The 72,089-nt window shown below is 28.5% G+C and overlaps 7 protein-coding genes and 2 long non-coding RNA genes across 13 annotated transcripts in view; 6 read left to right on the top strand and 3 right to left on the bottom strand.

Moving 5' to 3' along the window:
- Nucleotides 1–2,973: 2,973 nt before the first annotated feature.
- LOC8277547 (probable indole-3-pyruvate monooxygenase YUCCA10) lies at nt 2,974–5,019 on the top strand. Of its 2 annotated transcripts, none has more exons than XM_048375465.1 (4): nt 2,974–3,669; nt 4,225–4,335; nt 4,413–4,535; nt 4,660–5,019. In XM_048375465.1, the coding sequence occupies exons 1-4, from the start codon at nt 3,061–3,063 to the stop codon at nt 4,840–4,842; spliced, it is 1,026 nt and encodes a 341-aa protein (XP_048231422.1). In that variant the 5' UTR covers nt 2,974–3,060; the 3' UTR covers nt 4,843–5,019. The 2 variants fall into 2 exon arrangements, with proteins under 2 accessions (XP_048231422.1, XP_015580747.2); XM_015725261.2 differs by having other exon boundaries at nt 4,096–4,335.
- Nucleotides 5,020–12,030: 7,011 nt separating this feature from the next.
- On the bottom strand, nt 12,031–14,601 carry LOC107262043. Of its 3 annotated transcripts, none has more exons than XR_007216234.1 (4): nt 14,314–14,601; nt 13,792–14,047; nt 12,919–13,690; nt 12,031–12,466 (listed from the first exon to the last, which is right to left on the bottom strand). It is a non-coding gene; the product is annotated as an uncharacterized LOC107262043 (long non-coding RNA). The 3 variants fall into 3 exon arrangements; XR_007216233.1 differs by having other exon boundaries at nt 12,919–13,477; nt 13,604–14,047; nt 14,314–14,597; XR_001535953.3 differs by having other exon boundaries at nt 12,919–14,047; nt 14,314–14,598.
- Nucleotides 14,602–34,942: 20,341 nt separating this feature from the next.
- Nucleotides 34,943–35,314, bottom strand: LOC125370288 (B3 domain-containing protein Os02g0764100-like). The gene has a single exon (XM_048375300.1). It carries the CDS (start codon nt 35,312–35,314, stop codon nt 34,943–34,945), a length of 372 nt encoding a protein of 123 aa, XP_048231257.1.
- Nucleotides 35,315–38,990: 3,676 nt separating this feature from the next.
- Nucleotides 38,991–41,369, top strand: LOC125370441. Its single transcript, XM_048375893.1, has 2 exons — nt 38,991–40,204; nt 40,363–41,369. The coding sequence occupies exons 1-2, from the start codon at nt 39,829–39,831 to the stop codon at nt 40,368–40,370; spliced, it is 384 nt and encodes a 127-aa protein (XP_048231850.1). The 5' UTR covers nt 38,991–39,828; the 3' UTR covers nt 40,371–41,369.
- Nucleotides 41,370–41,731: 362 nt separating this feature from the next.
- Nucleotides 41,732–44,290, top strand: LOC8266732 (accelerated cell death 11). The gene is made up of 4 exons (XM_002532984.4): nt 41,732–42,193; nt 42,305–42,477; nt 43,318–43,463; nt 43,955–44,290. The coding sequence occupies exons 1-4, from the start codon at nt 41,981–41,983 to the stop codon at nt 44,059–44,061; spliced, it is 639 nt and encodes a 212-aa protein (XP_002533030.1). The 5' UTR covers nt 41,732–41,980; the 3' UTR covers nt 44,062–44,290.
- A 2,600-nt stretch (nt 44,291–46,890) lies between these two features.
- On the top strand, nt 46,891–50,518 carry LOC8266730 (ubiquitin-like domain-containing CTD phosphatase). 2 transcript variants are annotated; one of them, XR_001536240.3, is made up of 7 exons: nt 46,891–47,291; nt 47,797–47,941; nt 48,585–48,699; nt 48,780–48,843; nt 49,388–49,553; nt 49,904–50,203; nt 50,296–50,518. XR_001536240.3 is itself a non-coding variant. In XM_015727724.3 (6 exons), the coding sequence occupies exons 1-6, from the start codon at nt 47,008–47,010 to the stop codon at nt 50,147–50,149; spliced, it is 1,020 nt and encodes a 339-aa protein (XP_015583210.1). In that variant the 5' UTR covers nt 46,891–47,007; the 3' UTR covers nt 50,150–50,518. The 2 variants fall into 2 exon arrangements, 1 of the variants encoding a protein (XP_015583210.1); XM_015727724.3 differs by having other exon boundaries at nt 49,904–50,518.
- A 1,055-nt stretch (nt 50,519–51,573) lies between these two features.
- On the bottom strand, nt 51,574–52,406 carry LOC125370440. Its single transcript, XR_007216410.1, has 2 exons — nt 52,065–52,406; nt 51,574–51,922 (listed from the first exon to the last, which is right to left on the bottom strand). It is a non-coding gene; the product is annotated as an uncharacterized LOC125370440 (long non-coding RNA).
- Nucleotides 52,407–53,500: 1,094 nt separating this feature from the next.
- On the top strand, nt 53,501–64,847 carry LOC8266728 (agmatine hydroxycinnamoyltransferase 1). Its single transcript, XM_048376159.1, has 2 exons — nt 53,501–54,678; nt 64,314–64,847. Exons 1-2 carry the CDS (start codon nt 53,706–53,708, stop codon nt 64,373–64,375), a joined length of 1,035 nt encoding a protein of 344 aa, XP_048232116.1. The 5' UTR covers nt 53,501–53,705; the 3' UTR covers nt 64,376–64,847.
- Nucleotides 64,848–70,758: 5,911 nt separating this feature from the next.
- The window catches only part of LOC125370450 (COBRA-like protein 6), a 3,257-nt gene continuing 1,926 nt past the window's right edge, over nt 70,759–72,089 (top strand). The window contains exons 1-2 of the mRNA XM_048375952.1: nt 70,759–71,102; nt 71,233–71,312. Of these exons, the coding sequence (XP_048231909.1) occupies nt 71,042–71,102; nt 71,233–71,312 (141 nt within the window). The 5' untranslated portion in view covers nt 70,759–71,041. The remainder of the gene's footprint in view (nt 71,103–71,232; nt 71,313–72,089) is intronic.

The raw sequence follows: 72,089 nt of genomic DNA, 5'->3' as shown, positions 1-72,089 counted from the left end.
AACATTATATAATTAAAAAATTAATCATTATCTAATTAAAAAATTAATTTATTATTAATATGTTATTTTTTAAAATTAAATCCAATGGTGAATAAGAAATGTAAATTAGTAATCAATAAATTAATAAAAAAACTATAAAATTACAGATAAACATAAATTTCATGTGTTAAAATAAATACATATGTCAAAATAAAAATCATATATATAAAAAATTAAGTATATGTATAAAAAAAGTTTTAGTTTTCAGAAATTAATATATACATATAGACAGTTGAGAACTCATATACGGAACTAAATTTTTCTTATGCAATTTTCTTTTTTCTTTTGGAAGAATGAGGCTGGATTTTTATGTGATTTTTTAATGATAAAGTAGAGGAAAATAGATAAAGTCTGGAAATAATTACTACCCTTTTGGACACCTATAATTATAACTTTTTTTTTTTGGGTATATGAATGTGATATGAGTGTGTGAAGAAGTGAGGCTTTAGGCATTTAATTAAAAAACAAAAGTGGTTGCTGCTCTAAAAGAACAAAAAGCCATGCATTCGATACTTTTGAAGTTCTATTTTTTTCTGCCATTGTCAATCCTAATCGTATTTGCCTTCCTAACCAAACTTGTCTCCTATCTCTCAAAGCAGCTTTTTCTGACGCTAGCAAATTAAGCAGAGTTTTCTGCTGGACAGAACACTTCATGTTTAACCAAAATAGAAACAAGAAAAACAATTCAAGACAGAAAAAATAAAGGAAAAAAAAAAAAAGAAAAAGAAGAAGAAGAGAAGATGGAAAAAGAAGAAAAATAGAAATGAGAAGGAAGAATGTATTTCAGTTTAGAATAGTTTTGCTATGATAAAAGAAAATTAATATTATAGATTTTGAATTTATTTAGAAATTTTATCAAAAATTTGATAAAATTTGAAATTAAATTCAAACATATAAAACATAGATTATGAATAATTTTAAATGAATAAAAACTTATAAAGTCTAATTATATCATACACACTATAAATTATAGGACAAGTCTCCAAGTTGTTCATTTGTTTATAATAAATCTTGTGTGTATTAGATTCTTACTTAAATGTGATATTTATCTTTTGATCTACGCCTTTTTTTTTTTTATAATATAAAAGAATTGAATTCTGGCAACTTTTTAGACATATAAAACAAACTAAAATTGACATCTATTAATTGTATTCTTATCCATTTTCTTCTGCTAATTATATTTCGATATATTTGAAAAATATTTTAGTTTCAATATTTTAAATATGTGGTAATAACTTTAAATAATAAATCGTTTTGCCAACCAAGTTTATATAAATATTTTATTTAACATGATATTTAATATAACAGAATAATATTTCTTAAAATATGCATACAGTAATTACAATAGGGAAGAAAATCTTCTTTTAAAAAATAAAAAAAATAAAAAAAATAAAAAATAAAATATTTTCTATGTGGGATTTATATAATATGGACCAAATTGGGAACAAAGTTTTAAAGATTGTGGAGAGCTTATTCTTATCTTGACTCCTCTCTCTATATATAAATGATATGAATCTTTGTTAACCTATTAAAAGTTATTAAGAGGATAAAGCAAAAGCAAATTCGGATTCTTTCATGGCAGTTCGAATTCATTTTTGTATGAATGAGAGTCACAGGCAGTTTTCTCTTTTCTTGATGTGTTGTAAGATTGTTAGAGTTTGTTTGGCAGGCGTACGTATAATTGCATATACACCAATCCACATTGATTGCCCTAATTTAGATTCCTTTGGAATTGAGTGCCAATCAAACTTTTCTACAGGAAATCCAAGCTCTTAAAGAAATGGATTTGAATGACAGCAAATACTTAATTTACTGGCAGAAGAAACAAAGAAACTGAAGTTTACAGTCAAAAGTAAATCTATAGTATATATATATACTTATCTACAACTAAAAGAATTAAGGGCTCAAAGAGAAATTGAACATTTCACCTTTATTTCAAATCTCCTCAATCTTGTATGAAGGATTATGCATTGTATCTCATACTATGATTATTTAGAAGGAAGGTAGTAATGGCATTTTGATTAATCAAGAAATATAATTGATATCTCATATTTTTATGTATATGATTATTCAATAAAAGGTCTCTTTTTCAAACTATTTCTATCAACTTATAATTATGTTTCTAATGTAATTTACTAGGGTGATGATACGGACAATTTATTATTCATTATATTTTGGTAAAAGAAAAAGCTCGTTATTTTATTATAATAACATAAATTAAATCTTTTTATATGTTTATTATTTTATCTGACGCGACATACGTAAATGACGTACAGTTAAGTTTGTTATTCATTGTAAACTTATGTAAAGATTCGCTTATCTTTTAAATTAAATATTCTATCTAAACAATCTATAACGAATATATAGTTATTAAACTTTTTAATTTTGTCTGACGTGATGTACGGCGAATCATACAATTTCGCTCGTTATTCGGTTAAACTTTAAAACTCATTTATTGTTTAGTTAAAGTGTGTTCGTCGCTTCCAGTAAGTTTTATTTTTATTGAATTGACTTAGTTGATTTTATTAAATTATGATTTTAAGTAAAACAAGAATCACTATAATCCACATTGTTAGAATTGCCTTTTTTCAAAAAAAAAAAAAAAATCTCAAAAGAAAATAAAAATAATGAACTATTAATACAAAGTAAACTAAGAACATAATTTTAATTTTTAATAGTTAATTAACTTAGTTCTTTTATTTTGAGAAATCAATTATCTTAGTTCTTAATTCATGTTGATTACTCCCTACCTTTTAAAAAAATTGAAGCATTTTACATTTTTATGCCTAGTTTTCAATTTTCTCCTCTATAGCTAGGAGGTAAAAATCTAAGGAAGTTCCTAATCTACAAAAAAACATTAATTTCATGTGCATTTTAGTCAACTAGTTTTGTCAGTATATCAACTTACTTTACTATATTAAGAGCAAAAGGTGAACCATTCATGGCAAGCATCAAAAGATATCAAGAAATACACACACACTCTCTCTCTCATACATACTCTCATTTTTGTAAGTTACAAAGATGAAAGCCACAGTAGTGATAATCGGAGCAGGCCCTGCAGGTCTAGCTACCTCTGTCTGTCTATCTTGCCAATCAATAACCAACATACTTCTGGAAAGAGAAGATTATGCTGCTTCTCTATGGAAGAAGCATGCTTATGATCGATTACATATGCATTTAGCAAAAGAATTTTGCCAGCTACCATATATGCCTCACCAGTCTAAAACTCCAACTTTTATGCCCAAAAACACATTCATCAACTACATAGATAACTACATTTCATTTTTCAAAATAAACCCTAGTTATAATCGTTGTGTTCAATGTGCATTCTTCGATAAATCTTCACAGCAATGGATCGTAAAAGCCAAAAATTATAGTTCTGGTGAAATTGAAAGTTATTTTGCTAAGTTCTTAGTTGTTGCAACAGGTGAAAATGACAAGAGTTTTATTCCAAATGTCCTTGGAATGGATAGTTTTCCTGGAGAAATTATTCATTCTAGTCAGTATAAATCTGGTGCTGTATATAATGGTAAAGATGTCTTGGTTGTTGGCTCTGGCAATTCTGGTATGGAAATTAGCTTTGATCTTTCAAATTATGGTGCACGTACCGCGATTGTTGTTAGAAGCTCAGTAAGATAATCACTCTTTGCTTCCATCACTTTCTCTCTATTTATTTTTTAGCCCTTGTTTGTAATGGAATATTTGTTTATTTTTCTTTTTAAATGATTTATTTTAATTTTATATGTGAAAAGAACTTACTCTAAGTGAAAGTGCATGTCAGACACTTGCTCTTGGTTGTCATGGTTTCTTATATAAATGATTAAAATATTCTAAAAAGCATATCCATATTTTTTTATAAATTATTTAAAAGTTGATCGATGATCATTTTTAAAAAGATAATCTCTTTTTAAAATAACGATTATTAGTTTTTGAATGCAACTACTCCATGCATGCAAGACTAGTGTCAAATCTCAAACATTGCTTTATTATTATTATTATATATATATAATTACAATTAGTTACTAATTATATAAAGGGCTATGTTCAAATTTATAGTTGCATGTGGTTACAAGAGAAATGGTGTATTTGGGAATGTTGTTGTTGATCCACCTAAGCCTTCCTATAAGATTAGTGGATGTTTTGATCACTTTACTCTCAAAAATAATGTATGGTAATTTGTCCAAGTATGGACTCTATAGACCATCCGTAGGACCATTCACTCATAAATTTATATCGGGAAAAGCTCCGGTTATTGATGTTGGAACAATCAAAAAGATCCGTTCGGGGAAGATTAAGGTAAAATCATCAAACAATTACTCTTAAATTATTCTAATAGTCTTTCATATCCTTTTCTAATTATCGTAACATTGTAGGTTGTTCCTGCAATTAATAATGTGAATGGGAACATGGTGGTGTTCGATAATGGCACCAAGCAACATTTTGATGTAATAGTATTTGCAACAGGTTTTAGGAGCGGCACGAATGACTGGCTCAAGGTATTTTTATGAGATCGAACTAATATCTCCTTACTTATTTACCACTTACATAAGATAACAAATCTTAGATAGGAGAAACTAAATGGTTTTTATAATAGTATTTTGATGTGTGATGTATATATAGGATTACCATTACATTTTCAACGAAGATGGCATGCCCAAAAATCGAATTCCTAACCATTGGAAGGGTGAAAATGGGATCTATTGTGTTGGATTCGCAAGGAATGGCCTTCCAGGAATATCGGTGGATGCAAAGGCTGTAGCAGAGGATATTAATGCGATTTTAAGCAACCAAATCAGTGAATGAGAGGCTTAAGACAAGAGAAATTTTATTCTCAATATTGTTGTTGCTTTTTCTTATTGGTTTTGTAAAAGTCACTTGTAAATATTTGCTACCTATGGACTTCAAGTTTAATAGAGTTTGTCGAAACATATGAGTTTCAATAAGATGCTTTGCATGAAATGCTTCTAAATATTCTTACTACTTCTATGTATTCTTGACTTTTGTTAAGGATTTGGGTTGAATGATTTTTACATAATTAACAAGAAATATTCTTCCCTTTTTTTTTTTTTTTTTTTTGCAATCTTGCAATCTTATAGCCTACCTGGTTACTTGTTAATTAAGGTTGTGTTTGATTCACATTTTACTTAAAATTCATTTATTTTAGAAATGAGTTTTTAATGTGATTTATTTAAAAATGAATTCTAGTGTTTGATGTGCTTTCACAATTAAAGTGAAGTGAATTTTGTGTTTAAATTTGAAACACCCATGATATTACGTTTGTAATTTAAGTATTTAGAAAAAGAATAGTTAAAACTTGTTAGAGAGAGAAAAAAACATATTAATTTATTATAAATATAACATATTATATAATTTTAGTAATTCTAGTAAAACGCTTATAATTTTATAGCGTGAAGAGGATTCATTTATATGTTTATCCTTATAATGTATGAACTTTTTAAATATATAAATCAATTAAAATAAAATTTCATTTAAATAAATTTTTAAGTTTTTCTTTTTCAATAGTAATAGTTGTTTCTTATTAATATTAATAAAATATGGAAAAACCTTTGCAATAGAAAGGAGATATCCAAAGCCAATAGGCTTTCCTCAAGCCCCTATTTAAAAGACTGAAGAAAGGCGTGAGGATTTGGGGCAAAAGCAAATGTGGAATTTTCATTGCCGTTTGAATTGTTTTTTCCTGCAGCGATTTTCTCTTTTGGTTGATGTGTTGTAAGATGGTTGGAGTTTGTTTGGCAGGCGTACATACAATTGCATACACACTTAGCTGCCAAAGTGCACATTCATTGGCCTAATTAGATTCCTTTGGAATTGAGTGCCAATCAAACATCTTTGTAGAAAATCCAAGCTGATCTCAAAGAAACGCATTTGAATGATAGCAAATCATTAATTTAAGCATGATTTACCGGCGGAAGAAACAAAGAAGATGAAATTTAAAGTTAAAAAATCACATTTAGGACCTATTTGATCAGCAAATAGAAATTGAAATGAGAATGCGAGCCACAAAAATGAAAATATTAACTCTTATTAACACTACTAACAATTTTTATCACATATATTCCATTTAAAGATCTAAATTGGATATTCTTGGTGAATTTATCCTTTTTTTTTTGTCTAATATAATGTACTTGAATGACATTAAATTAAATTTATTATTTGTCGGACGACAGATGTAAGAAATTCTAGTATCTGTTATCTGTATATTCCATATTAACTATATAAACACAATATATCTTTAATAAATCTATTAATTTTGTTCGATCCTGACGTAAATTAAAGTATGATTTAGTTCGTTATTTGGTTACATTTTCATTTAGTTAAAATTTGTTAATTCGGTTATATTCTCTTAGTTAAAATGATGTGGTTAGTTTGAAGTGAGTTTGTTGATTGTGATATTTTTTAATTAAAATAAAAATTATTAACTCACGTTGTCAAAATTTACATTTTGCTTTTTTTTTTTAAAAAAAAAAATATTTTCTTAGGAAATATAGAGTTATTAATACAGACTACACTAACAATACTAATTTATAAAATTAAATTATCTTTGTTGTTAAAACAAAATCAAGCACCTTTTTTTTTTTTGTAGACCTAGTTTTCGCTTTTCTCTTCTATAGCTAGGAGGTTTAAATTTAAGGAAGTTGGTAGTTGGCAAAATCCATTATTAAATTTCTGAATTTTTTGGTTTTATTTTATTAAGCTTTTGAATTTTTATTTTATTTTATTTAGCTCTTATATTTTTATATTTAGTTTTTAAGGACCTTTTACATATGTTTTACAAAACTTTTATTTATTTTATTGAGCCCTTATATTTTTATATTTTAAATAATTATAAAAATAGTATTTGTACTTGTTAAGATTTGACAATTAAGCGTTTAAACTATTAAAAATTATAATTTGTTGTATGAACCTATTAAAAATTTATGATTAAATATATATAGCAGATCAATAACAGGTTACAAGTTACAAGTTATCCATGTTAGCTTATTACAAAATGATGAGTCAACTTGTTAAAAGTTAATAATCAAGTATTTAAACTTTTAAAAGTCACAATTAGTACGTAAAATTAAAAATTATTAATATTTGAATGTGTGAAACTAGTCATTATATATATATATATATATATATATATATTCTTCAACCCTTTTTAGGAATTCAGGATCTTGCTGTGCAAGCCACTCCTGAATTTGCAATTGTTGTTGGGCCGGATTGGCCTTGCTTTGGTCAATTTCTTCCTAGATGATTTCGGTCCAGGTTCTAATGGGCTTTGAAGAAGAAGGCAAAATTTTCTTCTTTGGACTTTGGACAGGCTTTGAACTTGCTGTCGACTTTTCTTCTTTTGTTTTTGATTTTCTTGGCATTTTCACTCCTGTTTTTGAAGAAACTCTCTGGTTAGAAAGTCTGGAATTGAATTCGAATCTCCTCTTATGTATTCGATTTCAAAGTCAAAAACAGAAAGAATGGCTTGCCATCTGGCAAAAATTTATTTTAAAGCTATGTTTTGAACATCTTTTTGTAAAACTTCTTTAGCAGATTTACAATCAATCCTTAAAAGAAATTTTTGGTTTAAAAGATCGTTTTGAAATTTTGAAATGCAAAAAACTATCGAAAGAATTTCTTTTTTGATAGTTGAATAGTTTTTTTGTATATCATTCCAGTGTGCAGAAGTAAACTGGACAATATTCTTCAGTTTTGATAGTAAAATCAGTTTTGAAGAGAGGAAACTTTGAATACTTATAAATTTGTTTCTTTTGAACTTTGGGTATTTTCCAATCATCAATATGCTTTGTAAAATCTTCAATAGTGATTTCTTCACTATTTACTAAACCTAACCTTGTGGTCGTGGGTCCGTGCCCCACGGTGGGCGCCACAAAATAGACAGACAAAAAGATAGATCAACAAGTTTCTGGTGTGCAGGATCCTCAGATGAGGCAAGCACAGAGCATACGCTTGTTAACTCTAAAAATGGTAGATAGATACAATCTTTAAACACAAACTTTGAACAAATATACAAACTTTGGAAAAAGCTTTAAAATGAAAGCTTTAAACTAAAGAAATATAATTTACAAGAGGAGAAATTGAATATAAGAGGAAAGTGTTTCTTCTCACTATCACTCTCCCACTATACTCTCTCTTTTCTCACTATATTTCTTCTTTGTGTGACTTGAAGAATGCAAGAGGTTCTTCGTAAGGAGCATAAATAATAGAAGGTATTTTTGATACCCTTTCAATATCTATGGTCGATGTTGAAGAATCATCATCAGAAAATCTAGAAGAGGTTGATTTCCTGTTGAACGTGAGCTTTGCTTTTCCATCTGGAAACTTGGTTATATTTTTTAGATTTGTATTTGGTTCTGTTTGCTTTGGTGATTCAGGTTGAGTTGCACCTTCAAGGATCCATTCTTCTGCTAGAGTGATGTCTTTCCATTGAATGGTTTTTGGAATTGTTGCGTTGGATTTGGAGAGATCTGTTTGTAAGAATAAGGTTTCTCCTTTTAGTGAATGGAGCTTGTATTTTGAACCAAAAGCAGAAATCATGGCTTTGTAATGTATTTTGAAAATCAATGCTATCGGAATAGATCCTTTAAGCATTTTGTAATTATGTGTCTTTATTTGAAGAACTCTTTAAAATATTTTTATCATTTAATGAAATTGTGATGTTTGGAAAACAATTGAAAGAAATTGGTCCTTTATTGAGGCTCGACTCGACAGTACCTAATAAAGAATCATAAAAATTTGTAAACCTAGCATCTCCAAGGACTGCTAAGATGGAAGTATCTAAACCTTCTTTGGTAAGGGGCTTTATTCCTACCTGGACAAGGCCTATATAGATATACTTATAGTCTTTTTCTTTATGCTTCTGGAGGGTCTTTGGATTTAAAAGATAAATTTCTTCAAAAGGTTTTGAAATCTGAATATCTCTTTCTTCAGTTTTGATAGTAAAATCAGTTTTGAAGAGAAGAAACTTTGAATACTCATAAATTTGTTTCTTTTAAACTTTGAGTATTTCTCAATCATCAATATGCTTTGTAAAATCTTCAATAGTGATTTTTTCACTATTTACTAAACCTTTGTACCTTGAAGATTCAGAGGTAGAAGAGTTTGAGAAAGAAGAAGATCTACAGAAAAATGGTTCTAAATTCATTTTAAAATAAACCAAAATAACTTTCTAAACAAACATGAACCAAACCACCAGTTTTACTGCCCTTACACCTGACGGGACTTACTACTGTTCATAAATGAACAGTGCTTGTTTATCAGTGATATGATGCAGATTAAAATGAGTTTAAAATCTTCTTTATGCAGATGATGTTTCTTTCCCGGAACCCAACCTGGCTCTGATACCAAAATAGACAGACAAAAAGATAGATCAACAAGTTTCTGGTGTGCAGGATCCTTAGATGAGGCAAGCACAGAGCATACGCTTGTTAACTCTAAAAATGGTAGATAAGAAGATAAAATTTATTGATAGATACAATCTTTGAACACAAACTTTGAACAAATATACAAACTTTGGAAAAAGCTTTAAAATGAAAGCTTTAAACTAAAGAAAAAAAATATATATATATATATATATATATATAAACAAATAAAATTTTATTATATTTTTATAATAAAGATAATATTTACATGAAAGAGGGTAAATCTTTCATGTAAACAATAAAAATTATAAAAATAGATAAAAATATATAAATAAATACTATACATGTCATAAAAAGATATATTAGTAATTAACATTATAGTTAAGATTATCATCCTCAATAACGATCGATTTTATTTTAGATGTTTATAGTGATGGGTTGAAAAAGACAAAGTGTCGCTCAAAGTTTGATAAAGATTTTTTAAAAGAATTGACAAAAATATAGTGAGAACAGTATAATGATGGTGGTAGTAAGAAAGATATATTAATCTATTAATATAGATACTTTTTAAAAGTTTTTTGACATATTATTCTTTTTAATCTACTTAGCGGATAATATTTGTTTAAGATTATAAGTTTATAATTGTTATTGCTTTGCTATATACACTCAATTGTAAGTATTTACTAAATTCATACACCAAGTTGTAACATTTAACACTTTAAATACTTCATTGTCAAATTTTAACAAGTTCACATACTATTTTTATAATTATTTAGGTTCTTTTATATAGGTTACTAGTTCCATACACTTAAATATTAATAATTTCCGGTTTCACATATTAAATTGTGACGTTTAAAAGTTTAAACACTTAATTGTCAAAACACACACCATTTTTATAATTATCTCTTTATATTTAGTTTGTTAAAGATCTTTTACATATATATTATGAAATTTTTGTTTGTTCTATTGAGCCATTATACTTTTATTTTTGCTTTGATTAAAGACTATTATATCCTCAATAAAAATAAAAAAAAATAAAAGTATAAGAGCTCAATAAAATAAAGTAAAAAGTAAAGACTCAATAAAATTAAACCGAAAAGTTCTTACAAATGTTAGTTTTATATGTATATTAGCCGGCTAGTTTTGTCAATGTATTAATTTGCTTCATAGTATTAAGAGCAAAAAGGTGAAGTATTCATGGCAAGCATCAAAAGCTATCAAGAAACAAACACATCGACACATGGTCTCATTCTTGTAAGCTACAAAAATGGAAGTTGTAGTAGTAATAATCGGAGCAATCCCTGCAGGTCTAGCTATTTTTGTCTGCCTATCATGTCAATCAATAACCAACATACTTCTTTAAAGAGAAGATTGTGTTGCTTTTCTCTAGAAGAAGCATTCTTATGATCGCCTGCACATGCATTTAGCAGGAGAATTTTGCCAGCAACCAGACAATGCCTTACCCATCTTAATTACAGTCGTTATATTGAATTTATATTCTTCGATAAATCTGCACAAAAATGGAAGATGGTAGCTAAAAATTACATTTCTGGTGAAACTGAATTTATTTTGCTAAATTTGTAGTTATTGCAATCGATAAAATGATAAGGGTTTTGTTCCAAAATTTCTTGGAATGGATAGTTTCCTGGAGAAATTATCCATTCAAATCAGTATAAATTTTTTGCTGCATATAATCTTAAAGTTGTCTTTGTTGTTGGCTCTAATAATTTAGGTATGGCAATTAACTTTGATCTTTCAATTTAGGCTGCACGTATGGTAATTATCTTTAGAAGCTCAGTAAAATAGTTTTTTCCATCACTTATCCACTCTTTATTTTTAGTCATTGCATATAGTGAAAAAATTTATATATTAGGAGATTTGTTTCTTACAGAATATGCATCTCCCAAATTTAATCTTGCTCTGCTATATGTATGATTAAAATATTCTATAAAGTACATCTTTTTCAAAATCATGCAAAAGCTGGTCACATTATTTTCTAGAAAGATAATTTCTTTTTGAAATAGTGGTTGATAGTTCTTGGATACAATTATTGCATAAGTACTTCATGCATGCAAGATTAGTGTCACATGTCAAAATTTGTTTTATTTACTAATTATACAAGGGGTTAATTTCAAATTTACAGTTTCATGTGGTTAAAGAAGAGATTGATATATTTGGGAACATTGGTGTTAACCTGCCTAAGCCTTCCTATAAGATTTGTTGATTCTTTGATCACTGTACTCTCAAAATAATGTATGGTTACTTGTCCAAATTTAAACTCTATCGACCATCTTTGAAACCTTCACTCATAAATTTATATAAGAAACAAGCTCATGTTATTGATAAATGGTATATTGAGGATGGAGTGTGGATGTTGGAGCAATAGCAAGATGTCTAGACAAGAAGCAGCTTTTGGTATGCTTCTAAGATGGCAGGCCTTCAAAGTATAGGGTACATGAATGAATCAAATTGTGCTTTGAGATAGGATAACAAATTAATTGTTTAACTATAAAGTTGAAGGAACTATTGATATGCTGTACTTTGGAAAAATTTTTAGGATGAGTAACATTTTTGAAAGTCCTCAAATTCATAAAGAGAAAAAAAATGTGAGACCTTTAAAATCCAAAGCAGATGATATGATTCAATTCTGAGTTATCACAATATCAATAATATATAAATTATACAACATATTCCTTTATAATTTAAAGTATTTCATTGTCAAAAAGGCCGTTCCTCAACTATTACAAGTTGATTATTTTTATCAACTTTCATTAAGAAGACATAAAAGCTGGTCAAGAGATTGCAATATTTAGTACTGATGTTATGGCCCTTGGCATATGGACAACGAGTCCAAGAAAATGAAGTCAGGAAAGCTGCTCAATTGAGGAAAATCGGTTCTTGCACTCTGCATTGCTAGTTTTATTGCAAGCTCGGTTTTTACTAGTCGGACATGGCATCATCATCATTCTCAGGCTAAAGATCATCAGGTTCACTCATTCCTCATTATGTTAACAGGCTACAGGAGGTGAAATGAGATTGTGATCACAAGCCTGTAAGTTTCATTCAACAAACATGATAAATATTGATCAGCCAGCAATGGTATCTAACATCAATTTTCTTTCTAAGCTTATAAATCTCTTATCAGATATTGGTTGAAGTTAAAGACGTGGAGATATCAAGGAAGAAGTTAGGAGAATCCATCAAGCTGTCAAGATAATTTATTTCTTTGTTGAAACTGCAGACCCTTTCACACATATATATCTTTTTTCACTTGCATTAACAAAATATGCATATAAAGGTCGCTTGAGAATAAAATTTCAATACTAGAGATGGAATTAGAAGCGACTCAAGCAAGTCAAATCCATATATAAATAGGCAGTATGGGAACATTTAATCTACATTTTTGTTGTAGTTTCATAAAAGTCAAAGATCTTAATATATAAGGGATTAAATAAAGGAACATCACCATGATTCTCTATCATATTTGTACTTGGCCTCGTACCTTTCAATTCCAATATTTAACGTCTTGATTCTCCATCCGGTTGGTAAATTCTACATCTTGAACACTTATTGCCTTGATCAATCCTATTATCCAAAGCTCTCCTTCCATCCTGTTATCCTTATATTATCCAATATCAATTGCCCTTTCCATAACTTAAAAGAATTGAAAATTTATCAAGTTATCCATGTCTGATGCCATAACCTTCTAAATGTATCTAGATGATTGATTTTCCTACACAATATAAAAGGTACTTAGGCCTCCAATATGATTTGATAGCTCTATATGATCTTGAATTTTGAAACCTACCACTTAAGTAGCTAAGTTTTTCATACAAATTTTTTTTCAATTGCTATAAATATCTTTATCGTCTTTAATATACTACACTCATTCTTATTAAATTTAAAATCTTTTAGAAATATTGCACAGTAAGCAAGACATTGTTGTAATGTGAAGGAAGATGTTACACGACTCATACTTGTTACTTGTTCCTTTGCACTATTTCTTGTCTTGCGATAAGGACAAACAATCATCGTGTAACAACTCCTTCAAATATATAAGCCTGGACAAAAACTATTAGTTATTATATCTCTCATTCCACACATCATCTAAAGTGATTAAAAACTTATTTCGAGAATATATAATTAATTAATTTATAGGAGGATATCAACTTATCAAAAACACATACTTATATTTTAGATCCAAATTTCATCCTCTCGATATTGTGAATGAGTTGAGCCAAAACTTTCTTACCTACACCCACCCATAACAATAACTGAAACAACAACATATAGAGTCATTTACTTCATTACTCATCAATAATTCAAATATAACATCCCGATAATTTTTTTTTATATAAACATTAGGTTGCCTTACCAACAACAACAAGATGGGGACCCTTTTCTAAGCTCTTTTGGACTTGTCTTTAGTTGTAGATCCCAAATTCCTTGTCACAATTTCCTCAAATCTAGTAGCAATCTTCCTTAACTTGAATCCTGTCTTTAATTTAAGTAAGATGCCACATGTAAGATTCCATATTGCAATCCTACTTAGTTGAGACCCCGCCTGTAAATTGTTCACTATAGTTTCTCTTCTAAACATAATCCAACATGTAATCTACATCAGAACCCAACTGCCACAGAATGAATAATAGCATATAAATAGCTTCCTTAGCAACTTCCATCTTTTAGATTATATTTTCTATATCAAACCAAAAAATTATATGAACAAGAATAATTTTTTTTTTCGGTGATAAAGTATGAATAAAATAATTTAAATATTGTATATCAACTATTTTCAAGCAGTATTAACAAGTAAAAGAATAGCACTTTAACCAAGGTGATAGCTAAAATAGCAAAAGTAACAAATCTAAAAATCATCATACATATGATAGCTAACCTTCCTCCCTTGTTTTGATTCCTTTGACAGTGATTATCCATGAAACTTGGGAGCTTGAGGGGCTTTATAAAGGACATATAAGCTTATATAAATATATATTATCTTTCTTTGACTAAACAAGAAAGAAATAGAAAAGAGGCATAAATTGAGATAGATGAAGTTAAAAGGATGAAAGAAGAAAGTTTGAAGAGAGATTGTGGCTTGGTGTTTGTTTGGTGAAATGTTTTGGAAAACAGAGTGGGGAACAAAGAAGATAAATAGAGAGTTAAAAAATGATGGGATTAAGTGGCCAATATTTTCAATGGTGGTAGGGCTCTCAGTCACATGTAACCAATGAAGATAATAGTAAAGTAGGTGGCTATGATGCCAAATTGGCTCAGGGCTAATTACTTTTTCTCCCTTAATTTTTATTTTAATATATAAAATTGTCTTATTATATACTAAGTTGTTATTATACTAATTTTTTTTTATATTTTTTATAAAATTGATTATTAACTCTATGCTTCCAAAATTAATGTAGTTAAAGAACTAAATTAAAAAATAAATTATAATTTAATTTTTTAATTTTTTATTAAGTATTAAAACTGTTCAAAATTAATTTATTTATTAAATTCGAGTAATATTTTTATTTTTAAAGTAATTTAATTCTAATTTTTATTAAAATAATAATAAAAAAAATAAATATTTTTAATTATAAATATGTATTCTATTTTAATAATTCAAGTTGAATTATATACTAGTTCGATAACATTACCCTAAATATATATATTTTTAAAATATTTAAATTTTTAGAATTAAATTATGCTAAAAATTAGACTAATTAGAAATGATAATCAATTAATTTGTTGGATTCTGAAGTTCACTTATTGTAAAACTAACAATTATTTTTATTAAATTTAATAATTTTACTCTAAAATGATAAGATATTAATTTTAGATGAATTTTCATATTTGGTAAAAGTTTAATGATTAAATTATATAATAAAATAAAATCAATATAGGAATAATTCAGATATTAGAGTAAGATTCAGTGAATAAATAGTAATTACTCTTAAAGTTAATCTATTATTCGGTAATTGCCAATTCCAAACCTATCTCAATAGTATTTGTCGTATGTAACCCGGGAAATAATTAATTAATGTATGTCTAAAGTCATGACAATATTATTTAATGTAATATCTCATTATATCAGTCATTTTCTATATTTTATAATTTGATTTTCAATTTTATTTAATGATAGGGAAAACTTAGAATTAGACTCGGACTTTTCATTCTTTAACCAATAGGTTGAATTGGTTGAACCCAATGCACACAAACTAACTAGTTAAAGCAGCACTATTTGTAATTGAAGAAAGCCAGAAAAAGTACATCAAAACACAACCAGATTACATAAAAGCAAATAATTCATAATGCAGAAAAGAGAATAAGAGGTGCATGTCCTTTGCATGGTATCCCTTAATCTCAGACCTGAAGAACCAAACCAAATACCAAGATAGAGAACTGAGCAGATAGCATACCAATGCCATACCATCTGACAAGCAAAAACATGGTACATAGCACTATTGAAGACTTAGAAATTCTGCTGCTGTGAAAGAGGACATAATCCTAGGCACCCAATTAAATTACAAGTGCTACAACACATGAATCGTGATATAACAAGAGAAACAACTTGATGCAGAGCCATTAGCAAGTCTGGACCATAATTATTTAGTCACAGTTTATTTCATTATCCCTTCGTAAAACATTATTCTTGGTAAACCATGCATGGACAAAGTTACTGACCTGGTTTGATACATGGAATTGCTTAATTAAGTTATAATAATACTATGTTTGATATATATGATAAAAGTTGGGCTTAACAAACTTAATGGCTTAGTTAACCTATGAGATAAGTTTTATCTAAAACCAAGTCCCTCATGTCTTTAGTAAGTCATATCTAGTGGGATTACTAATCCATAATTAATAAAATTTTAATCTCTAAAATAGCCTTCAGATCTTATTTTATTTTTCTAAAATGATCTTTATTTTTTTCATTTATTTACAATTGCCTATGTTTACATCTATATATCCTAGAGCAAAAAATGGTAGTTTCAAGCTAAAAAAATTGATGTAGACTAGATGAATAAACTTAGAAGACATTTTGAGAGAAAGAAAAAGAGAAAAATTAGAAGATACAAGTTTTATATATAGCGCAAAGGGTCAGTAATTTGATTACTACAATAATTTTTTTATCTAGTTAAACAATCCTACCAAATATAGGATTACAAAACTAAGGTTAATTAATCCTATGATTAACATAATTGTATCAAACAATATTTAATATAAGCGATTCCATGGCTTAACTAAGCCTAGGATTAAGCCTAGTCCTAAGGATTGTAAATCCGTAAACCAAATGGACTGTAAATGGTTTACTTTTTACTAGACTAAAAAAAATCAAATGAAACACATTTAAAGCCAAAAAACACAAAGCAAAGCAAATCATAACAGCCATGTATATTACAAGCTTAAGTAAGAATCTCTCTAAAAAAAGCTCTAAAATAGAGTTGATATAATCAATACTTTATTAGAATTAAATCAGTTATTAGATGTTGATTCTTAAGTCTTTATCAATTGATTTAGGATAATGTTTGATTTGGCCGATCAATGCAGCCGGTAGCTATTGGTTGATATCTGGTAGCTTATAAATTAAACAGTTTGATAAACTTTTATTAGTGGTTGTTATTAGTATGTTAAATGAATATTGAGAGAATAGTTTATCATAAAGTGTATTTTATTTTATTGTATTATTTTTAATAATACAAATTAATAAAAATAATCTATAATAATTAAAATGTTATAATTAATTTTGTTTAGCTTAATTATTTTTATTATTAATGATATTTATAAAAATTATTTTAAAAGTATGAATTAACATTTAAATTCTATTAATAAGAAGTTTCTAATTTTAAATCCCATAATTATAATATTATAAATATTTAACTACTAACTATAGTATTAAAATAATTATTATTATTTATGAATTATTAAAAAATTAATTATATGAGATCATATTAAAATAAATTATCATTTATAAATTTTAATAAAAATAATGTTGTCCAAATAAATAAATAAAATAAAATTAATATCAGTTAATAAAAAAAAACTTTAAAATATAGCCGATATAATTAGCAGTTAATTCCGACTCGGTCAACTATCAGCTATTGATTCTTTAAGTCTTTCTCAAACGTTTTAATGTAGTTATTAAATAATAATATTCTTTATTAATTCATTGTAAGTGCTGTAATATTAAAAAACAAGAAAATTACAACTCCAAATGTCTCTAATTATTAGAAGTGCGAATATAATCAGATCACGCTTATTTGCAATACTTGAATATATTTTTCATTACTAAAGTTATATCATTCACGTCAAATTTAAAGTAAAAAGAAAAACAACTTTCATATAAAGCTTCAGACATCTGCCCAAATATCTTGGCCAAACAACCTGATTTTCCGCTTTACTTCAATTCTGATCCTCGTTCCTGTGACTTGGTTCTTGATAATCTCGTCTTCAAGAATAGTAATCTTGTCCTTTTCTCTAACATCTTTGTGACGAACAAAATCAAGCCAGCCCACTGAAAGGAACCGCCCGATGCTGTCGTTTCGCTGGATGGTGGAAGAAAATATACATTCCCGGCCACTGTTATCATACACATTCATGTTCATGGAATGCCCGTCTTCGAAGGGCAGTAGCCCTAGTGAACATGTAGGGAAAGACAAGTAACTCTCAGTATCGGTTTTGGTTATTAATTTTGAGATCAGTACCACCATTGCCAGCTTTGAGAAACTTAATTACGAGATTCTAGTAGATGATGATGAATGTACCAAGATGATGTTCTTGACAGAATATATGCATGTATGCATATATATATAGAGAGAGAGAGAGATTCATAAATGAAGACCTGCGTTGAATGGGAATATTATTAGCCTATTAGTTTCTGGGCAATCACAGAGTCTATAGCTAGCGTAATCCAACTGTTGCTTCAGGGAAATTAAACTGATACTTCATGGCAGTTTCCTCTATTAAAGAACAAGTAGATTAATTCTATATGCCTTGACAAACGACAACCTTCTTTCAACCTTCCTTTACCCGCAATCTCTCTCTCTCTCTCTCTAGTCTTCGTACTGCAACAAATAATTGGTGAAGAGAATAAAAATACCTAAATCGTTTAGTTGCCTACCCACTGAACCATCTCCGAATATTTCTTAGTATAATTAACTATAACCCAATTTTTCGATTTTTCCTCTATTTTAGAAATGATAAATATAAATTAATTTTGGGATTTTAGATTTTCTTTTTTCACTAATAATTGAACCGTTATTCAGAGTCAATTATTATTTTTATTTTTTAAGCAAATAGCTTCTGCTATAAGAATAAGAAAAAAGTAATAATCTTATATATATATATATATATTATATAAATTCTTAGGAATGATAAAATATTATATTAAATATTAAAAAGTGGAATTCAAGAATTTAGTTAAATAACTTTCTCTAGCATTTACATCTGGCTGGATAGAATTTTCTGATTACCTTGCTGCACAAGTATGTGATTTATAGCCTCTTGATTGTAATTCCAATAAAGCATAGCATGTGTGACTTTGACTTCATAGTGCGATACACTTTTAAATTAACTTTATTCGTTATTTCAATGTCTCCAATACAAATATATATAATATGAAGTTTCTGTAAATAATAATATTTGCAATATAATTGTTAATGTATGCTTAGCTAGTAAGTAAGCAAACACAATGCTTTGAACTTGCTAATTAGTAGCCTAAACATGTCGACAATATGAGCAATCAGAATAATGTTCCAACTCATTAATTAATGTTTTGATAGTATAAACTTGGTTTAAGTTTTATAATCTATTTATCTTTTCAGGATAGGTGTTTTTTTAAAATAAAAAAATTATTATATTAATGTATTAAATTAGGACATAAATTAAGTTTATGGAATTTTTATATTTTAATTCAATCAACATAGGGAGATAGATATACAAGAAAATAAAATATACAAATTTGATATTTTTTTACAATATAACTTAACATTGATAATTAGGATTATAAATCTTAATTAAATTTATTTACCTTCAATTTATAGTTGAATTCATGAAAGTAAAAACAATAATTAAGAGATACAATTATTTGTCTACTTATCACATTTTATGAAATTATGTTGAAACCAGCATAAGGAACCCAAGAGATCTGCTATAAGAGTTTTTGTTTATAAAGCAAGTTTTTCCTTGAATTATGCTTGGCGGTCCAGCAAAAGAGATATAATTCGATTCTCTTTCTTTTTCTTTTTCATCACTTTTCTTTATATTTTCATGAAATTTAGGTCTTCTCTTAACCGAAGGTCTAAAAGGTTGTTAACTAGTGTATAAAATCTACTATTTGATCTCTATATTTTACCTGCCAAGTCCTTAGATCCTAATTTTTAACCAATTAAGTCCTTAATTGCTTTTAAAATATTTTTTACTTAACACACTAAAATTATTTAGAATTAATTTATTTAAGTTACAAATGAGAAAAAAGAAATTCAAACTTAAGACCTTGCTCAAGTGTGCACCTCTCATTAGACTAAGTCTATGAGTACTAATAATACAAATAGTCATTGAACTTTACATTTATTTTATTTTTTATCAGAAAATATTAATTTAAATTCATTTCAATTATTCAATTTTAATTTTATTTTAATTTAGTGTTTATAAATTTTATTTTAACATGTTACATAATAATCAATTAAAAAAATAATTAAGATAGATATGTAAGTTCCTTATTGACAAAATGAATAAATTATAACCAAAATTAAAATAAAATAATTAAATTAAATTAAATTAAAATTTTATAATTAAAATAAAATAAAATAAAATACTAACATTAACTACTCAATAATTATTTATATTATTGTAAGGCTAAAAGACCAAATAAACTAAAGTCTTTTCATGTTTTTTCAAATTTATCAAACCTTTTAATTTTAAAAATTTTACCCTAATTTAGAAAATTGATTTCAATTGTATCCAGACAGATTAAATTGATAAATTGGCTTGTGTCTATGGTTGACGTGTCTGCCACTTAGAAAAAATATAATTTTTTTAATTATTTATATTATTTATGACGTGGAAAATGATAAAAAAGAGATGAAAATTTAAAGTTTTCTTTTATTATCAATTTAGAACTCTAATTTTTAAAATAGAAAATGACATTTCTAGAGATATCACGAATCAGAAGAGAATTGCAATAGCTTGAAGTTTTATAAGAGAGGTACTTATGTTACATACCAGATAAGCAATGCTATTATTGAAAATACTATTCTCTTTTCCTAGCTTGCAGACATATTAACCATACACGCTAACTCATTTCTCAATTTAATTGTTGAAATTTGGATAAAATTGTCGAAATTCAGAGTGACAAAAACAAACATGTCGGTTTCAGGGTGGAATAATAAAGCAATGCAAAGTCCATTGCAAGCGACTACTCCGATTCTTTTGGAAATTTCTAATAATTGCTGCTATAGTTTTGAGTCAACTTTTGTTTTCTTAATCAGGATAAGGTAATAATAAGTGTTAGGTAATTGGGTTTTAAAATAATCAATTTATTACTAGTTAATTAGGAACCTTCTCATTGTTTGAAGGAGAAGTGATAGCTTTTTATGCTCATGATCACTTTATAATGAACGTGTCAAAAGCAATCCCTTTCTAAACCCAAAAATTAACAAACAAGAAAAAAAAGAAAGAAGAAAAGTTGAATAATGGCGAGTCCACATATTGGGAAATCAACAGACTTACAATTGATGACCTTATCTAATGCACTATATTCAAGATAAGTGAACACACACCTCATATAATTACACATTGGGAAATCTAAAAAGGGGTAATTACAAATACCTCCCTAACGTTCAATATAATATGCACTTACATACTCTAGATTTTAAAAATATATATTTTTATTCTTCTCTTTTATAAGTCGTTGATCGTAATAGTTCTTCTATTAGTATTCTGCTAGGTTAATGAATTTTGAGTCGATCAAAATACCGAAGTGTCATATTTTACTAACTTAAAAAGGATATTTTTACTCTTATATGAGGGTATTAAAATTTATTTTAGAATGAAATAAAGATATTTTTTTTATTTAAATTAGAGAAAAATGCAATAAAAAAATAAAATTTCATATTTAAAAAAGTAATAAAAATACAAAATTAAGTAAGATTTATAGTATTTTTCAGTAATTTCACACAATATTAACGAATAAATAAATAATAGTTACCATAAGAGATGAAAATACATATATTATTAAAGAATAAAAAAATATAAGTTCAAGCTCACAAAGATATTTATAAATTTATTCCGGTAAGATTTAATATAATATGCACTCACATTCTTCGTCTTTTAATAATATACATTTTTGTGTTAATTGACGTTTGTTATAGTGATTGTAGGGTATGAAATTACTTTAAAAGATAATTTAACTCTTAACCTAAATAGCAGAAGTTGTATATCTCATTCATTTTGCAACGGTGACAGCTAAAAGGTTTATCAATCTCTCTTTTATAAAATTCCTTCTTTCTGTACTCTTTTTCATTTTCTTACTCCCTTCATTTCCCCATAGCTCGAAGGTGGAGGCAATAAAGGGCTATTTGACATAAGATACGCCATTTGGATTAGCTACTACTGCTGACATATTGTTCCTTCTCCTTTTATCTCTTTCTTTTTTGCTTTTTTTGGCAATGGTGCCTTCTTAAATTTGATGTATGTGCAAAACGAATATATAACTAATCTCTCTTTTCACATCTAAAAAAGAAAATTAATTTGAGGGTCAGTTGCAATTGATGATTACGTTAATTTTGTTATTACTATCATATTTGTTTTAAGATTATTCTTTAAGATTGTAAGTTAAGTGTTTGATAAAATGTCCAAATGGGTTTTGATTAAGGAATGAGTTTTGAAATAAATTTTCAGCCATTTCTTTCTAAGCTTTACTCTTTTTGCATAACTAAAGTGAATCAAATATTTTCAAAAAAGGTTTAAGGACTCTGAGGTTAAATGGAAGGAATTGGACATGGTTTTGGTGAGGGAGGCTGCTGTGAGGATGGTGGTGGATGGCAATGGATTCCGTGAATTGGAAAGGGAAAGTGGATAGTGAAAAGAGGGATGAAAGTTTAATATAGTTTCAGACGGTAAACATGTCAGTCAAATATGACAACTTACCACTTTTGACTAACTCAAAGTTCACTGTACAGAGAGACTTTTACGATGAATGACATATAAAAAAAAAAAAAAGATAAGGGATATGAGTGCAGAATATAAACCCCAAGATATTTGTAATTACCCCTTGACATTCAAATATAAACTTTTTAATAGAAAAATAAATAAAATGCAATTTGGCCACTGATTTTGTTACCCAGATTCAATTTAATCATTTTTTAAATTTATAGACTTTTTAGTTCAGATTTTTGTATATTTGACTCAAATTGCTCTCGCTTTCACTGCCCTCGACACCACTACAATTGTATCTATCTCTTTCGTTATTATTGTTAAGAAAAAAAAGTAGGAACACTGTAACAATATTTATTTTATTATTATTATTTTATTTAAATAGCAATATATATTTTTTAATTTAAATAATTTGATATAAAAATTAATCTTTTTATTTATTATTCTATCCACTCTCTTTCTGAGGAGTATGTAACTCACTCTCTCATTTTTATAAAAAATATAGCTAATTTAAGCTAAATATGCAAAGGTTTGGATTAAAATGTCTAAAAATTTAAAAAATTGTTAAATTGAACCCGAGCAATAAAATTAATAGCCAAATTGAACTTTATTCCATAAGAAAATAAAGATAAAATGTGGTGATTGTGACAAATATTGGTATTATATATCTTAAGCTTGTTGGTTGGGTGACCAAAGTTGAAGTGAGAGAAAAGGATTGGTATGAAGAAGAAATCATGAAGAAATTGAATTAGCAACTTTAGGAAACTTCTGTGTAATCTCTTTGCAATGGCATTGATATAACATAAGGATGATCAAGTAAATAGGCAAGAAGTTTTCTTCCATTAAGTATTTACCCTATTTATTATCTATTGAAAAGAATCATTTAGATAATTTGCAACCCACAAATCAATTTGGATCAGCCACAAGTGAACTTGTTTATTAGTTATATGGCTGCTCCACAATTAAAATGGTGCATGCAAAAGCTTTAGGAACCACAATGGAGCAAAACGGAGTGTAGATTTTACTTTTGAGAAATTTTCACTATTTATCTATTTTTAAAAATAAATATTAAAAAATAAGAGAGTGAGAGTCACTCTCTCTTGAAAATAAAAAATAATTAAAAAATTATAATATTATTTAAAAACTATTAAATAAATATAATTATAGTACAATTAATATAATTAAGCAATAAGTAACTATTACCACCATTATTCTTAATGAAATTGCTCTCGCTTTCATCGTCCTCGGTACCACTACAACTGTAACTGTCTCTTTTACTGTTATTATTAAGAAAAAAAAGTAGGAACACTGTAGCAATATTTATTTTATTTTTATTTTTATTTAAATATCAATATATATTTTTTAATTTAAATAACTTAATATAAAAAATTAATTTTTTTATTTTTTATTATATCCACTCTCTTTCTAAGGAGTATGTAACTCACTCTCTCATTTTTATAAAAAATATGGCTAATTTGAGCTAAGTATGCAAAAGTTTGGATTAAAAAGTTCAAAAATTTAGAAAATGGTCAAATTAAACCCGAACAATAAGATTAGTGGCCAAATTAAACTTTATTCCATAAAAAAATAAAAATAAAATGTGTATTATATATATATCTTAAGCTTGTTGGTTGGTTGACCAAAGTTGATGTGAGAGAAAAGGATTGGTTTGAAGAAGAAATCATGAAGAAATTGCATTAGCAACTTTGGGAAACTTCTGTGTAATTTCTTTGCAATGGCATTGATATAACATAAGGATGATTAAGTAAATAGGCAAGAAGTTTTCTTCCATTAAGTATTTACCCTATTTATTATCTATCGAAAAGAATCATTTAGATAATTTGCAACCCACAAATCAATTTGGATCACCCATCCAAAAGCTTTAGGAACCACAATGGAGCAAAAAGGAGCGTAGATTTTACTTTTGAGGAATTTTCACTATTTATTTATTTTTTAAAACAAATATAAAAATACTTTCATTTTTTTTAAATTATCCCATATTGTTTTCAGAAGTATTCATTCTTCACCTTTTTTTTTACTTTTCAAAATTAGATTGAGATACTTAACCTATACTATATTTTAGTAAATATATACCGTTTATTGTTAAACATTTGAGTTAAATTCTATTTCATTTTAAAAAAATTTAAATATCCAAAATATACTATTATTTGATAAATATATATCTTTTGTCGTTCAACTTTATTTGAGTTTGCATTTTATTTTATTTAAAAAAATTGAGAAACCTAACTTATATTATTTTTGGTTAAATATATTACTATTATTTACTTTTATTTTGTTAATGTTTCACTTTTTTTTAGCTTTTTAAAATACTTATAAATATTGTAACTATTCATTTAAATTTTAATATTGAAATAAATTGATATTTCATCATATCATTGGTATTTAAATATAAATATAAATTAAAATCAACATATATTTTATTTAGTTTATATCAAAAGTATACTAGATATATATTGTGTTCTTCAATATATAATCAACATATACTTTTTTTTTTTATCTTGTAGCAATTTATCTCATTTTTTAAATATAATATTCTCAAAACATCTCCAAATTTTTAAATTTAAAAAAATACCTTTTAGATTTGTTTATGTATTTATTCATTATTAATAACACAAATTCAAACAAAATGCAATAATAATTTACAAAAATTAACATGTTTTAGATTTATTATCTATAAAAAATATACTAAACATCTATACTTTTTCTTCAAAGTATATCCAACATATATCTTTTAATTTAAAAAGTCAAATTAAATATTTTTGTAAATAAATTTCCGTTTTAAAGTATTTTTGTAGATAAAATTTTATTTTTAAATACTTTTCTTGTCAGTAATTCTTACAAATATTTTTATAATTACTTTATATTTTATGGCACTTATGAAAAATACCTTTTACTTTTACCATTTTTGCTTCATTAAGAGTCGACATAGGTTTGGGATAAGTATGAAACTCTTTATCATTATATGTTTGTAATTTTCATAATTATAGAAAGTTATATTTATAAATTTATAAGATTTTTTTGAAAGGAATATGGATATTTTATTAAAAATGATTAATAGATATATTTTGATGTAAAAAAAATAAAAATAAATATCAAACATCAAGGAATACATGTAAAGTAATTTACCTCTAACAATCATCAATCGTATTGATGGGGCAGTAGATTGCAATCTGCGGAAAAAACACATCACTCGTTAACACTAAGCCACATAGACTTTATAGGTATCTTTTGATCAGCCTGATTGTTCGAATATCAGTTTGAATTTTTTATTTTTCTTTATAGAGTGAGAACTCAACACATAATGGAAGGCTATAAAACTCTAATAAAAAGAGAACTTAATACTCCTATTATAGAAGACCATAAAACTCCTCTGAAAAACCTTATGGTAACCAAAAGGGGGGTGAATAGGTTGTTTACAAAAATCAATTTCAACTAAAAAATTTTACTTTGAAAAATTTGAGTATTAAAACTAATATAAGCGAAAGCAATTAACCAAAGCAATTAAACAATTTAATATGAGAATATAAACAATAAAATAAACACAAGTAAATATAAGAGTTTAGGAAAAAGAAAATCAAACTCAAGAGTTGCTAGTAATTTGTCTAACTCCTTCCCTATGTCCACTCAAGTTTCACTTAAAATTTTTACTATCAATGATCATTTTATGGATGCAAAATCAAATCTAAGTATTTCGAAGCTCATACTCAAACCTTTTACAAGTTTTTTAATGGCTAATACTTTAATTAAGTATTTTTCTATGGCTAACACTCAAACAATAGAATAAATTTAATCTCTCTCTAATCCAATTATCCTTATCCAAGAACATGTTTAGAAAATATTATAAGGTTTTCCAAACAACCCAATCAAGATTCAACCTTTTACAAGGTTTAGAAAATATCACGCGGTTCTGAGCAATATAGACGCCAAGAAGAAATTAGTCCCATCACCGTTATTATTCAGTGAACAGAATTTTCTTTGAGAAGGACCAATTATGTCATTCTAAGAAATCCTTACCGTTTATATTGGATTAGGAGTATTAAAAATGTTAATGGAATTAAAAAGTTACGTTGTATTAATAATAATTTTTAAAAAATTTATAAAAATTATAAGATATTTATTACTTATTTTTAAAAATTTTAGACATATCTATGAGAATTAGAGATATAAAATATAATTTTTATAAAATTTATAAAAATATTTTTTTTTAAACGGTCATTAATTGTTATAGATATAAACTTTTATATACTTTATGTGACTTTTATGTAGTGGTATAAATATAAAGTTCTAAGAATTTTATTTTACTTTTCCTTAAGATTTTAATAGACTTTTTTAGGACTTTTTTTTTCTTTTTAAATTCTCGTGTATCATTATTATCATTTTTTTAGATAGATTCTCCATCTAAAAAAATAAGAGATTGGTTGATTCTCAAATCTTAAAATAACTCCCTAATATTTTCTTGACTCATAAATACAAAAAAAAAAAAAGAATAAAAAGATTTTAGAAGTATATTGGATTAAGAGAATGATTTTGATAGAACTTAAAAGTCAGGGTGTAATGACTTTAAGTGATTCTATACAAATCATGAGGTATTTAATACCGATTTTTAAAGATTTTAAAAAAGTCTATCGAAATTAAGAAGTATTCAATTATAATTTTTATAAAATCTAAAAAAGTAAATTAATATTCAAAAAGTCATTAATTTTTATGTAGTGGCGATTCAAAAAAATCTAATTAATTGGGACAAAAAAATTAACTCAAACTAAAGAGTAATATAAAAAAATAATAGAATTAAGAAAAATATTGTTAATATAAATAAAATAAAAATATTAATAAAGATAAAAAAATAAACTTATAAAAATTTGAGAATTAAAAATAATTATAGATATCAATAAGGGCAATAAATGAAAGTTAGGACAATTTAAAGAAAAAAAAAAATAAAGATGTTAAAATGTAATTTCAGGGTTAGTGGCACTAGTCCCCACTGGCCTCAAATAGAATTGCTATTGTTTTTTATATGCATAGACTTTTATATATTTTACACAATTCTTTACTTAGTGATATGAAAAAAATATCTCAAAAATTCTCTTCTCTTTTCTTCAAGATTTCAATAGTGTTTTTTTTTAAAAAAAAAATTCTAGATTTTCTTACATCATTCATCTTTTCTATATTCTTTATCTTAAAAAAAAAAATTGTATGAAACTCAAATACTAAAAGTTTATTAATAATACTTTTTTAAACTCATAAATACAAAAAAAAAAAGAATTAATCAAAAGGTTTTAATTTAATTTTAAGTGCCCCTCATAAAAAATAATTTAGTGATTTTTAAAGGATTGTTTTGAGCAAACAACTCTAATATAAACTTCTAGATTTTATTAAGAAGATTATTTGAATTATTGTTTCTATCGATAAAAGTGATTGTTGTTGATTTAAGTACTTATCAAATATGGAACGAACAAAATATAATAATTATAATATGAATTTAGTGGTTTAATTTGAGATAAATCGTGATATAATATTTTTTTTTAAATTATTATCTTAACAAAAAAAAAAAAACAGTATTCATATTATAAGATAGAAAATGTAAAAGTAAATTTAAATTTAATACAATAATGAAATGAATTCTATTACTTGTGTATAAAGTTGCAGATAACATTATGTGCAACAACTCTTAAAGTAAATGCAGAAAAAAAAGTAGAATGATTAATTTTATTATTAAATAATTGAATAATGGAAAAACAATAGTCTGTAAAGATCAATAAAAACCAATAAAAGTCTATTAATATATATAAAATTTTTCTAATAAAGTTTTATAAAAATTATTAATAAATTCATAAATTCTGTAAAAGGTATTTATAAATTAATGAATTCTGCAATAGTCATTAAAAAATCATAAACAAAAAGTAATTTATTTTAAAAAAGTCTGTAAAAGACTTAATTGAAGACCCATTTCATAACTTAGTTTTAAAAGAGTTCTAATAAAATATTGATTTCATGTGAAAAATCTAGTGATCTTAGTAGGATTATTTTGAACAAACAAATACCACCATAAGACTTCTAAATTCTATTAGGAAGAACATATGGATAATTGTTTCTATTAAGAGATGATTCTCGTGTATAAAATTACAAATAATATTATATAGAGCAATGCTTAAAGTAAACATAGAAAAAAAGAAAAAAAAAAGTAAAATCATAATGATTAATTTCATTTTAAATGATTGAGTAATAGAAAAATATTTTTTAATCAAAAGTGTGTAGATAAAATATTAAAAATTTTATTTTAATTTAATTAAGATTATGAATTCGGACTTTAAACGTAAGCGTCGTGTTTCCCATATTCTAATTAATATATATGTATATATATATGTGTGTGTATATATATATATATATATATATTAATTTCTGAGACTTAAAATTTTTTAATATGTGTGTTTAATTTTTGACACATAGAATTATTGTCTTATATGTGTACTTACTCTTAACATATAGGACTCAAGATTATGTATAATTTTATATTTTTTATTAATTTATTGATTAATAAGTAACATTTCTAATTAAACACTCATTCTAATCCTCAAAAATAACATTATTAATAATAAATTAATTTTCTATTTAGATAAAAATTAATTTTTCTAATTAGATATGATTAGTTTTCTAATTAAATAATAATTATTCTAAAAATTAGCATATTAATTATATTTTAATATTATATTAACTAATAAATTAATTTTCTAATTAGATAAAGATTTTAATTATAAAAAAAATAATATTTTTAAATATTATGTTCACTAAAAATTTAATTTTTAATTATTATAATAATTTTTAATTTTAAAAAATATTGATATCAATTATATTTATAGTATAAATTTATATAATATTATAATATTAATAAATAAATATTCTAAAATAATTTCTATATTATTATACTAATAAAATTTTAAAAAATTAATTACATTTAAAAATAGCTAATTTGCTATTATTTTTTAAAATATTATAAATTAATATTAAATATTAAAAATTTATTAAATTATACTTATAAAATTAATTTTATAATCAAAATAATAATAAAAAAATATATAATAGACGGATAAATAATTATTAGTTAAATTAATTCTAGATATCAGATAAAAAAATATTATTTTATGCATGATTGTGACAGAACTAAGGTCAATATCATACATTAATTAATCGAAGTATGTCTTCCAGATGGGTCGGATCTAAAGCGTGTGCAGCCGCATTGCGCGTGACCATTGCGCCCTACATTCCCAACAGCGCGAGAAGCTGTTTTGTTTGCTGGAGAGATTAACATTTTCATAACACAACACAACAAAATCTATTATATTTCATAACAATAATTTATTTTGTGGACCCATTCATTAATATAATATATATATATATATATATATATATATATATATATATATATATATATAGAGAGAGAGAGAGAGAGATTCTAGTTTTAGTTTTGAATATTTTAGTAGGGTCAATATGTTTCATATTCAGCTTTTGCACTGGGGTACTAATTTTAGTTATTTTATGCGCAAGATTTTCCAAACACAAAAAAAGAATATTATTAAAAAGTCTTCTATTGTCGGATACATTTGTGGACAAAATTGTTAATTAAAACTAAAAAGGGCATATTGGTACTTTCAGTCAATATAATTTTTGATAATTGATTTGAGTCTGAAAATTGTATATAATAATAGTGTGACAGTCATGTCTAGAGAAGCGGTCCGATGAGGGTGGAAAATAAATGCCGAGGTAAAAATAGGATATCTGGATAAGGAGCGGCTTCTGATACGCTTCTAAAATGATAACACTTTAAAGTACAAAGATACATGAATAAGTAAAATTGCACATCAAAACGGGACAGAAAATGGTTGATAATATATATATAAAGAGTTGGAACTAATTATATGAGTCCCTTTTGATTGTTTGGCTGTAGAGTTGTAGGAACTCTAAAGTTAAACATGTTTGATTCAGACAAATCCGAAGATGTATGATCTCTTGGAAAATTCTCGAATCAGCCAAATGGACAAAACCATAAGGCTAATAGGAAGCCAAAGCAGACAATATCTCATGTGATCTGATTTCAGATCGTTACAAATAGTTTGGAATACTTTTCAGAATTAATAGTTCATAAATTAGTTTAAAATAACTTTAACAATGATATATAGGTATTACTATATAATAAATAGTTCATTTAATTTACTATAACTTTGGCTTATGTGATGATTATCTTATGAGCGAACTTAATATTCAAATTTCATCAATTTCAGAAGAAAAAGAAAAGATTTATAATGACATAAGATTGCTTGCATAGAGAAACATTGGCCCTTCATTCCTTTGTGCTTTTGCAACCAAAAACAATATCAATAATTCTCTAATTCTAACATGAGGCACAATAGTAATTATCTAGGAAAAAAACATATTTTGTTACCTGTATTTTTATATTTTTAACAATTTTTTTCTGCACTTTTATACAAACGTATTTAGTTTTTATATTTTTATTTTTGTTATTATTTGATTCTTTTCTAATGAGAATATGAATATGATTGTTTTCTACCAAGTATACACTATGTGAAATGTATTTCAACAAAAGTCCCATATAATTTTTGTTAATCAGCACACAGACATTAATTAGTGGACCAAAACTTTATCCTTATACACCAAATCAGAAAACAACTGACAGAAACATATTGTTACAAGTGACAGATTTAAACAGGTTGAGCAGTGATATCTCGAGGATGGATTGATGTTTTGAATCTCGAATAATATGATTCCCTTTTCTTGACTGTAATTCTGTAGTCAGCACCAGTAGCATGGTCCTTCTCTTTGTAGAAAGTGATCGCATCCCCCTGCTTCAAATCCTTACTCCGAACGAACTGTAACCAGTCACCAAACACAACTGGTTTTGGATTCAGTCCAATAGGGATTCTGCAACGAAATGTCCGCACAATCCCACTTTCATCTCTAACTTGCAGATTCATTTCAGTGCCTTTGTCTGTAGGCTGAAATGCTTTTATACAGGCCTCCGGAACTGATAATCCTCTCTCGATATCTGGGCATTGTAATACCTTTGAGAACATTGCCATTGCCAGATAGGTAGTGTAATGTATGTTTTTGACAAGTTCAGAAAGCAAGTTCCATGTATATATACAGGAGCAAGAATGACTGATATTTCTTTCGTTTTCTAGAATTGAATGGCTTGTGGGTCCTTACTGAATGCAAAAAGAAAAAAGCTGAGAAATCTATGTTCTATGTGGACTACTAGAGTAGTGTTATTATTTATGTACTGATAAAGAAACAGAGGTCCACATGCTCTAGCAATCTCTTAGTTTTCTTTTTGCCAATTGCTGTCGTTTTCTTGGTTGAAAATGGTTTGTTATATAGCCATATATATATCTCTCTTCATCCACGCGCCTGCTTTAATATATAATTTTTACTTTTAAATTATATTAGTTTAATTATGATACTTTTTCTAATTTTTTTTTTAATCTATGACATCTTTTTATTTTTTTAATCTATGACATCTTTTTAACTTCTGCTTTTTATATCTTTTTATTTTTGAATATATATTTTTACGTACTTTCATAGATATAAATGAATAGAAATATAAAAATAGATGTATAAAAATGAAAGAAATTAAGACGTAAAAAAATATAAAAAAATAAATCATAAATTAAAATAATAGTTAAAAGGTATCAAAAATTAAATTTATAAAATTGAAAAAATGAAACTATTTATTTTGCTATGCACGCTTTCTAGATGAAAAGTTGTTGCTTTGATTTAGAAGAAAAGGTAGGTGTGATTTTACTTTGATTTTTATTTTATTTTATTTTGAGTTACAGTAATTATTTTTATAAAAAGCAGGCCATGTTGATATTTTTCAAAAAATATATCTAAGAAAATTAAAAATTAATGTATTAAATAAAAAGATAACAAATCTGATTTTTCAGCACCTACCAACATTCCCATTTGTAGATTGGATTATAAAGTTTTTGACTTTGTTTCATAGGTAACATTCTATTTTAAAAGAAAAGCTTGTGGGTTCTTTCGCTTTCTTGTTATTATTCTTGTACTAATAAAGAAACAGATGATCCACATAATCGCAATCTTTTAGTTGCTGTCATTTTATTGGTAGAAAATGGTTATAGTACAGTCGCACAGAATTGAAGATTTTGATTTGCTTTAGAACAAGAATTGGTGGAGATGATTGGAACTTTCTTTTCTTTCAACTTAATATATATATATATATATATATATATACCTCTTTTGACTTATCATTCTGTAATGATCAACACTGATAGACTAAAAGAAAGTGATACTATTTATATGTTTAGAAGACATGGCCGCCCTATTAGAGTTCGACCATCTGATGAAAGTGATGTATAGTTATGTTTTATACGAGTTGTTCGGACAAATTTGCTGCCTCCATTTTCTATAAGAGCAAGTGCACCTAGGCCATGATCACCTGCGACAGCAAAACCCAAAAAAGAAAAGTCAAAAACACTCAAATATATATACTAAGCAACGTGAGTTACTTGAAGAAAATATTTAATATGATTAGACAGTGGTCGGCTGTTGGAATCTACTAACTTGGGCACTTATGATAAGTTTTTTTATTTCGGTATTACTATATTAGATATTTATTACGTCCAAAACTGTCAAAAATTAATAAGATACATTTAAATATATATATATATATATATATATATATATATATATATATATATATATATTGAATTTCTAATTTTATGTTATGGGTATAAATGGATTTACAGTTTAATTAAATATTTAATCTAAATTTAATAAAAGGTTAGTGTAGTCATTTTCTTTGTTTAATCAGACATTAAATGCATGCTTCTAGGATTCTGATTCGCTACATTCTAATCCTTTATTATCCATTTATTAAAAGTTGATTTCTCAAAGTTTCCAAATACATAGACAATCAACACACTCACATGATGATTGATAATGACCTTTGTCTTAGAAAATCAACACACTTGTACTGAAGATTAGCGAAGAATTTGTAATACGCGTTTGGGTATAAATTGTCAACACTTACTGGATTGCTACTCTTTCAATATGGCCCTACTGCTGTAATTCTCTATAGTCAGACGAATTTAATAAAACTAAAATGATAGATGCAATGGGTCATTTTATAAGAAAATCTATAATTATTAATTACTTGAATACTTATGAAATATAAAATAAAACGTGACTAAAATAATAATATAATCCAAAAAAAAAGATATTTAATAAGTCATTATATAATTATTTATGTACTTAATCATTATATTAATTAGCGTCCTCAATTAAAAGCAACAACAACATATTTTATACCAGTTTAATTACTAAATCACCTTTATCATTTGTAATTCACTATTTTACGTAGCAAATTTTCTTAGTGTTGACATTAAATTTGACCGGTGCCAGACAATTACAATAATCTTGTCTCACACTACTGAATTAACGTTAACATCAAAGAAAGAAAAGACATATACGCAAAAGTTCATAATAATAATAACTTTGGTATATAATCTTTTATGGTTTTAGTTTGTCAATTAAATGAACTTAAAATAAAATCAAGAAGCATGGTTCATGTCATTTTAGCTACCGGGATTTATTACTGAAAAAGAACTCAAATCCCAATTAAACCTTCTAATTTCGGACTATGTATTGATTACTTTTACCATAAAATAATAGGTAAATGTAAAATTATATATATGTATAAGTCATAATTTTATTTGTAAGTTGATTGAATGCAGTTAATAATTGTCATGTATAATAATAATCATAATCATAAACATGATTAGCTACAGAGTGAGAAAGAGGGAGACAGTGATAGAAAAATCACCAAAGTTTGTTTTGCTATAATGGGAACTAAAACAGAAAAGGGACAGATGATCCCTTCTTCGTTTTTTTATTCAAAACATCTATAATGTCGTCCATGAAGAAGAAAACCAAAGCACTGGCTTAAACTAAAAATGAAAAACCCAAGAAGCAAGAAATTGCAAGAGACATACATATAATAAAACACCAATAATTCTTGTACAGAAGCAACATAATATGGCTTTGCCGAGATGGGAACCGAAAAAAGAAAAATCAAAAGGCAAATTATATTTAGATTTGATAAGAGAATAGCAAGTAATAATATGGTTTTGCCGAGATGGGAACTTGACATAACCTGCGACAGCAAAACCCAAAAAATAAAAATCAAAAGGCAAATTATATAGGGCAACCTTAAGCTTCATGATTATGGTAGGTTGTAGCAAGAAAAGAAACGTATCATTTAATAAAAGATACCTGCAATGTAGTGGCATGCATAATTGCTTATGCTTTGTTCCGGTCATTATTCAGACATCTAGATATATGGCTTGACCAAACAACTTCGAGGTCAGCTTCTGTGCCCGAATACATAAAGCATAGCTGCCAGCCCCAGCTTCCTGCGTAGAAAAGATGACCTGGTCACCAATTCTGAGACCTTTTTCTCTGACAAATTTAGTCCAACCTGCAGGGAGAACGGGCTTATCATAACCGTTTTCACGCTTGGAACATTTGAAGGTCTTCATGCGAGTGCGATGATCTTCGTTATTCAAGTCAGTGACATTAACATCTCTGGAAAACTCCCCAGCTGGAATTTCGAAATATTCGAGCTTTCCAGTTGGAATTGAGAATCTGTAATTTACATCGGTGTGTGTCAGCTTCTTTCTGAAGATCTCTTGCATGTTGAATTGATGAATATTCTAGTTACAGAAATATGTTAGTTGCACTGTGAGAATCTTAAGCTTGCTATAACTGGTTATTTATAGACGATTTTTTTGGAAATGATTCAGCACAAAGTTGAACAAGTAGCAACATTCAGTATTTCTGATGTCAAACCTCTGATGTCAAGTGTCTCACTTCATATTTGACATAAGCTCCAAACATCTTGACACTTTATTTTCTACATAATAATAAGTACTATATAATTTTAAGAAACATAAATATTAGACTTTGTATTAGGTTTTCTATGATTAATTATAACTTGTTTGCTTATTTTAGTTATTAATTATAAAAATATTTTACTAATCTCTATATACTATGCCAAACGCAACTATACAACATCAGTCAAAGATAATAAGATTGATCTTTACCAAAAAGAATAGAGAGAGAGATTGACCCAACAAGAAAAAAGAGCAATAAATAATATGATAATGATTGAGTGACGGCACGAGGGGTTCAGAGAAAGTTAAAGAATGTGTTGAAATTTGTTGTACAATGTTTTTCCCATATCCAAAAATCTTATCTTTAATTCATATCATCCGGTCCAAACATTATATATTGTAAGTGAGTGTGCGAAATTTGTCCACTTTCTTATGTTTTATCCTAAGAAAATTAATTAGTCTTACAAAAATATTTAATATAATCACAACTTACTTTAAAAATTTTGTACAGTCGTTATATTATTTAATGAAATTTAATAATTAAAGGTTGATAACTGGTTTAGTTTTAATTAACTAATGCTGAGTGGGGGATTATCAAAGTCTATTTATCTATGTATTTATAATAAATATTTTTATTTTGGTGCTACCATATTAGATATTTATTATTATTTAAAATTATCAAGAATCAATAAAATATATCTATATGCATATTGAATTTTTAATTATAATTTATTTAATTTTATATTATATGATATTTTTAAATAAACGAATTTATTTTTTTAACTGAATTTTCATTCATCATTTTGTCATTCACTGTAATGCTGAAATACATAAAAAAAATTGAATTTAGATAGAAGTCGAAGAAGTTTATGGAACTCTAATTACTAGACTTCACCATCATTGGAAAAAAATAATAATAAATTAGTGTATTATCGTATTGAAAGTCGAAGTTTCTTTTGCATGGTACTATAAAAGTATTTTCATCAAAGGTACATATAATCAATTATAAATAATAAATATAAAGAAATATTTATTACTAAAATTATTTATAATATTATTTATTTCAACCTCAATATCAAAAGAGTTAAGAAATCAGTCAAAACCAATCCCTTCCATTTATTAGAAAACGACACATATTTAAATGATGATTGGTGACGTTTGTCTGATTAGCGAAGAATATCTTGTAACGTGTTTGGGTACAAAATGTCAAACACTTCGGGATTGCTAACTTTTCTAATATGGCCCTACTCTAATATTGGATAGCCAGACGAATTTGATTATTTATTCGTATATTATATAATTATTATTATTATTTTTGATTAAAAAGTAAATTTATAAATAAAAATATATTTAATATTTAATAATTTTTTATAATATTTTTAAAAATATAATTTATTAATTATAAATTTTATGTGTTAAAAATAAAAATATATATTAAAATATAAATATACATATAAAAAAAGATTTTAAGTTGGCAAAATTTGTGGGTGGTGGGTGTCAGCTTCTTTGTGAAGATGTCTTTGCATGATTGGTAACTGACGTATGTTAGTTGCATATGAGAATCTTAGGCTTGCTATAAAGGGTAATTTAGAGACTCTTTATTCGACTGACATTTGCACTCATGCTTTTGAATTTAGAATTTTAAATGCAAAAATATCATTTTATTACTTTTGATAAAATAAAACCTTTATGCAATATAATCACTAAAGAGAATCATTAACTATTATTAATATTTTATGATTTTTTTTTATAAAAGTAAGAAGTACCTTTCTTCCAAAAAAAAAAGAAAAAAGCCCGATAACATATCAGTAAATATCATTCTAAATTCTCTTTAATTAATATTTTACTCATTATATATTTATTTTAATTTTTTTTATTCATATAAGATTTGCAAACCTTCCAACAGTAAAAGCATATTTTAACAAAAAAGGATGGATATCTAATAAAATATAGCTATTATAATACATCTTATTTTTCTAAAAAAGAAAAAGAAAATTAAAATATCCAAATTTGAGTCTTTTTTTGTTTTAACACCATGAAATAGTGTATGAAGATTAGTCAAAGTTGTGAGAAGGTTGAATATTAATGCCAAAAAGGAAAATAAAGAGAAGCATATAAATATGATAATAATTGTTTGGCCGTACAATATATAATCTTTATAGAAAAGTTAAAGAAAAATGTTGAAATCTTTTGAACTACAACATATATATGTTTTTCAAATGTCCAAAAACCTTATCTTTGGAGTGCCATTATTCGTATGGCTCTACCTCACATTGTGTATATATTTAAAAATTTAGATATTGTGGCCCCGTTGGTTCTCTATCTAGAAAGTAGAATTTTTCAAAATATATGGACCCACCAAGTAATCCACTAAATGAGTGTTTAGATAGTTGTTTTTGGCGTAATTCTATTAACCCTATTTTAAATATTTTTCTTATTAGATGATATTATTTTTTTAAAATAATTAAATATAAATTAATCTATTTCAAATTAATTCCTTACTATTTTTAAAAATAAAAGAGTACCAAACAGTTTATATATATTAATATCAACAATGACTATCAATTGTTATGAATAGCCAAATTTAAGTGGGTCTTAGAATCCTGTCTAAATAGTTGTTCATTACAGCAATTTTCTTAAGATACGAGTTTTTTAATTTTAAAAATTATTTTTAAAAAATGTAAATTGATATTTTTAATATATTTAATAAATTAGGTTATAAAAAACTAAAAATTAATTTATTAAAAAAATTTATAAATTTATTTTTAAAATAAATAGTAATCCCAAACAAGTCTTAAGCTTCCCATGGACATAACGAAAATTTTTGGATGAATATACAGTTTCGCTATTAAATGTGGCAGATATAACTTTCAACACTCTTCAACTATTATTTTAATTCACAATATTTTCTAATTTCTGATTTTTACTTCTTTCACCTATCAACTTTTATGTTTATTTCTTTATTTTTATAGATGAATTTTTATATTTATATTTATTTATATATATATAAGTGAAAGAGATGAAAAATATAATTAAAAGATATTATATATTAAAAAATATTTTAAAAATATCGAGATTAAATTGATAAAGTTTAAAAATAAAACTAGTTTTAGTAATTATTTAAATAGGTATAAAGTAAAATTAGAAAATGAATGAAGTATTAACATGGCGCCATGGAAAAATAATTATTTGATTAGTTATTATCCGACTAATCATATAATGAGCTAAACTGTAAAATAAAATATTTTAAAAAGTAAATTAGCGATCAAATTGCTAAACTATGTAATTAATTATTAGTATTAAATAATGTCATAAACGCTAAAATCTAATTGTCTAATCTGTTGTTCATAGTTGGTAGTCCCTCGAGTTTATTTTATATATTACAATAATTTTTAAATTTTAATTTATATAATTAAATTTTCTAAATTTTAATTTGAATATCACTAAACTTATTTCTCTGGAACTATGCTCGGTGTACATACAATAAAATGACATATAATTTTTTAAAAATATAATATTATTTCACTAATGCCATATCAACATCACATAAAACCACAAACCAATAATATGATGACACATATTACTTTCTAAAGTTAAGAATATTAACAACAAAATCAAACCCATAAAAAAATAATCAATGCTCAGCCCAGTCCCGCCGAAGAACTCTCGACTACATTTCTTCTTTGGGATTCTTCTGGGTTTTCGGTGGAAGCTTTGATGGGAAGGAAATGAGTTTTGATTTAGAGGTGGGTTGGGGGGGAGAGGCAGCCATTAGAGAGAGAGGGAGAGAAAAAGGTTTATGAAGAAAGGTGTTTTTTTTTGTGAGAAGTAGGAAAGTGAAAATGAGTTTATATTTGTCCAAATATCTTAATTATGAGTTTTTACTTGAACAAGAGTGCCAAGATCTGATGGCATGGAACCCATTGTTCAACAAGTTAAAGCTTCTCTCCGCCTGTAGCATCCTGGAAATTGGGTTGTTATTGCCCAACAGCTAATCTGTTAAACATTAATAATGCCAGTTGTCCTAGTCTATAGTTAATGTCTTAGTCTTTAGAAATTAGTTATTCATGCACTCACTTTCCTAGTTGTTAGATAGCAGTTCTGATTTTTCTCTTTTAGTTGCTAACTTTTAGCTATCATCCGTTATATGTACTGCCTATTTATAAGCTTTTTTGTTGAATTAAGTCTAAGTTAATTTCCATTTCCTCTTATCTCTTCTACTTCACTTAAAACTCTGCTATTCTTTACTTTTTGTAATAGTGGTATCAGAGACAGGTTCACTTGAAAAAGAAAAGGGTAGTTTCTGCTTAGTAGCAATGGCCTCTGAAAATTTTGTACAACCAACGATTCCACGCTTTGATGGTCATTATGATCATTGGGGAATGTTAATGGAGAATTTCCTAAAATCAAAAGAATATTGGCAAGTTGTCTCGGATGGAGTACCAGAATTAACAGCAGCAATGACAGACGTACAAAAGACAGAAATCAAAGGAATAAAATTGAAGGATCTGAAGGCCAAAAATTACTTGTTTCAGGCTATTGATCGTTCAATATTGGAGACCATTCTTTGCAAAGATACCTCCAAGCAGATTTGGGATTCAATGAAGAAAAAGTATGAAGGCTCAGCAAAAGCAAGGAGACAGCAGCTTCAAACACTCCGTACAGAGTTTGAAAACCTTAAGATGAAGTCTGGTGAGTTAATTATAATTTATTTCTCACGAGTTATGGCAATCACTAACAAGATGCAGATGTTCGGGGACAAGTCAGAGGATATCATCATATTTGAAAAGATACTCAGATCCTTGACGCTAAAATTCAATTTTATTGTTTGTACAATTGAGGAATCCAAGAATATTGATGAACTCTCACTTGATGAGCTGCAAAGTTCTTTACTGGTGCATGAACAAAAGATCAAGCAATAAGATAACGAGGAGCAAGCTTTGAAAGCTTCAACAAAAAATCACTCGATGTTTAAAGGAGGTAAAGGCAGAGGTAAAGAGAAGGGAAGCAACGATCAATAGAACCAGCAACAACAATGAGAAAGTCAATCTCAAGGAAGAGGAAGAGGATGAGGACGAGGAGGCCATAACTCAGCAACTCATCGACCAAAGTCAGTAGACAAGTCAAATGTTGAATGTTATAGGTGTCATAGATATGGTTATTATCAGTCAGAATATCGAACTAATTTAAATAAGCAAAATATAGAAGAATCAACTAATTTTGCAGAACAAGAGGAAGAGGTATCTCTTTTGATGGTGTGTCATATGAATGAAGAAACACAACAAAACTTGTGGTACTTAGACACTGGCTACAGTAACCACATGTGTGGAGATAATGGAGTTTTTTCGAGCTAGACAAATCCTTTCGCAACACTGTCAAGTTCGGTAACAACTCCACGATATTTGTCATAGGAAAAGGAAAAATCGCTCTTCATACTAAAAGAGATATTATCCATACTATTTCCAATGTTCTCTTCGTTCAGGATTTAAAGATTTACTTAGTGTGAGTCAGTTGCAAGAGAAGGGGTACGAAATCTTCATTAGAAATGGAGTATGCAGAATTCAAGATGAGAAATTGGGCTTGATCGCTCAGGTGAACATGACATCAAACTGGATGTTTCGGCTTTATCTCAAAAGCCTCACTCATTCATGTTTTTTTAGCAAAAGTGAAGGATGAGGTTTGGTTATGGCATTTTCGCTATGGGCATCTCAATTTTAGTGGGCTCAAAACGTTGCAGCAGAAAAATATGGTGACGGGTTTACCACAAATTAAAAGCCCCTCTCAAATTTGTGAAGAATGTGTGGTTGGGAAACAATACAGACATAATTTTCCTTAATTTTGATATTGTTCATGAAATAATAAAAACTATAAATAAAATATATAAATATTGATAAGATAAAATAATATTATAATAAAATAAATATAATATAATGTATATTTTTAAAATTATATATAAATATCACTAAATAGAGAAATATTTTTTAAAGTGTGATTCAAAAATTTATAATTTATTATAATAGATAATTTATTTTTATTTATAACTGGGTTGTAATTCTTTTATTATTGTATAAAATTTATTTCTAAATAGAATATGACTGCTACCTAGAAGTTTTAATGTATGGAGAGGTTTTAATGTATATATATATATATATATATATATATATAGTATGGAGAGGTTTTAATGTATGTATATAGACTATGAATTTTTTTTTGGGTTCGGTTTAGTCGATTGGTTCGGTTAGGCTTAACCCCCACATTTATGGGCTGGAAAGAAATCCTCTGGAGGCCTAGATTCCTATTTTCCATTTGATTCCAGTTCGCGTCGACCATCAGCGACCCACGCAAAATTCAGAATCATCCCGTTCCCTGATCAAATCGAAACGCTTCCTTTCATATCAAAATCATCAACAGATCAAACTTTAGGAAAAAAAGAAAATAATAATAAGGAGACCAATCAGATTTGAGAAAATGGCAGATTTTGAAATTCAAAAGCCACTGAGGAAAATTGCGGAGGCGTTTAAGGAACTAGCAGTGACTTTGAACTCGCAGACGATGGCGTCTTCGACATCGTCGGCTGATTTAGAAGTTGCTCCATTCTCACGCGCTTGCTCCCTTGTTTCTCCTCTTTTTGGTTGCTTAGGCATCGCTTTTAAGTTTGCGGAGATGGATTACGTCTCTAAGGTGTTTTCTTTTTCCCCTTTTTGTAAATTATAGTTCATTTAAATAAAAAAAAAATTGTTTCTTAAGGGTTTAGTTAGATAACGATTTTTTTTTCTTTTAAATAAAACACAGGTTCGTGATCTCGGAGAAGCATCAAAATCGATAGGGACAATACAAGAAATGGTGAATAAGGATATAGAAGAGAATTGTGTCAGAAAAGCTGGTAGTCATTCTAGAAATCTTTTGAGGGTTAAGCGTGGTCTTGATATGGTCAAGGTTCTTTTTGAGCAAATTCTCATTACAGAGTACGTATTCTTTTTTGAGCTGTTTTACCTAAATGGTTTTGAATTTTGCAGACTAGAGTATAATTTGATTGGCATTTAGAGTGAAAATGTGGGAAAAGGTAGTGGGGGAAGATAATTATCAACAGTACTTTTGTTCAATATATTGGGTTCAATTTCATCATTCAAATGTGATTTGGCTTGAAGCAGGGGGGTTTGAGGGATGAGTTTGACTGAATATTTGAACTGAAATTTAGCTTATAAATTGATGAGCACTATGCACATAAATATGCATGGCTAGAATGTACAAGTGACTGGCCATTTTTTCAAGTGTGCATGCATAGTTAACTTTCTAATACGAAATGTATAGCATTATGAAACTTTCAACTGTCCTTTCGTTGGAAAGGAAAATGAATGAAAGGAAAATGACAATGTCGTAGGAACCTATGTCAAAAATATGTTTTCAGATATCAAATGTCATGAATTTTTAGCCACTCTGGCGAAATGGCCATTATTTTGAGATAAATGAAGTTAGCTCAAGATTTATTAGTCGAGAATATGGGTGTGCTTTGTTTAAGTATCAATGTTAAGCACATTATTAATTCATGTGAATTTGTTGGAGTGAAGATCTCTGGAGCTAAAAACTTTGATGAACTATGTGGCTAAGCTGTTTATTGATGTTGGAAGTTTAGTTTTGTCTTTATTTTGGTTATACTCAAAGCTTTATTTGAACCCAAATTAAAGTTGAGTGATATTTATATGACACATATAAGTTGTCTTTACTAGTTGATATGTCAAGCAGATTGATGTTGATGGTTAGGGTTGGAAAAATAACTTTGAGATTTCCTCTTATCCTCATGGCAGGGGGAACTCTTTGAAGGACCCAGCTTCCAAGGCCTATGCACAAGTATTTGCTCCTCACCATGGGTGGGCTATCAGAAAAGCTGTTGCTGCGGGGATGTATGCTCTTCCTACAAAATCACAATTGTTAAATAAATTGAATGAAGATGGTGAGTGCTTGCACCAATTGATGCATTCGTTGCTGGGATTGCATTTTGAAAAGTTCTTGATGCATATCGAAGGAGATACTTTAAGTGCTCAAACTTGTCCTTTGAGTCCCTCACAATATGAATTGATATATACACATACTTGTGCCGGCGGTATACTTAAAACTTGTGGACCTTAAGATCTCTAATTGGAATGTATGCAAGAACCATGATTTCAGATAAATTAGGTTCTAGAGTTGAATGAAGTTTGCAATAAACACATTGTTTTGTTCTGGATTTTGTTGTTTCTCATTGATTTTGAAACTTGCATTTGGATGCAGAAGAAAATTTTAATTTGAATAGTAGAGCTTGTATTCTCTATTTGACCAAGTTACATTTGATCTTCTAGAAAGCACCTTTCTGTCTCTGAGACCAAAAGATGATAAAACATTCTATTTTCTTATAATTGATGGTTCTGTGATCTGTGTACTTACCAGCTTTCTTTTGCCTTTCAGAGAGCTCAGCTAAGATCCAAATGGAGTATTATATTGCTGCATCTGCGCCGGTCATTCTGTTCATTGACAAACTCTTCCTATCAAAAAAGCTGGGTATAGATTGGTGAACAATATGAATGCCACTAAAATGCATTTATTCTAGTAGTGTTTCTATTTTCATTTTTTTTTTTTTTGTTACGAAACAAAGTATAGTTTAATTATATATCTCATTAAGTGGTTTAAATCCTGCAAAACAGTTCTATCATGCTGAGTTGCTAAAATATATATGTATATTATGATGTAACATATTGTTTTTAGAAATCAAGAGTTTATAGTATGGAGGTGCATTATGCATTATGCATTTGCAAAATTACATAGGAAGAGATAAAAACAGGAGAAGAAGAAAATTGGCTGAATGATTTGTTAATGAAGGGAGATAGGAACAGGATAACAAGTGAAGAAAAGTTTCAGATTATGGAAAGAAACTGAAATTTAATTTCTTTATTATCAAAATAAACAATTTAAATTTATCTTCCTTAATAATTATTTTTATGAAACTAAACAGTAAATATATTTTTAGCTAAATGTATTTATTTAATTAAAATATTTTAGTATAAATTTTATTTTTTTTTTAAATTCTTTATTAGTAATTTATAACTTTAAATTGTAAATATTGAAATAACTAATTAATTTTCAAATAAAAAATAACTAATTTTCTTCAATAAAATTACATTTATATTTTAAATTTTTTAATATATATATTTAAAATTTAGATTAATTATTTTAGCATCCCGAATGAGGATGTTAAAATTAATGAAAGCATAGGAACTTATAAGTGCAATTTAATAACATGTAGGGATGTTATTTATTTATAAGGATGTAATTGATATTTTAGGTAAAAATAATAGGGACTAACGAAAAAAATTAAAGAAATGATGTAATAATTAATTATTATATTTAATTAATAAAAACAAAAGAACTTATCAGTATAATATGATAAAATTCAGAAATGTTAAAATAATTAATTATAAAAAATCATAAAAAGATATGATAACAAAATAAAAATAAATTGTTAAAGTTAAAAAAATAAAATAAAATGTTAAAGTTAAAAGGAAGTATTTTAATTTTATAAAATGCATTAACTCAGTCACATTAAATTTATTTAAACATTTCATCTATCCTATCATAATTTTTTTTAGTTATAACTAATTTTATAAATTTAATTCATATTAAATTATAAATAAAATTTTATTTTAACCAAACATATAATATAAACAAAATAGAATGGCAAATATAAAAGAAAAAAGGGGTCCAACTACTATGGCTTGCTCGTGCATGAAAATTGAAGACGTGTATAAACATATTCTTTTATCATGGAAAACCCTTCGAATTTTCTCATGTAGAATTCCACTGCTGCAACACAGCACACGCATATATAAATTCTTGGGATTTCTTGGCAACTCAAGCTTGAATATCTTTCTCTTATCTTCACGGCCTGGTTGAACCTTCTTTCAGTCTTCACTGTCAACAACAAGTAGTATATAAGTTTCAGGTTAGAAAACAGAGTTCCAAATTCCGACCTTTCTGAACTCTGCTAATCAAGCAAAGCAATAATGGCAGAACTGTTCTCGAAGTTACTAACCAAAACCGATGTTGACAGCTCTTTGTGTATCCCTTCCTGCTCATTAGGGGAATTACCTTTTGAAGAAGGCCAGACGGTGAACATGCATGTTCATGATGACAGTGGCCAAGCATGGATCTTTCCGTGCTCTATTCGGCTGGATGAAAGCTCGGGACGGCGTTTTCTTTCTGTGGGTTGGCTTGAGTTTGCTCGTGACAGGGATGTGAGGGTTGGCGATCAGATCATTATTCATGAGGAAACCCTGAGTCACCCAGCTATAACAGGAAGTTGGATGAAAATTGAAGTGCAGGGAAAAATTAGATTGTTTTGTGTTGATATTTGGGCTAATTTGATGTGATTTGTGATATTGTTATAGGTATTATATTTTGGATCAAATAAAATTTCACTATAAAATTGTTATAAGGTCCCAGTATATTAAGATTTTTTTTGATTTAATACTTAATATTGTTAATAAAAGTGAATAGCAATAAAAATAATATAGATTACTGTCTTGTTATATTATATTAATAAAATTAATAAAATAAAATGATTATAAAGTAAAATAAAATATAATATTCTATTATATATTTTGAAAATAAATATATAAATATTGCTATACAGAGGCACCCAATAATAACAAGTAATACCACCACCTTCACCGTGTCTCCACCACTGTCTTGCCTTCATCACCACCTTCGAAGTTAAAATCCACCGTCACCACCACCTTTGATGGCTCCATCGAATCCGCCAAACCTATAACCTCCATCAAATCAAAATTTATTTTCACCACCACCGCTGCTTCCGTTTTTTCTATCAAAACCCATGACCTCCAGTAAATCAATTCAAACTTGTAAGAAACCGAAACGAGAGATAGAAAAAATAAACCAGTGTTGCTACCTCGATGAATGATGTCAAAATTCGACAAAGATAAAGAGAAACAATTAAAGCCCTTAATTGACAATGTTTAATTGACAATGTTGGGTTTTCCTTCTCCACGCGGCTTCACCATTGTCTTGATTGCCTTTAGCCATGCCTTTTTGTTATCATCTCCTTTAGCATGCTTGTCACTATAGTCGCCTTCACCTTCACCGTCGCATTCATGGTATTGGATATTTTATTGTTGTTGCATTTAGCGTTTTATTTTATTTTTTAAGACATTTTAATAGAACTTTATCAATGGAAATTCAAATGGATTTCACCACTAATGAAAGTATTAACATGGTTAATAAATCGGACTTAATTGAATCCTTTTTAAAAAAAGTAAAAAGTGAGATGTAATCAAAATAAAGAATAGGAGTTTAACTGACTTTTTCTTAATAACTGAAGGACCTCTTTGTACATTTTTCCATATAAAAATATCAAAAGGTAAATTTGCGTGCTATGAAAGTGAAAAACAAACACGCATACAAACAGAAAGGAGAAAAAAAAAAAGCGGTCAATTGAGTAAAAAAAAATGGCAGCAGCGGCTTCATCATCTTCTTCTTCATCTCTAACAGCGTCATCGGTGACAGAGGAGGAGCTAACACTGACAGTGAAATGGAGTGGTAAAGAGTACACAGTTCGTGTCTGTGGTGACGATTCTGTTGGCGAATTAAAACGCCGAATATGTGAACTCACTAATGTTCTGCCTAAGCGACAAAAGCTTCTCTATCCTAAAATCGGTAATAAGCTCGCTAACGACACCGTTTTGCTTTCTCAGCTTCCTCTCAAATCTTCTCTCAAGATGACCATGATTGGGTTCGATTCTCTCTCTCTCTAGTTCATCCTTCTTAATTCTTACTCTTTACATAATTTAATAGAAACTATTAATTTTTTATGGACTTTCTAGGGTAAAGTTTCAGTTTTTTAACATTTATTCAGTAAATATAATATAAATTTTGGTGCTTTCGACACGTTGCCTTATATGAATTTATATAATTCTTACTTTTGGCATTTAATTGCTAATGAATAGAAACAGGTAAATTATAAAAAAAAAATTGAAATTAAGAAAAAGATATATTGGAGACATGTTATAAAGCTGTATAAAGAAGGCATTGTAGGATGTCGAAGCAGAATATAAGATTTTAATTTTTATTCTTAATTCTAGGTCTTGAAAGCATTGAAGTTTGATCATTTAAGTAAATGTAATTATAAAGTTAGGTTGTAACATTTTGCGATGCAATAACAAGTTGGCTTAAAGAAATGAACTTTACTCTTTTGAATAAAAAATGTATGTGAAATTTGATATATTGTATTTTTGCAGAACTGTTGAAGATGATATAATTGTGGATCAAGTGGACTCACCAGAGATTGTTGATGATTTTGAACTTGGCCAAGATGAAGCTGTAGATATTAAAGATAAAGAAGTTAATAAACAAAAGCTAAGGAGGCGAGCCGATCAATATAAGGTCAGTTCTAATTGTTTCACCTTTAGCTAATTGTATCATATCGATTTCTGTGTACTGACAAGAAAACAACTTGTCATGTGTGCTTCACAGTCATGTATACTTAAGCTTTTATGTATGTGGTGTGTGCTATAAATAGCTGCAGTTGACAATTTATTTTAGGTACTTTATTTTATTTGTCATTGCATCAAAATTTTGAAAATATAAGTGCAATGTTTTGTAGAGGAGAGATGGCAGAATGGCAAAAATATGTGTCTATGTATATGGGTTTGGACTGTTGGGGTAGAAGCCATATTTTATATTCATCTGTTGGTGTAAAGATACTGAATCAAAAAGTATTTCTATGGTTATCCATTTCCTCTTTGAGGTAAAAGATGTCTCCTATTTTTAGCATGAGGCTCCTTTCTTTCACTGCACTAGGTTTTCAAGCTATTTCTTACTTCTGATTATATTGTCCTCTGACCGAAGATTAGAATCCTAACGGGCAGCTATTATCTCTATCAAGTTTCCTAGGATTATGCCATTAGAGGTTTTAATTGAATATGGCTTGGCACTTTCTACTAGCATTAACTTGTATGCAAGATGTGATGCCTTTCCTACAACAGCTAGCTTTTAATGCTCCTTTCTGTTACCTGTTCAATTGTAGATTGTAATTCGAAATCCATGTCGTGAAGGGAAAAAATTGCTTGTTCTGGATATTGATTATACACTATTCGACCATCGCTCCACAGCAGAGAACCCACTCGAACTCATGCGCCCTTGTAAGTGGTTTGATTATTGCAAGTTGTTATTGATACTTCCTATTTTAACAGTCAGTTCCTAATGTCATTATCTTGTGCAGATCTTCATGAGTTTCTCACAGCTGCCTATGCAGAGTATGATATTATGATATGGTCTGCAACCAGGTCAGTTTTCTATCACACCTTAGATTCTCTCCAACTTCCACTATGCAAGGTTTTGTTTATGACAATTAAGGCTCCATTTATTTTGTAGAAATATATTCCAGAAAAACAAATTTCTGATGTCTAGCATGTATTGGAAAATTGATCAATATAAAATTTTTCCTAATCATAGAGAAAACCAAGTTGTATTTAAGGAAAATGGTAATCCATTTCCCAAAGTTGACAGCTTACAAGAAAGACATAATTTCCATTTGATTTTCTGTCCTAAAGCCAAACAGTTGAAATTACTTCATTTTATTGGAAAATGCTTTGTAAGAAAACATTTCTGAATCATGAATTATTTTAAATGAATCTTGGAGAGCCTTAATGCGAAATGCTTTCTTTTACATGATATCCATTAAGCCTAAGGAAGCTGGTTCAGTTACCAGTTTTGCCCAAATTTTATTTCAGGCTATTCTGTAGTGGCATAGTTCATGATAGAAATATAAAATCCTTAACTTAGATGAACCTTAAACAAATTATTTATATATATATATCCTTTCTGCAGCATGAAGTGGGTAGAATTGAAGATGGGACAACTGGGAGTGCTCAACAATCCTAGCTACAAAATCACAGCTCTTCTAGACCACTTAGCAATGATTACAGTTCAATCAGATTCACGGGGGATCTTTGACTGCAAGCCGCTTGGATTGATTTGGGCCCAGTTCCCTGAGGTGCAAATTTCTAAAATGAGTCTCTATTACTTTTATTTTAATTTTCACATCTACTTCTCATTTATTTATGTTGTTAAGTTCATTAAATAGTTGATAGATGATACTATGCTGATGAAAAAGATGAAAATAGTTAAATAACGTTCTATATTGAATGACTTTAAAATTTGTAATGATTCCATCATGCTACTGCATATTCTTGTTCCAACTGCTCTGGAATATATAACATCTCCATTTCAATCGGCCACTACATCCACATTTCAAATGTTGCATAAAGTGTAGAAATGGATCACTTGCATTTTATTTGGAGCACAATCCCTTTGACAGGCTACAATTTTCTTGTTGTGCTTCAGTTTTACAGTCCAAAAAACACTATAATGTTTGATGATCTGCGAAGAAATTTTGTGATGAATCCACAAAATGGCTTGACAATCAAGCCATTTAGGAAGGCTCATGCAAACAGAGATAGTGATCAAGAGCTAGTGAAGCTCACTCAATACTTGCTTGCTATTGCGGATCTTGATGATATAAGCAGCCTGGATCATTCCAACTGGGAGTTCTTTGCAGAAGATAACACAAAAAGACGTAGGCATGTATGATTGACATTAACATGCTTGGAAACCTTAAGCTGGCTGCTTATATTTAATTTTCAGGTACTGAACTTTTCTTTTTAGAGATGTTATTGCTTTTTCTTTATTGCCTTCAGCTTGGTTCTCACCTCAATATTTCGTTGCAATATTAATAGGAAATCCACCTATTACTGATATGAACAACGTTGTCATCCAAGTTTATTGCTTCGGGTCAGTGGCAAATATATTGAACTTTGATGTTTCTGTACATCAAAACAATGGCCTAAGCTGCTTTAGGAGTAGCAGCTGTCAACCAGTTTGTGATTATTCAAGTATATTATGCCATGATAGATATATTTGGCAAATTTATCTTTTCCAATGTCCTTCGATGTTCTATGATTTCTCCTTCCCTATTTATCTTTTCCATCGTGCGAACGATACGATGTGGAGGAGCTACTACAAGTTCAACTCAGGAGGTTGAAATACTTAAATAGATTCAGTCTACTATATTATTTATACACTAAATTATTTACATAGTGATATGTGGCTTCATTTATTAATTGTAGCATTTTTATTAGTTGACAACCAATAAAAATGCTACAATTAATAAATGAAGTTACATGTCACAATGTAAATGAATTTAATCTACAGATGACTCAGGAGGTTGAGTCTACCTAAAAATTTCTCATTCGGCATATTCCACCCATATTTAATTTGAAGCCATTTCCTAATCTATTACTATACAATCAGTAGATTTTGCAATCAATTTGAAGGAAGTGAATTTACAATTGCGTCCTTCTCCTAGCACTTAAACCGCATTCGAAACTACGTCGTATGCGGGATAGTTCTGCCTTTGCAACAGCTCAGCCCTGACAACCAATTCCCTTTGATATTACATCCACACCCTCTGTTCACACAGGGAAACCCATGAAAATGATGTCGTTAAATGGACCAGAAAAGTGGAAATGTATTCTATCATAGCTGGACCCCATCAATCATAGTCATAATGCAGTGTCATTTTCTGATAGACTCCCCATATTGTACATGCTTTTTTATAAATTTATTGTCATTCTTGAAATTGATCTAATAATCTATTTACAATGTAATTTTATTTATATCAATTTAATCTTTTGTTAAAAAATTTTCAATATTATAACAATATCTATGTTTAATATTTATTTTTTTGAAAGAATGTTTAATATCTATAAAAAATAGAATTTGCAAAGCGCGGGTGATTTATCTATATATGGAGAGTATTAAATTAAATGGATTATTAGATCAATTTTAAGAATGACTAGCAATAAAGTTAAAAGGAATGAGTAGCAATAACAAGTAAAATAGTTATAATTGTAATAATACTTGGCGAGTGATATGATGATAAAGATACATCATTGGAACTCTTTTTGTTTTTCCCCTCTTAACCGTTTCCTTCTTTTTCATCGACTTTCTCACCATTGATACTCCAAACTCAACTTTATCATGATAACACTAACAATTTAGGAATTGATTGGCTCAAAGTAAAAAATAATCTAGAGAGAGAAAACCCTACACTTTTGAATTAAAAAAGAATTAAAGAAAGAAACTTTAATCCCCTCATTAACAAGAATACACTTAAGAGTGGCTGATGTCTATCAAAAGTTTCTCGCCTCAGCTTTCACCGCCATCAAAATCACCTAATCCAGCCAGCTTTCACCGCACATGATAAAGAATTCCTTTGTTGCTAGATTCCACGATGAACTGCACTTACTGAAAATCCATGTCATGCATTGAGCTCCAAGGTCTCCAATGTATCTTTGTAATACTCTGCAAGCATAATTCAGAAAGTCATTAGGCATGGGAACGACCAGAAAATATAAAAGAGTAAAAATTAAGAACCAGGTCGAGCAAAAGCCAAGTAATATGAAATGCTCAAGCGGAAAGGAACAAGAAAAAGATAATAACATACTTGGGAAGACGACGATGCCAGATTCCTAGTTTCGAGGCAGCGACACATATGACAGAATGCCATGAGAAATGTCGTCTGCCCTGCGGGAGCCTCTTTACTGATCTCATCATTTTGTATCCAACAGCTAATTGACGGTGGAGTTATCGACACGGTGGTAACAATATCCTTTATTATAAGGGAAAATGATTTATCAAAAATAAAATAAAATAATAGAATGGTATTTTAATTGTTTTCAAATTTTCATTAAAATTCTTTTTCTTTGCAGATGTGAATGAGAGAGTGAAAGTGTTCTAACATGTATCTACAGTAATAGAGCAGTTTGAATGTAGGGACAAAAATGGAGGAAAAAGTATGACAGTAAGACACTTTAGGTGCAAAATAACAGAAAAATAACTTTATGAACAAAGGACTTAAAAGAAAAAAATTCCCACGTGGCTCCATATGGATCCTTTTCTTTTCCGTATTTCCTTACACGTTGGCCAGATACTTAGCCTCGCCAACGTATGCTTTCTTTTGAGAAATTCTTATTTATATTGATAATATACACGTTATGTCTAATAAAAATAATAATATATATATAAATATTTTTTATTTATGAAAAATTACCGGATTATAGACTACATAATAGAATGTAGTCATTTTTTTCTATTCGACATCAAAATGAAAAATTACCTAATAATCATTTGAATACTTTTGATATTATATTATTTAAAATTAATAAATATATATTAATCATAGATTTAAACGTCAATTTACTCTCTTAACTTAGAGTCAATAATCAATTTGCTTAGATTTTAACTTTTTGACCCATCAATTTAGCGAAAACGACTAACTCAATTTGAACTTCCATAAAATTAAAAAATTAAATTTTGCACATCATGCAAAATAAGTGAGTCAATGACCTAATCAATAAATAAACCTAAAACATTATATTATGTTTAAAGTTAGTAATATGATTTATATTATAAAATTTTTATTTTAATATAATTTAATGATAATATCTAATAAAAGATAATTAAACTAAAATCTTAATAAAAATTAACTAAATAATAAAATTAAATTGATACACACTTAAATTTTTATTAAATTAAAATAAAATTTTGAATTTTCTAAAATAATTAATTTCTGTTTTTAGTATAATCTAGTTAAACGGATAAAAAATTACATTAGTTACTATTATCTAATGTAAATTATTTAATAATTTTATTTTAATTGAATTTAATACTTAATATAAAATTTAAAAATTAAATTAAATTTTGCTTATTGATTAATTTTTTAAATTCAACTTTTACTTACTTTGGATAGTGCAATAAGAATTTGAAATTGATTGTTTTTACTAAATTAGTGAATAAAATAGGTCAAAAAATTAGAAATCTCTATAAATTGGCTCGACTCGAAAAGGCAAATTTACCTTTAAACCGTTAATCATCTATTTACCATATAGGTGGACTTACGGCAAAGTAAGGCCAAAAAAAGCTCTTTAGCAAAAGCAAATTGGTATTTTCCATTAATGACTAACTCTTCGCTTCAGATTTGCATATGGAGAGGAGCTATGCCATGAGCTGATTGATATACTCCAAAAGAAATAAAAAAACAACACAAAAGAAAACCCTTCTTTTTCTAGCTACAGCTTAAGGAGCAATGGATGTGAGAATAGAGAGTATTCAAACAGTTAAGCCAATTTATGATGGCATTTGTCCTCCAATCTTACACTTCATTCCTCTAAGTGTATTTGATAAGTTTACCTACAACACCCACGCAGCTTTTTGTTTTGCCTATCGTCCACCAACACCACCTAATGAAATCATTGTTTATGGTCTCAAAAGGGCATTGTCAGAATACAGGGAGTTTGCAGGAAGACTATGGGAAGATGAGGAAGGTGATCCTGTCATTCTTTTAAATGATAAAGGGATGAAGCTAGTCGAAGCATCGGTGGATAGCAGGCTTGATCAGGTCATGCCCATGGAGCCATCCCCTGTTTCATTTGGCCTTTATCCTAGCTTGAACGATGTGGAGGAGCTACTGCAAGTTCAGCTCACAAGGTTCACTTGTGGGTCATTGGTTGTTGCCATTAGAAGCCATCATTTCGTGGCTGATGGGCAAGCCACCATCGATTTTCTCTTGAATTGGGGGAGAGCTACTCGAGGACTTGACATGAGCCCACTTCCTTTACACGATCGATCCATTTTTGTACCTCGAGATCCTCCTCAATTCGAGTTCCAACATAGAGGAGTTGGGTTCATAAAAGAATTGGTCAAAGATTGTCCTAATCACAAAGATAACAGATCTGTTGATGACATCATTGTACACAGAGTTAATTTTACACTGGACTTCCTTTCCAAGATTAAAGCCATGGCTTCTGCATCGTCAAATGGAAATAGCTATAACAACAAGCCTTATAGCACTTACGTGAGCTTGACTGCTCATCTATGGCGAGCTATGACAAAGGCTCGTGGACTCGGCGGATTAGAAACGACCCATGTCATAGTCTCGGTTAATGGTCGTAAGAGAATGGTTCCTAGAGTACCCAATGAGTACTTTGGGAACGTGGTGCTATGGGCATTTCCAAGTGGCAGGATTAATGATATATTGCAAAAGCCATTGCCTTATGCAGGTAAGCTCGTTCATGAAGCTATTGCAAATGTTAATAACAACTACTTCCAATCCTTCATTGACTTTGCTACATATAAAGCAAAGAAGGAAGACATGTGTCCCATTATGAAGTTGAGCAATAAGTCCGTTTCGTGCCCTAATCTGGAAGTGAATAGCTGGGTGCAATTCCCATATCATGAGATTGACTTTGGAGGAGGAAGTCCATATTTATTCTTGCCATCTTATTTTACAATGGAAGGAATGATCTATCTCCTGCGATCACTTAAAAGGAGAGGAAGCATGGACGCCTTCGTTTTTCTTTACCGCAAGAACTTGGCTACGTTCAAGCAGGTTGTCCATTCACTGTCTTGAGACTTAGTGCATTTACTAAGTCAAATTGCGGTTAACTAAGTTAGATTTTCTGTTTCTATTTTTCGGCAGTAGACTTGGTTAGTACTTAGATCTCAATAAGAGAGCACTTTGCTCTAATATAATGTTTTCATCTTTAAGAAAATAAGAATTACTTCATTCTTCCACTATCAGTTTTGTTCTTTATGTGCATAAAAATTCTGCTCTATTTTGTTACACACTGAACCATGCACGGAAATCCCTCTAATTCATGTACCAAATTTGTTGCTTTCGGAAGTTCTTATATAGATAGAAAGATATACTAGGTGAGCTGCTCCTGAAGGCACATCTATTGTTCGATATTTAATGATATTAGAGGTGTCTGCTGTTTTAGATTTATTGTTGGCAAAGTTTCGAGGTTTTGCCATCGTTTGTGACAAAAGAAAAACATAGGGTAAAAGGCCAAATAACTCGGGCTAGAGAAGTTTAATTTAAAAAAGTTTTAATTTCACATATTTATTAAAATAGATTCATATTACTTAATATATTCAGATTTTAAATACTAGAAAGATTATGGTTCTTTGTCCAAGAAAGAATACTAGAAAGAAAAATACATTAATCAATTTGAGGTTTTGCCACATGCAACCCCTCTTTGGACACAATTCTTCCTAAACCCAACAAGCTCTTTTGTTTTCTTCCAAAAATTTGTAGGCACATGTTAACACATGTTTTTTCCCCAAAATTTGTAGGCACATGTTAACACATGTTAACGTATAGTAGGCACATGTTAACACTTTAATATAGTAGGATATTATGCAAGTTAGTTTCAGTAGAATTTTTTATGTTTTGAGTCTTGAAATTCAGCATCTTATGTAATGTTTTCATCTTTAAGAAAATAAGAATTACTTCATTCTTCAAGTATTAGTGCGTTCATAAAAATTCTGCATTATTTTGTTACACACTGAACCATGCACGGAAGTCCCTCTAATTCATGTACCAAATTTGTTGCTTTCGGAAGTTCTTATATAGATAGAAAGATATACTAGGTGAGCTGCTCCTGAAGGCACATTTATTGTTCGATATTTAATGATATTAGAGGTGTCTGCTGTTTTAGATTTATTGTTGTCAAAGTTTCGAGGTTTTGCCATCGTTTGTGACAAAAAGTAAACACAAGGTAAAAGGCCAAATAACTTGGGCTAAAGAAGTTTAATTTTTTTAAAAATTAATTTCAACTATTTTAATAAATAGATTAATATATTCAGATTTTAAATACTAGAAAAATTATGGTTCTTTGTCCAAGAAAGAAAAATACATTAATCAATTTGAGGTTTTGCCATCGCGGATTGTCGTACATGTCAAATTTTGGGAGAGGAAAGAATATTATTGATATCTAAAATATGTTTTTTACAATGTTTGCTATATACACATAAAAAATATTACACTAGCTTTATACGTGTTTAGCTGCTATTGGTGACCATATATATTCTATCAGCCTCCCTCAAGTTGGAGCATATAGATTCTGGATGCCCAACTTGGAAATGGAAGCTTGGAACAGAGTTATAGGAAGAGGCTTTGTAAAGGGATCAACCAGTTGTTTTCATGAAGGGACTGGCATAAGATTGATGATTCCATGTTGAATTTTCTCTCGGATGAGGTGGCAATCAATTTCTATATGCTTGGTCCTTGCATGATATACAAGATTCTGGCAATTCTGATGGCAGACAAGTTGTCATAATACAGATTTGCTAGAGAAAAGGGGAGCTGTAAATTCTGAAGGAGAAAGTGAAGCCATTATATCTCACATGTCACTGCAGCTATAGCTCTATATTCTGCTTCACTTGAAGAGCGTGAAACTATTTATTGTTTCTTTGACTTCCATGAGATCAATGCTGAATCGAGAAAAACACAGAACCCAGTGATGGATTTTTAGGAATCAGGGCATGAAGCCCAATCAGAATCACTAAAAGCTTTAAGCCGGAGATCACCTGTCGCTGGGAAAAGTAAGCCCTGTCCTGGAGTCCTTTTCAAATACCGGAGAACTCTATGAGCTGAGGTCAAATGAATATCTGTAGGGGCTTGAAGGAACTGAGATAACTGTTGTACTGCATATGCTATGTCAGGCCTAGTATGGGTTAGGTACAACAACTTGCCAACTAGACTTCTGTATGCTGTAATGTCTTTGAGAACCTGCCCCCCTGTTCTAGATAATTTCTCAGTAGATGCTATCGGTGTCAGTATTGGTTTTGCTCCGAGAAAACCAGTCTCTTGCAAAAGGTCTAAAGTGTATTTTCTCTGGCATAGATTAATACCGGTTTTGGACCTGGCAACCTCTAATCCAAGAAAATTTTTTAGTTCTCCAAGATCCTTAATTTGGAAAGTATCATGCAGGAATATTTTTATCATTACAATTTATGTCATATCCGAACTTGCTAAGACAATGTCATCCACATAAATAGCTAAAGCAATGAAATTTGATCTAGTACCTTTGGTAAAGAGAGAGGAGTCTGATGCAGCCTGTTTAAACTTCTGAGTATGTAATGCATCAATTAGCTTTTCATTCCATTGCCTACTTGCTTGTTTCAATCCATACAAGCTCTTCTTTAGTTTGCAAACCGTATTGGTCTGCGTAGGTTGAAAACCAGGGGGCAAATCCATATATATCTCCTCTTGTAAGTCACCATGCAAAACGGCGTTATTGATATCAAGCTAACAAAGGTTCCAGTCCTTTGCAACAGCTACGGCCATAAGAGTTCTGATTGTGGTGATCTTTGCTACAGGACTAACCGTATCGAGAAAGTCAATTCCAAACCTTTGAGTGTATCCCTTAGCCACAAGCCTTGTTTTGTATCTTTCTAGATTTCTATCAGCTTTAAGCTTTATTTTATACACCCATTTACAACCAATAGTCTGTTTGCCCTTGGGTAAAGGAACTAATTCTCAGGTATTACATTCTTCTAAAGCAGCTATTTCTTTAGCCATTGCTTGTTTCCAACAAGTATGTGAGATTGTCTGATTATAATATTTTGGTTCAGGTAATATTGATGTACATATATAGGACTGGTACTGAAGTGAGATCTTTTCATAAGATAGAACTTGAGAAATACGATGTGGTGTGGTTCTAGGTTTGGGCAAAGAAACTTCAAAATCATAAAATTTTGATGGTAGATGAATATTTCTAGAAGGTCTGGGAGAGGGTTGAGGAATAGTACCTGAATTAATTGGAGGAGACTGTATTTCAGCAGTAGATGAATGGAGTGGATCAACTCTGTGTGAATCTGCCCTTTTGAAATCTTCAAGTGAACTTTCATTTTGATAAACAGGAATAAAAACATCATTGGATGGTATTGTAGCAAAATTAAATGGGAACTTGTTTTCTATAAACGTTACATCTCTAGAAACAAAAAAGCTTTTATCCTCTAAATTGTATACTCTGTAACCTTTAGTATTTTTAGGAAAACCAATGAAAACACACTTGATTGCTCTAGGATGCATTTTTGTCGTAGGATGAGGTACAATAGAAGCAAATGCTAAACAACCAAAGACTTTGAGTTGATCATAAGAAGGTTTGACCTTAAAAAGAATTTCAAAAGGAGTAGAATGGTTTAAAACTGGTGTTGGGGTCCTGTTAATTAAAAAAGTAGCATGCAGGACACAATCAATCAAAAAACAAAGAGGGAGATTGGCTTGAATCCTTAAACTCCGTGCAATAGAGAGAATATGCTGATGTTTTCTCTCAACAATACTATTTTGTTGAGGTGTATAGGTACAAGAAGTTTGGTGAACAATCCATTTTGATTTGTAAAAGTCGGTCATTTCAAATTCTTTCTCGTTATCAGTTCTAAAGCATTTAATCTTGACTGAGAACTGAGTTTCAACAAGATGATAAAAATCAATGATTAAATGTCTAGCTTATGACTTAAGTTCATAGGATAAATCCATAGGAATCTGCTCTTGTCATCAACTACGGTTAAAAAATATGAATGACCATATATGCTTTTGACAGGAAAGGGTCCTCAAATGTCTAAATGAACAAGATCAAAAATTGAAGTAGAAAAAGAATTGCTAATAGAAAAAGTGGGCTTTTTTGTTTAGCCAAATGACAAACTTCACATTCAAAGCAATTATCATTAATCATAGCATTATGAAACTGATCAAGAGATTTCATTACTTGTTTAGAAGGGTGGCCTAGTCTGTTATGTCACAGAGTAAAAGCAACGACATTATAATTAACAGAAAATGAATTTAAAAACTTCTCACTATCATCTTGTTGTAAAAGCTGATACAATCCATTCACTTGCTTAGCTATACCAGTCATCTTCCAAAGTTTCATGTCCTGAATATAACAAAAGTTGGAAGAAAAAATGAGAGAATAAATGTTATTTTTGGTTAACTGCAAAGTGGAGATGAGATTAAAAGCAAAGTTTGGTATGTAGAAAATCCTATAAAGAATCAAAAAGGGTGATAATTCTACAATGCCTATACATGTAACCTGAACTAATTCATTATTAGGCAACTTCATATATTTGTCAAAAGCTTTGTAATGCCTTATGAAAATACTGAGAGAATTAGTAATGTGATCGGTAGCTCCTGAATCTACAATCCATTTCCTATTGTGGAATTAGTACCTTTTTCAGCAATAGGATCGAAGACGGAGGATAAAGCATTGATCTGAGAGTTGGCTGCATTCTGAGAATCAACTGCCTTTTCTTGAATCATTGACATCAAACTATTATATTGATCCCTTGTAAAAGTAATAGGATCATCATCACCAGATTTGTTAAGAGAGTTATGATTGTCATAATTCATATGATATGCCAACTGTTCAGTAGTTGAAAAATTATGATTGTCAGAAGGAAAAGATGCAACCTGGTTTGTAGAATTCTGAAAATTCTTGCTTGTTCCCTTATATCCCGGTGGGAATCTATTCTTTCTGTAACACTTGTCAACAGGATGCCCATACATTCCATAGAAAGTGCAGGTAGGCTTCTTGACCCCATTGTTTGGAGAAATTCCAGAATTGCCAAAAAATCTCTTTTGACTATTACCAAGGTTGAGTTGTTGGTTTCCCATTTGATGTTCGACGGCGACGATTGATTCCTTGGGTGTCTCTCACTTCGGTTCGCTTTGAAAATAAACAGAAATGGTGCACACAGTTGGTTTCGTCGGCATTGCTTGCAGTGTGGCAGCCGTTTTGTTTCTTGTTTCAAGAACATTGATGTGCGACTTAGATTTGGTGAGCACGACGAACAGTTGGTGAGCGGGACGAACAGTTGATGAGTCGGAAATTTTATCAAACAGTTGGTGAGCAGGACAAATTTTTTGATTTTGTTTGAATTCTACTAGTTGGTTGGGTATTTTTGTGTGGTATGATCACACTAGGCTAGCAAACTACCAGATGAACGGTATTTTTGTGGCCTTGCTCGTTTCTCACTTGCTATTAAGGCCATAAGGCATTTATGGATGCCATTTTTACATGTGGCAAACGCACCCATTACGTTGTTTCTTTGTAACCCATTTTGCTAGACACCAGAAATTCTCTTTTTTGTGAACCATTTTCTTGGATTTATTTGGATGTTGAGTGGAACAGTTTGTCCTGCAAAAGAAAGAGATGTCAAGCATATGTTGCGGCAGAAAGAGATGTATATGTCTTTGCAAATGATGCAACTATAGCTATTATGGTAGTTGTTTTTTTTTAGACCATTTTGGGGTTGGCTTCCTGAAGCTTTTTGAGTTCCGGAAGAAGCATTTGTTACAGGGGTTCATTCTAGCCTTTTTAAGTGGGCAGTGATCTGGATCCACGATCAATTGTTAGAGCAGCTAGTATACTTTACCACCATCTCTTCAATGGCTACTGAAGATTTTAATTCTACACAAGCCTTTAAAATTGATGATCAGAATAGTGAATACTACATCCACTCAAATGAAAATTCAGCTCTCATATTAACCTCCTCTCAATTAATTGACAACAACTATCATAGTTGGGCACGATCTATGAAGATGTCTTTGATTTCAAAGAATAAATTTCGATTTGTTAATGGTTCAATTAAGGTTTCCAGGGAAGAGGATCCTTCTTACAACGCCTGGTTGAAATGCAACAATCTTGTACTTTCTTAGTTACAGAGGTCCATGAAAGATCCACTCGTTTGGGTAGGGGTCGAAACCCTAAAGGAAAAGGAAGAAGGTAAGGGAAAAATAGTGCTTTGATACCATGTCAAATTTTGAGACATGAAAGGGTATTATTGATATCTAAAATATATTTTTTATTATATACAAAAAAAAAATATTACACTAGCTTTACACGTGTCTAACTCCTATTAGTCACCATACTTATTCTATCAGTACATGCAACCCCTATTTGGACACCATTCTTCCTAAATCCGACAAGCTTTTTTGGTTTTTTCCAAGAATTTCAATTCAAGCATGTCCAACTCTTGACGTATAGTAAGCACATGTTAACGCATTAACACAAATTTGTCCACCTGTAGACATGCATGCAACAATCAAAATCTTTTTCTATTTTATGTTTTGCGTGATTAAAAGTCTTATCCTTATAAATTGTCGAAAGATGGGAAAAGCAATCAAGTAATATTAATTTATAAATTAATATTAATATTAAGTCGTGAGCAAGTTATTTTGAACGTCATTTAGTTTCACATTATATTACCAATTTAATATTAATTCTTTAATCTGTAATTATTTAATTGTCAAAGATTAATTTTGACATGTTTCCCTCTTTGTGATGCTTCTGATTTCAATTATGGATTCTTGAACGTACCATTCTCATTACGATTCACCACTTTGATCACACTTTCATTGTCGCATTTTACAATAATCTTCTTCCTGCAACCATTTTGTCATGTTGTCAAAAGACGACCCACGGTGTTGAACTCGGTATATATATATATTAACTTATAAAATTTAAATTTCTTTTAATTTATATGTTTAATTTTTAATACATAAAATTTTTATTTTGATATATATATTATTTTTGATACATAAAATTTAAATTTATATATAATTTTATAATTTTTTATTAATTTAATAATTAGTAAGTTACATACCTAATTAAACATTAACTATATTAAAAAAATAAGATATTAGTTATAGATATCCATTTCGGCAAATATCTTTAAAGTTCAATAAACTTTTACGAATTTGAGAGAATAATGCACTTTTAATAAAGAAATATGTACCTCAAGGTAGTAATATATTTGTTCTTCTAGAGCCTTCAATTATTCTTTTACTACCAGATATTGTATTGACATAAGTTTCTCTCATTGTTAAGTGAGAAAAATATTTATTATCCCTTAATATGGTATGCGTGGTAGCATTGTTTGTAAGAGATAAATCTGCATCATTTGTTCTTAATCCTACTAATGATTTAGTAGAATCCATAACATTTTACTTTTTTATATAAAAAAATAACACGTTAATTAGTATCAATCTTTTAAAACTAATATATCTATAATAATAAATAAAATAAGATAAAAATAAAATAAAATTATGATCCTATGAAGTATGCAAATAAAATTATAATTGCAACATAAACTAATATTTAGTTAAAACAAAAAGATTTAGTAGAAATTTAAAAGCCACAAACAAAAATAAAAAAAAAAAGGTGCTATATTCTAATTTGAATTACCAGAACGAGTCATTGTAAATTTAATAATGAATTCAATAAAGATAGAGTATAGTTTTATGTAATTTTTTAAAGAGAATATGAAAAAAATAGCTCTATCATGAATTTTATTTTAAGCAATTATGCAGATAACGTATTGTAAAATAAATAACAATAAGAAGAATAAAGAGTATTATAAATTAAAAAAAAAAAAAAGAGAAAATGTATTATTCCATTGATTGTAACATTTTATTTATAGGTGTAAGGAGTTACTGAAATATAGTTCTATTTACGTAAAAAAAATCTATCTATAAATATAATAATAGACATTTAATATAACCAAAAAAATTTTAATATTATCATAACAATTTTACATATTAAGAAAAAAAACATAATTTTAGGAACAAAGGACTTTAAAAAAAAAATTCCATTCCATGTGTAGCACCCACATATGGGACCTTTGACGTCCGCAAGCAGAATTAAGGTTTGATATTACTAACAATCGGTGTGTATATGGATATATACGGAGATGAGCCATGCCATGAGCAAATAGATATACTTTAAAACAAAAACCAAAACAACATAAGGAAAAAATAGAAAAAGAAAAGGTTCTTCTTTTTCTAGCTATAGCTTAACCAACAACAATGGATGTGAGAATAGAGAGTATAAGAACTGTTAAGCCAATTTATAATGGCATTTGTCCTCTAGTCTTACCCTTTATTCCTCTTAAGTGTATTTGATAAGTTCACCTACAACACCGATGAATCTTTTTGTTTTGCCTATGGTCCACCAACTCCACCAAATGAAATCATTGAGTATGGTCTCAAAAGGGCGTTGTCCGAATACAGGGAGTTTGCAGGAAGATTAGGAGAAGATGAGAAAGGTGATATTGTCATTCTTTTAAATGATACAGGGTTGAAGCTGGTCGAAGCATCGGTGGATAGTAGGCTTGATCAGGTCATGCCCATGGAGCCATCCCCTGTTTTATTTAGTCTTTATCCTAGCTTGAACGATGAGAAGGAGCTCCTGCAAGTTCAGCTTACGAGGTTCACTTGTGGGTCATTGGCTGTTGCCATTACGGCCAAGCATTCGGTGGTTGATGGGCATGGCCTCGTCGATTTTCTCTTCAATTGGGGGAGAGCTATCGAGGACTTGACATGAGCCCACTTCCTTTTCATGATCGAACCATTTTTATACCTCGAGATCCTCCTCGATTCGAGCATGAACATAGAGGGCTTGACTTCATAAGAAAATTGGTCAAAGACTGTCCTAATCATGAAAATAACAGATCTGTGGATGACATCATAGTTCACAGAGTTAACTTTACATTGGACATTCTTTCCAAGATTAAAGCCATGGCTTCTGCATCATCAAATGGAAATAGCTGTAACAACAAGCCTTATAGCACTTGCGTGAGCTTGACTGCTCATTTATGGCGAGCTATGACAAAGGCTCGTGGACTCGACGGATTCGAAACAACCCATGTTATAGTCTCTGTCAATGGTCGTAAGAGAATGATTCCTGGAGTACCTAATGAGTACTTCGGGAACGTGGTGCTATGGGCATTTCCAAGTGGAAGGATTAATGATATATTGCAAAAGTCATTGCCTTATGCAGGTAAGCTGGTGCATGATGCTATTGCAAATGTTAATAATAACTACAAATCATTTATCGACTTTGCTGCATATAAGGCAAAGAAGGAAGTCATGAGTCCCATTATGAAGTTGAGCAACAAGTCTGCTCTGTGCCCTAATTTTGAAGTGGATAGCTGGCTGCAATTCCCATATCATGAGATTGATTTTGGAGGAGGAAGTCCATTTCTATTCTTGCCATCTTATTTTCCAATGGAAGGGATGATCTATCTCCTGCAATCACTTAAAAGGGATGGAAGCGTGGACGCCTTAGTATTTCTTTACCGCAAGAATTTGGCTACGTTCAAACAAATTGTCTATTCACTGGACCATGTCCGGAGCTGCATGTAATTCCTGAACCAAATTTGTTTCTTTTTCTGAAAGTTCTTGTGTAGTTAAATACATCTACTAGGTAAGCTGCTCCTGAAGGCATTTCTTGTTTGATAGTTAATGGTGTTAGAGGTGGTTGTTGTCTTAGATTGTGAAAATTGTCAAGTAGTCTAAAGAATAAACCAATAAAGTTTTTACCATTTCATTAAATAAATTCATGTCATTATATTATTTAATAATATAATTATATTAGTTTAAGAACAATCATATTTATTGTTATCAATAATTTGATTTTTTACTTTTTTAAATTATTAGACAAAACCATCTCATTGGTCATGGGTGTTTCTCATTTTTTAAATATATTCTCACTTTTTAAATTTACCAGTTTGCTTTAAGATTTTTTCTCTTAGCTCACTTAAGGGTCTGCTAACTGTTACTGTCATGCATATAATATGTGACATTACGTATGCAGATATATATTCCAATGTCGTCAAGCTCTAAGCACAGGTTTTAGAGCTTGATGTCAAAAAAAGAAAAAAGAAATACATGTCGTTTCCATCTAATTGTTCTCTTCAGTTAAAACCAAAGGTTTTTCTCTTTCTCTTCCTTTTTGCTGGCTTCCTCTACCTATCTCTCCTTTGCTGCCTTTCGCCATTTCTTCAAAGCTTTTGTTGTATGTTCTTCGAAGATCGTCTTCTCCGCGTGAGACCCCATCTGTAAATATTGATTAATTAATAGAGGGGGAAATAGCTACACAAGAATTGAAGGGCTACACCACGAATGACCCTTGTCAAATGTTCTGGAAAGTTTTCATAAAAGTGTGAGTTTAATCTAAAAACTGGTACTGTATTTGGACAAATTTCAGTTCATGAGATTGGCTAACTTAATATCTGTATAGTTTTGGTGCATTTTAAGGGTTGATTTATCTGATTTTCTTTTTCAATAATGCAAATTCCATATCAGATGTACCTACTTCTGCTCCAAACGCCAATTTCATTCCTCTGTTACCGTTGAATTCAAGAACCATGCATATGTTGTTTTAGAGCTTTGCTACTGTTGTGTTTTTCTTCTTTTTCTTCTTCTGCATAACATGAGAAGTAACTGCTGCATAATATTGGTCTCAGTGAACTTCACTAATATGTACAATTTGTTTTCAATTTTATTTTGGTACCTGCAAGCTACAGCTCATAATGGTCCTGTTTTTGTTTTGTATTAGTATGGCTTTGGATCATTATTGCTGATGGACCAAAATGGCCATGTGTTCTAGGACAAAGTGGTTGTTCGTCTTGAATTACTTTGTTTATATTCTAGTCATACTTTTTTTTTTTTTTTTTCATGGTATAGTCAATTTAGAAATTGTTTGGTTCAGAAATTTAACGTAACTGATAAATATTTTTTATTAAACAGTTATATTAATGTGTTTAGTAAAAATTTTAAGAAATAACAACTTAAAGTTGATTTGGTCTCATTCAGCTATTGATTGTATTAATTATATTTTAGAGTTTTTTCTTATCAGTTGATAGCTGATTTGGATTTTTTATTAATTTGAACACTATTATTCTTATTAAAACTTATTAATAATAACTTATTTTAAGTTGATATTATATAACTAAATTTTTATATTTTATAATAAATTATTATTATTTTAAAATTATTCTTAATTGCTAAATAATTATAATATTTAATATTTATAATTATAATATTTGAATTTATAAATTTTACATTTAAAATTATTCTTATAAATAATTCCAATAAAAATTACAATTAAGCTAAAATAATTAACTATAATATTTTTAATTATTATAAATTATTTTTATTAATTTGTATTATTGAAAATGATAAATAAAATAAAATATATTTAATAATAAATTAAGCTTTGAATGTCATTTAACATACTAACAGTAATTGTTAATAAAATTTTATTAAATGATTTAATTTATAAGCCATCAACTATTAACTGCATTGATAAGACGAAACAAATCGGCTCTTACTATGAACAGTTTTATTAAAAGAATTTTTGAGGCTAGCTAGTTACCACAAGAAGCCTACTATTACCTCTCGGGAGATCCAGACTGCTGTTAGACTTGTTTTGCTTGGAGAGTTGGCTGTGGTGCTCTAGCAAAATTCATATTAGTATAAATAAGAATTAGTTATCTAAATTAAAAAAAATGAAAAAGTTTTTGTTGGTATATAATGAAAGGGGAATAGAAATGAAGGAGTAATCTAGGTTTTTCATTGAATTATTATTGAATGAGATTTATTTTTATTTCTGTTATTCTTAACTTTACATTGTCTATTATTTTATTAGATATTACATTACTCTTTTTATGTAACATATATATATATATATATATATATATATATATATATATATATATATATATTATATTAAATTTTTTGAGATTTAATTTTGTTTTGATATTCCGCCCAATAAAAGTTAAGAACAGATCAAAAGAGATTGCTTTTTAGGTTAGAACTTAAAAGAAACTAAGGCCTTTAAACCCCAACACGTGAACACCACAAAGAATATATCAATTCCTTTGATAAGTTTGATTGTATTCATTCGAGAATACAAGGTTCAAAACAACAACTTTGAAAGGAAAAATACCTGAAATATTATTGATAAAAATTCTCTTGTCACAAAAAAAAAAATTGTTTTAGTCTTTATAAGTCTCAAAAACCCTAATCCTAGCTTGCTTAGAAAACATATTTCAAAATAGATAAAGATAAATTTTCTAATTAAAAGAGATAATTAAAGAAAATTCTTAATTAAGTCAAAACACATAAGTAGCTTAAATTAAGAAAAATCATGCGCATGGGTTTTATTTTAGGATAAGCTAAATAGACCTAAATAACAAATTTAAACTAAAATCAAGTGTGATTTGTAGAATTGGGCAATCTTGAATTTGAACTTAGACTTGCTTTAAATAATTTCCTTGGTCTGCCCACCTGTGGATTGTTAAACTTTGAATTTACTTTGTCAAGGCCTCCTATACTTTTTAGCTCTTAATCTATTAATAGGGCCTTATGGTAAGGCTATTGGATCCTTGGCCAATTGGACTTCTAGTCTTGGTCAAAATCCATTATGTCCTTGCTCATCTTTATCAAGTCCAACTTCATGAATTTTATTTTATGGTAATTGATACCTATCAGTAGGTGTGTATTCATTACCGTTTATTTTGCTTAGCAACTATATATTTGATATAACATAATGGAATATAATAGAATTGATTATATAATGTAATAAAAATTATGATATAAATATAATATAACAGCCATTCTACTGTCATATTTAGTTATAATAAAAAAATATAATATAATTATAATTTTTATTCTAATATTTAATTTATTTATAATAGCTTGTATAAAAATAAAATGTAAAATAAATTACTTAAAATTAATATTAAAATGATTACTTTTAAGAAAAAAAATCATTGATCTCCAAAATTCAGTAGTCAATCACCGAAATATGATGGTCGATCGTCGGAATCTGGTAGCCAGTCGCAGGAACCAGATCACTCGATGATGGTGGTTGAAGGTATTTAAATTAAAAGTAAAATAAAATAAATATAAATATATTATAAATAATCATAATTACATACAATTTGTATATTAAGCATTACATCAAATTAAGAACAATTGATTACATAATGTATTTATTATTACATTTTATCAAAAAGATTTATTAACAAATAAAGTAATGAAACATGTCATTTAATGTTGATTTTATACATTTTAGGTCTAGCTTAAGTTGTGAGGTCTCAAGTTCAAGTCCTCTCATTTATACTAGATAAATTTTTACTTTTACCCCAATCTTCTACTAAAAGGATTGAGACGAATGCAATATTTTTGATTTGATAGATACATATTTAATTAAATATATAAAATTTAAAAAAGCAAAGACTAAGTAATTCAAACCTTTCTATTGTTATTTTGGATCCACAGTAGTATAGGAGACCGACTAGCCCATATTGTATAATCTACTATCTATTAGCCATCTTTTATTGGGTACATTCTTCTTGATATATAAAAAAAAGATGTAATGATAATTGCATTCATACTTCGTTATATTCTACCAAACATAGCCTAGAGAGTTGGGTAGCTGGGCTCTTGAAAATGTCCATAAATGGGAAATAAAAATTAGAGTGAGTTAAAAGCATTTGCTTAAAAAGAGGAATCTTTTCAAAAGTTAATTAGGAATTTAGTTAAATAAAATTACAAAAAGAAATCAAAATAATATTTGTTAGCCCGACCTGAATACTTGGTGGATGATTCAAGTTAAATAAATAAATATCTGTTAGAGGCAATTGTTTCATGTGAAATAAATTGGACTCACTTATTCAATTTCTGAACATTCAAGAAAAACATAATTAAGTCAAAATAAATTACAATAATTAACTAGTTATTAAGAGAGGGGCTATGTTTAGCCTTTGGCAAGAAAAGGAAAAAGGAAAAAAAGGAGTGAATACACTGCATTGGAATGTGAGATAAAAATTTAAAAGCACATAAATAAAATATTAAATGTCTCTTCTAATTTAATTGAGATTTTGAGTTCGAATTTTAAATATATAGTCGCGTTAAACTTTTAAAATTAGCAAGACTAATTCGAAATACTAGATTAAAAGAATAGTAAAACACAACTTCTAGAGGGTATTTAGTTTGGAGGTTTGATACAACTGATAACTGTTTTTTACTGAACAGCTACATTAAAGCGTTTAGTAAGGACTTAAGAAACAACAGATGATAACTGATTTAATTCCAATTAGCCGTTAATTGTATCAGCTCTATTTTAGAACTTTTGTTATCAGATGATAGTTGATTTGATTTATTTATTTATTTAGATCCTATTATTTTTATTAAAATTTATTAATAATAACTTATTTTAAATTGATTTATAAAATTAAATTTTTATATTTTATAAATTATTATTATTTTGAAATTATCTTTGATAGTTAAACAATTATAATATTTATAATTATGATACTTAAAATTAAAAAATTTATTAGTATAATTTAAATTTAATTTTTTATTTTTAAAATAATTTTTATAAATATTTTTAATAGTAAATATAATTGAGTTAAAAATTTTAACTATAATATTTTTAATTATTATAAATTATTTTATTAATTTATATCATTAAATATAATATAATAAAATAAACTATATTTAACGATAAATTATATTATTAATGGTCATTTAACATTCTAACAATAATTGCTAATAAAATTTTACCCAATAATTTAATTTATCAGCTACCAACAATATTGATTAACCGAATCAAATCACCCCTTAATATGACTGTAATATGAGTCACCTTCCTTTCTTTGTGAACTGAGAAAAAAGAAAACAAATGCAAATACATATCAAATTGGAAGGCATACTGGAAAAGCTTGGAATATCAGAAGATAAAGTGCCTAAAAATGAGCCCGACAACACCCAATTGCAACAGCACTTAACCACTGCACCAACAAAGATGGCAATGGATAAATTACCCATTTATTTAAAAATATTTAATCTCGAATTCCATTAAAATATAACATAATATACGTACATATTCGATACAAATCTATTTAATATATATAATTATTAAATAAATTTTATAAATATTTAAATAAAATACGTACCATATTTGTTAAATATCTATTTATATATATACATTCAAGTAATTAAACGGATATCTATTTATAATAATTAAATTCTAAAATATATTAATAAAAACCAAAACCAATAGTTTTAGATAAAATTTTATAATTTAGATTTTTTATTATTTAATTTTATATATATATAAATAAATAAATATATATATATATATATTTATATATTTATATATATGTCATTTAAATATATATTATGTACTAGATTCAGATATTATAGTCATATTCATTTAAATAATCAGGTTCAATTAATAAATATTTAAATTTGAAACTCCACAAAAATATTAAAATTTGATTCTAAACTTTTTTATAAATAAGTGTATTCGTAATCAAATATATATTCAAAAAACTGTCATCCCTATTCATCAAGCATATACTCCAACCTATTTATAAACGCATGCTAAGCACCTTGATCTTGATTCCGTAAAATCCAGATATCCTTTGACCCATAATTTATTATTATTTATTTTTCCCTTAATTTTCTTTCCTTTCTTTCTCCCCTTTTCTAGGGACCAGAGAGATCGAGCGAGAGAGAGAAACAAACTTTTAAATGAGAAAGAAGCAAACACATTCAACACTGCACACAAGCTGTCTCATCTTAAGCCTCTCTCTCTCTCTCTCTCTCTCTCCCTCTCTTTCTTGTGTCACTCATATACAAGGAGTGAAGCAAAAAAAGAAAAAAGAAAGAAAAAGAGTGCACTTTCGTATGATTTCTTGAATATATGTAATTGTTTTAAATTCAAAATAGCAGATAAAGAGTAAGGTTTTGAAATAAACCCATAATTGTTCTATTATCATAGATCAATGGGTATGATCTTGATTAATTTAATCTTCTTCATTCTCATCACCTCTATCTCACCTTTCTGTAAGTACCTTCTCCTTTTCATTTTTCACTTCTTTCTTTAATCCATACCATCGCTGAAATTTTATCTCCTTGTTTAGCTTCTAATAAATTTGTTTTTATCTTGATGTGATTTTTAATTGGATTTGTGAAGATGGATTTGATCCATTGGATCCTCACGCAAATATAACCATCAAATGGGATCTTTTGCAGTCAAATTCTGATACAAATGATGTAAGTTGTTTCATTTCGATTTTATTTTTGGATGGGATATTCTTATGTCATTGCACAAAATTTACACCTTTTTTTTTTAATATATAAGTTCAGGTTATCCTTAAGAGAATATAAAATTCTGAAATTGAAAAGGGTCTCACTGTAGAGTCCAATGCACTTTCCTGAGGTTTCGTATTTACAGAATGTTTGTTTTGTCAGTCCACTTCCAGTTCCAGTTGTAGCTTCAGAAGTTTATGGCCCCAAGAAAATCCTATTTTTGGTTGTTGTTTTGAGTCGTCTCCAACCACTGCTCACCATGTCATCATAGAGAAGGGCATTGTTGTCTCTTTAAGAGGATGGGTAGTTCAGTAATTGTGTGGGAATTGCGTTCTGATTGGTCAGGAGGTGGTTTTACCATTTCTTTTTCTTTTATAAAACCTAAAATACTCCAAACATTAAGGAGCGAGACAGATAAGGCCTAAAGGCCAAATTTTTGAGACAATTTTTATTTTAACTTTAGCTTATTAACAAGAAGGGACTTACATTTTGCCCCTTTTATACATAATAAAATTAATAATTCTATTAATTAGTGAGGAATCATCTTTGTTCTGTGTTACATAAGTAATAGTTCTATTTTTATTCAAAACTTAATAAAAAATTTGGTGAAAATCTTTTATAATTATATATTCTTAGAGAAAAAGAAAAAAAGAAATTATTAGTATACAAGTAACCAAATTTAGCTCAATCGCTATTGGTGCATAAAAATATTAGAAATTCTTTTTAAATCATAACCTTATT

The sequence above is a fragment of the Ricinus communis genome, chromosome 6, assembly GCF_019578655.1.
Source record: "Ricinus communis isolate WT05 ecotype wild-type chromosome 6, ASM1957865v1, whole genome shotgun sequence".
Lineage (NCBI taxonomy): Eukaryota > Viridiplantae > Streptophyta > Magnoliopsida > Malpighiales > Euphorbiaceae > Ricinus > Ricinus communis.
Note: the sequence above shows the minus strand (reverse complement) of the source record. Positions and strands in the feature narration are given on the sequence as shown.

Coding starts and splice junctions, on each gene's coding strand:
- LOC8277547 (XM_015725261.2), top strand. CDS start 3,061: ATGAAAGCCACAGTAGTGATAATCGGAGCAGGCCCTGCAGGTCTAGCT. Junction 3,670..4,095: donor CGATTGTTGTTAGAAGCTCA/GTAAGATAATCA, acceptor TCAAATTTATAG/TTGCATGTGGTTACAAGAGA. Junction 4,336..4,412: donor TCCGTTCGGGGAAGATTAAG/GTAAAATCATCA, acceptor GTAACATTGTAG/GTTGTTCCTGCAATTAATAA.
- LOC125370288 (XM_048375300.1), bottom strand. CDS start 35,314: ATGCAAGAGATCTTCAGAAAGAAGCTGACACACACCGATGTAAATTAC.
- LOC125370441 (XM_048375893.1), top strand. CDS start 39,829: ATGGCCTCTGAAAATTTTGTACAACCAACGATTCCACGCTTTGATGGT.
- LOC8266732 (XM_002532984.4), top strand. CDS start 41,981: ATGGCAGATTTTGAAATTCAAAAGCCACTGAGGAAAATTGCGGAGGCG. Junction 42,194..42,304: donor AGATGGATTACGTCTCTAAG/GTGTTTTCTTTT, acceptor AATAAAACACAG/GTTCGTGATCTCGGAGAAGC. Junction 43,464..43,954: donor AAATAAATTGAATGAAGATG/GTGAGTGCTTGC, acceptor TTTGCCTTTCAG/AGAGCTCAGCTAAGATCCAA.
- LOC8266730 (XM_015727724.3), top strand. CDS start 47,008: ATGGCAGCAGCGGCTTCATCATCTTCTTCTTCATCTCTAACAGCGTCA. Junction 47,292..47,796: donor CTCAAGATGACCATGATTGG/GTTCGATTCTCT, acceptor GTATTTTTGCAG/AACTGTTGAAGATGATATAA. Junction 48,700..48,779: donor ACTCGAACTCATGCGCCCTT/GTAAGTGGTTTG, acceptor TATCTTGTGCAG/ATCTTCATGAGTTTCTCACA.
- LOC8266728 (XM_048376159.1), top strand. CDS start 53,706: ATGGATGTGAGAATAGAGAGTATTCAAACAGTTAAGCCAATTTATGAT. Junction 54,679..64,313: donor AAAGCCATTGCCTTATGCAG/GTAAGCTCGTTC, acceptor GCTGCATATAAG/GCAAAGAAGGAAGTCATGAG.